The 66,944-nt window shown below is 39.5% G+C and overlaps 3 protein-coding genes across 6 annotated transcripts; all 3 read right to left on the minus strand.

Annotated features, from left to right (window-relative positions):
• Positions 1–1,997: 1,997 nt before the first annotated feature.
• On the minus strand, positions 1,998–14,465 carry LOC120804021 (noelin-like). The gene is made up of 6 exons (XM_040153148.1): positions 14,245–14,465; positions 5,841–5,990; positions 5,487–5,642; positions 4,264–4,483; positions 3,543–3,649; positions 1,998–2,660 (listed from the first exon to the last, which is right to left on the minus strand). The coding sequence occupies exons 1-6, from the start codon at positions 14,332–14,334 to the stop codon at positions 1,998–2,000; spliced, it is 1,386 nt and encodes a 461-aa protein (XP_040009082.1). The 5' UTR covers positions 14,335–14,465.
• Positions 14,466–30,101: 15,636 nt separating this feature from the next.
• Positions 30,102–60,042, minus strand: LOC120803317 (formin-binding protein 1-like). 3 transcript variants are annotated; one of them, XM_040151667.1, is made up of 18 exons: positions 59,800–60,042; positions 55,841–55,956; positions 54,068–54,118; positions 51,931–52,078; positions 50,501–50,563; positions 50,093–50,188; positions 49,696–49,710; positions 49,200–49,328; positions 48,839–48,985; positions 44,431–44,607; positions 44,147–44,338; positions 42,324–42,338; positions 42,125–42,234; positions 39,143–39,275; positions 38,693–38,838; positions 38,385–38,521; positions 34,828–34,986; positions 30,102–32,256 (listed from the first exon to the last, which is right to left on the minus strand). In XM_040151667.1, the coding sequence occupies exons 1-18, from the start codon at positions 59,827–59,829 to the stop codon at positions 32,228–32,230; spliced, it is 1,893 nt and encodes a 630-aa protein (XP_040007601.1). In that variant the 5' UTR covers positions 59,830–60,042; the 3' UTR covers positions 30,102–32,227. The 3 variants fall into 3 exon arrangements, with proteins under 3 accessions (XP_040007601.1, XP_040007600.1, XP_040007602.1); XM_040151666.1 differs by lacking the exon at positions 30,102–32,256 and adding an exon at positions 32,626–33,850; XM_040151668.1 differs by lacking the exons at positions 30,102–32,256; positions 49,696–49,710 and adding an exon at positions 32,626–33,850.
• Positions 60,043–61,437: 1,395 nt separating this feature from the next.
• On the minus strand, positions 61,438–64,886 carry LOC120804124. Of its 2 annotated transcripts, none has more exons than XM_040153345.1 (5): positions 64,781–64,886; positions 63,380–63,759; positions 62,344–62,494; positions 61,881–61,948; positions 61,438–61,783 (listed from the first exon to the last, which is right to left on the minus strand). In XM_040153345.1, the coding sequence occupies exons 1-5, from the start codon at positions 64,790–64,792 to the stop codon at positions 61,675–61,677; spliced, it is 720 nt and encodes a 239-aa protein (XP_040009279.1). In that variant the 5' UTR covers positions 64,793–64,886; the 3' UTR covers positions 61,438–61,674. The 2 variants fall into 2 exon arrangements, with proteins under 2 accessions (XP_040009279.1, XP_040009278.1); XM_040153344.1 differs by having other exon boundaries at positions 61,881–61,990.
• Positions 64,887–66,944: the final 2,058 nt, after the last annotated feature.

Below are 66,944 nucleotides of genomic sequence, written 5' to 3' on the forward strand. Positions count from 1 at the left end.
ATTATGTTAATTTAGTAATTGGTAACTGTATTTTCACAACAAGATTTCTCTTGTTTATCTCAAATAAACAGAAGCAGCAGGCTGTGAAGATTATTTAAGAGCAATCTCTTTATTTTGTCAAAAAAGAAAACACACAATAAACATTGTGGTTGGGTGATGCAATTCAAAACACGTTAGCTATTAAGGCTACCGGTTACAAAAACTGAGTAATCCTTTTAACATCTAGCATGCAGTCTTTTGAATTATAAAACATCTCCTGCAGGTTACTTTCTGTTGGTTTTGTTCCATTACTGCTCTTTCCACCAACACTTATTCACTGTAGAGGTCAAAGTCTTAATGTCTATGAAAAACAAAGACGTCCCATACAGTACAAATCTTGAAATACAAAACACAAAGAAGCAGGAAGTAAGTAAAATTTAACAGAATTATTCATTAATTCTTAAAATGCACTGCAATATCAGTAAGTCCCACACTCAAGAAGATTAATTATAAACAGACCAGTAAACTACTTAAGAGGTTTGTCAACTGTAGTCCTGAATCCTCAACACGATCCTGCCAGTGGACAGAAACCAAACGGCCAGTGGACACACACTGGCCTGCTGCCAGACACTGTTTATGGAGGCTCCTGAGCTGAAGATGGAAGATTTCAGAGGCTTCTTGGTGTGAAGGATCCTAGTTCAGTTCACTCCAAATAAAATCCTCATCAAACCCACCAAACTTATACAGCAGAGTTTATAGAGGTTTATGCTGTGGCTGCAGCTAAGTGATCTGACAGGACTCCAGCTGAGGACCAGGTGTCTCATAGAGGCGGCTGATGGATTGTATCCTCAAAATGCTTCATGTGTGTGGTGACTATACATTAAAAGATGGAAAGAAATATAATGTGGTAGCCAAGCTCAACCTGCAATAACTCATTTAAAAACTGAGGGAATTATTGGAAAAAGAGAGACAGTAATTAAGATTTTGTATTGCTATATAATACATAATGGTAAGAAAAGACATTAATATTATTATCATTATTACTTCAGAGTAACTGTGGCTCTAATTTTATAAAGTGAGAAAAGCACACAGCCAAAAACTAATCATATAAATGTGTAGCATTCTTCAGTGTCTTCAGTGTCAACATTTTAATGTCCCTTACTGTGAAACACAGTTTATTTTCATTGTGATTGTATCAGCGTGTTTTTTTACATTTTAAGTGCATTTGTTTCGAAAACTTCACTCATTATCATAAAAACAATAGTTGGTCAAACTGTAAATTTATATTAATTTAAAAAAAGAAATTACAGATCTAAGTTAACAGTCTAACACTTTGGGACATGGTCCAGTCCAGACAGATGTCCAGGATGTGTTTAACCTAGTTTATCACAAAGACTAGAAACATAGGGTTAGGATACAATAGCTCTATCAGAAGAAAAATCCACCTTCCAACAACTCCAAGTCTGTTTGATTTCTATGATGTTACATGTTTATGTGTTCTGTGTTAATTCAACAGATTTAAAAAAATGTACATATAAAAAGGACACATTGTGGTTTTAGCAGCAGTTACCATTGGAGCTATCTGTTGAACAATAACCGCTGAGTGACTGAATGCAGCATCTCTAAAGTAGTGAACTGAGAGGAGGTTTGACCTGTGTTCTCCCTCTACTTTTAAATAAACCAGCTCACTACAGGATGGACTGCTAACTGGTTAACCAACTATGTGCAACAAGTCAATCAGACTGACTTGGACTTTGTGGATGGTGGATTTCTTTTGATGGTGCTAGGCTAGCTTCCAGTATTTGTGATGAGATAGGCTAATCTACCTCTCTGTGTCCTGGAGGCACAGAAATGAACCTGATAGCCATCATCTCCTCAGACTCTGAACAAGTCAGAGTATATGAGTATTTATTTTAAGGATATATTTACACTTTCACCCTAATGTACGATGTGGTAGAGTGTAACATTATAGGGGACTTGTATTTATTTTTCTGTGTTACAGTATTTATAATTTAACTTTACTGTATAATGTGATAGAGTGTAACATTATAAAGGACTTGGTGGCCATTGTTCCAGGCATACAGCGCTCTGTCTCGGGGGTTGTAGTCAAGCATGGATAGGTGGCTGTATTTATTAGTCAGAGGGATGTCAATATATTCATAAGTAGAGGAGTTAGTGGAGTAGGCGTAATACACTTTGGTTCCACCCGAGTACCCATTAGTAACATACAGGGTTCCACAGATCATGAACGCCTCTCCAGCACTGCGTTTTGGGTGGTTGGTGGTCCAGCTGCGGATGATCTGCAGAGTGATTGGGTTTAACTGGCTAAGGACGATATTTCCAGCATTCTGATTCGTGGCGTAGACGGCCCAGAGCCCCCCCTCATCCACCATAAGGTCAATATCTGAGTGACCTCCCCAGGAATAATGGTACATATTGTTGTAGCCGGCAAAGTCAAGCTGTCGGGAACGGCTGATGAGTGACGTGCTGAAGTCAAACTTGATGATGGTGTGACTCTGGAACTTGTTGAAGTAAATGGATCCATTATAAACCACCTGACCAGTACCAGACCAAGGGTGAGGCAGGCGGTGAGATGTGAAGTTATCTGTCGTCATGAAGTCATAGATTGACTGATACTCCCTAACGAAGCGGTTGTTATGGTAACCATCCATATACCACACCTATAGGGGAAGAAACCAAATAAATGACGTGAAAATAATCTAAGATGTATAATTATTTATTTATTCTGTTTGGTGTTAAAGGGATTCATGATTATGTTCCATAAAACATAAAAATGTTATTTTAATGTAATGTTAATGTATAATATAATATTTCAATAATCCTGCTCTTTCACGATTATGTCATCATATTAGACACAGTAGTACTGTAGTCTCAGCTAAAGAAAAACTTCACTGTTAGCAGCTAGCAGCAATTAAAACTCTGTCCACCTACCTATTTCTCTTCCAAAATTAGAAACTACAGTAAAGGGCGACAAATTATTCACATTTTTCGTTTTGTTCTTTGTACCTCTGCTCTGGACTATCTCTTCATGTTCCCACCAAGTTCAAAGACCACAGCTCATCTCGAAATTATCACTTTCAATCCTCTTTCAATCCACAGTAAATGTTGAATATTATGTTACTTTCTCTCTGAAACCTGGGCAGGTGTATTTATAATCTGAATCACTTTAAATGTTCAAAAAATACTCATTATGTCTCCTCCATAAACTAGTTGTTCTTCTGACAGTTAAAGATATCCTGACTTTTAGTCCAAAAACCTGGATCCTACATTTCCCATAATTCACCTGGATAGTGTCTTTCGTTAGAGCCTCTCTGCTGGAAAAGGTTAGGGTTAGGCAGGCACGTCTTTCACACTCCACACCTCCAGTTTGTAACACAGACTCTGTGTTAGAAATCTCTTTTCTCAACTGAGATAAAACTGATGTGCTGGTGTTGTTAATATTTTGTGATGTCACATTATATTTTATTGTTGTATTGTCATGTTGCCGTGGTGGTGATTGTTAATACGTAAAATTCTGGTGTTATGGTGTTGTTGAGACTCACTCTGTTGTCTCCAGCCGGAGCCAGTGGATCGGTCATCCATGATCCAAACCTGGATCCAGATGTCTTAACGGTGATTGGCTCAGAGATTCCTGTCAGCTTCCCACAGGCTGAAACACAAACACCAACACATGAAGTTATAGGCTGGACAAAATAACAGAAACACCTGTCCAAAATGAAGCTGAGATTTCTTAAAGTGAATGGAGTTTAGTTTGTATTATAAATAACTTTGAAGATGACATTAAAAAACAGCTCTTTTAGATACAGAGTTTGTCTGATAATCCACTTAAACCATTATCAGTTTTAACAGTTTTCTGGGGAACTGTAGTCTACTATAGAAATAATTTCTATAAAAATTGTTGACTTTTTTTTTTTTTTTTTTAATGGGACTGTTTAAAGTCTATGCTTACCCAGTACCACTCAGGTGTCAATCCCAGTACTAAGATCTTTGTTGAACACAGTCAATAATTGGTCCTCTGATTTCTTTTCAAAAGTTACTTGACTCAGTCTAATAATCCTACCACCTTGCAGACTAATGGTGACAAAATCCTTATTGTCATTTTACCACCGTCTGTGCAGAAGTAATGTAATGGGGCACAAAGGTACCATGTTAAATCGCAGCTGGATTTAGTTACAAGTACAAGAAACTGATGGGCCCTTTGCACGTTTGTTTACATGTTTGCTTTTTTAAATATCTCTGTTCGTTTCTCTGTTGTTTACTCACCGAGCCTCTGCATGCAGGCCCTCAGTCTGTCCTCCAGGCTTATCACTCGGCTGTGGAGCTCCTGGTAGTCCAGTCCTCCCAGTTTTTCCTGCAGTGATCCCAGCAGCTCCGTCACATTCGCTGCCTCCTCCTTAAACTGTCGGACCAGCAGAGCATCGGCCTTGTAGGCCTCCAGGACCGGGATCAGAGGACGTAACTCCTCCATCTTTGCCTTGATGGACTGACAGACAGACAGACAGCAGATACTCTGAGGACTGAGGACTGAAGGATTTTAATGCAGAGATGTTAAAAAACTGAGAGGAAACACAGACAGACAGCAGAGATCAGTAAATGAGCAGTTCAGACATTTCCAGGCATCTTCACAACCATCCACATTAATATGAAGGTGGTCTGAGCTTCAGCTGTTTGTTCATAGATGTTTCATTATTTACTTTTCATAGATTAATTACTGAGATTTGGATAATTAACTTACACAGTGCTCAGATCAGTTTTGTAAACATGAACTGTAAACATAAATATTATCAAACCTGTTCACACTGATCTGTACTGAGACGTGAGGTATCAAAGTTATTGATCCAAATATTTATAATCATTACATGAAATATAACACTTCATAGTTTATATAGAGATTAGAGCCCGACTGATACTGGATTTTTGGAGCAGACACTGATACCGACTTTAGGGAGTGAAAAATTGTGATTTTGACATATCGGTCGAAATTTTTTATATATATTTACATACATATATATGTTAGATTTATATTGAAAAGGGAAAATGATGGGATAGTTGTTTATTCAACATTCCACCGATGTATTTCACAAACTAGTTAAAAACTTTCCATGAAGACACTACATCACTCCACGCTACCGTCTGCTCAGCTGTGATGCAAACTCTGCTACATGTGCTGCAAACTGTGTAAACAATTGAGTTGGTGCTTGTTCTGCTGGACAAAGTATGTGATGAAACCATTTCTAAATTACCCAAAGCATCTTTTTCTGCATTATGTTCTGTAAAAAAAAAAAAAAGTTTTCATATTGGCTCATATCGGACAACATATACGCAAATACCAATATATCTGTGATAGGTCAACATTGGCCAATATATCGGTCGGGCTCTAATAGAGATTGGCTGAAATGTTGATTGGTAGATTAAGAGGCGATATCATATTAAGGCTGAGCTGCTGATTGTTAATTTAAGAGATGCTGTAACAAGTTGGGCGGTACCTTGTACTGTCTGGCGATGTTGGTCTCATGTCCGTCCTCCACCTGTTTGAATTTGTTTTCTAGACCTTTCAACTGAACTTCCATTTTCTCCACAAATTGCAGATCTCTCTGAGTCCGCTGGTCCAAAACTTCAATAGACTGAGTCATATTCTGTACCTGGAAATCATACAGTATCATATTATGTACTATATAATACTACACATATCACTACTACTAATTCTATTTCCACTGCACTACTAATGTACCTTGATAATAAACATCACTGTCAGTTTATCTGTTACTACCTGACTCAGTGGTACCAGCAGAAGTATAAATACTATTAATGCTATTACTATTAACATTAGTATTTCATACCTTTTCAAGCAGCTGTCTCAGCTGTTTGGTTCGAGCATCTCTGGAACAGACCGTCTGCTGAGGGGCAACCACTGTACAAACACATCGACCTTCAGAGTCCTGAGCTGAACTGTACACTTGCCAGCCCTCCTCAGGGACTGAGGGACCCACCTTTTAGACAGGAAATCAGAGGACTATGATGAAAATATGTTGATGATTGTGATTACTTCAGCGCAGATTTGTGTTTACAATAATCAAGTAACGTCAATAAATGACAGAGAGAGAGAGAGGTAGAGAGACTGCCAGTTAGACTACAACCTTTACCCCTGCCAGTCCTGACACTCCTGCTCAGGGATAAACAAAATTCTTCTATTTCAGAAATCATTTAAATAATCAAAATCAACAGGAAGTAATTTGTCCAGTGTGGTTTGTGTTTACTGTCTTCTGCAAGCTAAACTTGGTATCACACACTGATGTATTTATATCATATTGTACTGTACTATAATGTAGTATAATATACAATATTATTCCTTATTTCCAACTGACGGAGCAGAGAAACTAAGAAAACCAAACTAAAAAGAGAGCATCTTATTTCAGCTGGAATAAAGACTCTTCTTGTGTTTGTGCTTTTATCTTGTGTTTTCCCTTTTTTATGTATTTATTTTATTTTTTAATTATTGTCTGTCAGAGTCACTACATGTCTAAGTTATATATGTTTTTATTATCAGGATTAGTTGGGATACTCAAAAAGTTCAATGTTCATGTCAGTGTTACTGCACATGCTCTAGGGCAGGTTTTTGAAAAACTACAACTTTAACACCATTTAAAAATTTAACACGTTTCCATCGCACAGTAAATAATTTGTATGTTTATATAAATGTAAGGAGGAATCAGGGATCTGAGAGATACGATCCAAGTTTATTAGACTTTATAAGTCTTAATACTGTTAGAAAATGTATTTTAGAATAAAACAAACATTATTTGTTGTTGATGATTGTTGCTTTGGGTGATGTAAACAGGAAGAAATGTTATCATGAAGTCAGTTAGCAAGCTGTGGGTAAGAACTGAAAGAGGGTTAGGAACACAGTAGAGGAATTATACATTATACGCACATACTCTCTCACACACACACACACACACACACACACACACACACAAAAACAGTGATACTTTATTAGAAACACCATACTAATACTGGGTAGGGCCTCCCTTTGCTCTCAAAACAGTCCTAGTTGTTCATGGCATGGATTCTACAAGATGTTGGAAACTTTCCTTTGAGATTTTGTTCCATGTTGACATAATTGCATCACATCATTTCTGCAGATTTGTCAGCTCCACATTCATGCTGCCAATCTCCTGTTCTACCCCATACCAGAGGTGTTCTACTGGATTCAGATTTGGTGACTCGGGATGCCACTGAAATACACTGAACTCATTGTCATGATCATGAAACCAGTGACATGACTTTTGCTTTGTGACATGGTGCATTATCATGGAAGTAGCCATTACAAAATTGTAACTTGTAGACATAAGGGGATGCACATGGTCAGCAACAATACTCAGACTGGCTGTGGCATTCAAACCATGATTGACTGGTATTAAGGGCCCAAATGTGTGCCAAGAAAACATTCCCCACACATTACACCACCACCAACAGCCCGGACTGTTGACACAAGGCAGGTTGGGTCCATGGATTCATAATGTTGATGCCAGATTCTGACCCTACCATTTACAGGCCTAGTAGAAATCCAGATTCATCAAAGCAGGCTGCATTTTTCCAGTCTTCAACCGTCCAGTTTTGGTGAGCCTGTGCCCACTGCAGCCTCAGATTTCTGTGACTGACAGAAGTGAAAACCAATTATGGTGTTCTGCTGTTGTAGTCCATGCACCTCAAGGTTGGACACGTTGTGCATTCTGAGATGCTTTTCTGCTCACCACAGTTGTAAAGAGTGTTTATCTAAGTTACCATAGCCTTTGGGTCAGCTCCAACCAGCCTGTCCAATCTCCTCTGACCTCTCTCATCAACAAGGTGTTTCCATCCACAGAATTGCCGCTCACTTGATGTTGTTTTTGTTTTGGCACCATTCTGAGTAAACTATAGTGACTGTTTGTGAGAAAATCCAAAGATTACAAGATTTATTACAGAGACCGGAACACGTCATGGTGATCAAAGGAACCGCACTAGGTTGATTTGAGTCATATTTATCAGATAGATTTCAGGTTATTCATGTTAACAATAACTCTTCCATGCACACAAAAGTTAGTCATGGAGTGACTCCTTCAAGCAATATTATCAAGCACCACATAAATTTCCATTGCTCCACAGATGAAACCCAGCTTTATTTATCTGTGAAGCCAGGTGAAAACAAGCAGGTATTCAAACATCAGGCATGTCTTAAAGACATGAAGGCCTGGTTGACCTGTAATTTTTCACTTCTAAATTTAAATAAAAGTGAGTAAATAAAAGTTATTGTATTTGGGCCTAAACACCTCAGAAAAACATAACCCAATCACTTTGGATGGCATTACCTTGGCCTCTAGTTCCACTGTAAGGAACCTCATTTTTGACCAGGACATGTCCTTTGCATAATACATGTCATTTGCCTCACACATAAAATAAGTCTCTAGGACAGCCCTCTTCCTCATGCAAAATATTGAAAAAAGTTAAAAACATCTGGTCTAAGAAGGCTGCTGAAATGCTAGTCCATTCATTTGTTACCTCTAAACTGGACTACTGTAATTCCTTATTATCCGGATGTCATAAAAATGTGAAAAGCCCAGAGCTGATCCAAAATGCTGCAGCATGAGTATTGACAGGAACTAGAAAAAGAGGTCATAATGCTCCTGTATTCTGTAAGTGCTGTGCAAAGGCAACTGGATTTGCTTGAAGTTCTTGAAGACGTTTCGTCTCTCATCCAAAAGGCTTCTTCAGTTCTAACTGACTAGTGAGGGGTTCCAGGTATTGATCCTTTGGGGGTTCCAGGTATTGATCCTTTGTGAGTTGTTGAGGTCACATGAGTCGTTGACCCTCCTGGTCATCATGTGAGTCGTTATGATCACATGGGTCAAGGTGGGGATGGGTGCTAACACCTTTAGGGTCATTAGGGTGACAACTTAGTCATTGACCCACCCTGCCATCATTTGAGTCATTGAGGTCATATGAGTCCCGGTGTGGATGGTCGTTCAGTTGTCTTGGGAGTGAACTTAGAACTGCGTTTTATGTGGCTGACAGGTGGTGTCTCAGACCACCGCCTCTGTTTAGTGACAGTTGTTCCAGATTGACAAAGTTGGCTTCTTTCACTCCTCTTTCAAACCATCGGTCTTCTCTGGCCAAAATGCGTACATCACTGTGCTGAAAAGAATGTCCTTTTTTCTTAAGATGCAGGTGGACTGCTGAATCCTGACCTGAGGAGCTTGCTCTCCTGTGTTGTGCCATGCGCTTAATTAGCGGTTGTTTAGTTATCCCCAATGTACAGGTCTGTGCATTCCTCGCTGCATTGGACAGTGTAAACTACTTTGTTCTACTTGTGTCTGGGTATTTTGTCCTTAGGGTGGTTTTTGCCTAAGAGTGTTAGTGAGCTTGAAATGCAGAGCGATGTTATGTTTGTAGAAGATCCTCCTGAGTTTTTCAGATAATCCAGCAACATAAGGAATGACAATGTTGTTTCATTTATTGAAATTTTCCTCTCTGTCTTTTCTGCCTCTTTTTGTGGTTTTGACAAAGGCCCAGTTGGGGTAACCACAAGTTCTAAGTGCTTCCTTGATGCGTTTATGTTCATTCCTTTTCCCCTCTGACTTTGTGGGAATATTCTGAGCCTGATGGTGTACGGTTCTAATGAACCCCAGTTTGTGGTCCAATGGGTGGTGAGAGTCAAACAGTAGGTACTGTTCTGTGCGTGTGGGTTTACGGTATACTTCAATGTTGAGGCTTCAGTCGTTCTTGTTGTGCACCGCACAATCCAAGAATACTAGGCTATTTCCACTGACATCCTCATGGGTGAACTTGACGTGCTGTCCACTGCATTGATGTGTTCAGTGAAGGATTCAACTTCATGGGTTTTGATTTTGACCCAGGTGTCATCCACAAACCAGTGGCTTGGGGCAGCTCCTAGAAAAGAGGTCACGGCTCTCCTCTGTACATCTTCCATGCCGAAATTAGCCACTTTTTGGTGACACCAGGGAGCCCATGGCACAGCCGCGCTTCCGTCTGTAGAAAAGCTTCATTGAATTGTTAATAGGTGGTAGTCAGGCAGAGGTCAAGCAGGGCGCATATGTGGTCAGGGGTGAGGTTGGTTCTGTATGTTAAAGTGCTGTCCTGTAGCAGTAATATCCTAACTGATTTAACTGCTTCTGTGGTAGCGATGCATGTGAAAAGTGAAGTGATATCATAGGATACCATGGTTTCATCTGATTCCAGTTTTATTTTTCCAACCTCATTGGCAAAGTCCTGGGAATTCTTGATGTGATGTGGAGTGTTTTTCCAACCAGGGGAGCCAGGATGGTGGCCAGGTGTTTAGCAATGTTGTAAGTTACCCAGTTAATATGGCTGATGATGGGTCTGAGTGGAACACTTCCTTTGTTTATCTTTGGGAGTCCATAAATGAGAGGGGTGGCTTCCCAGGGGTACAGTCTGTAATATAGAGATTGGTCAATAGCATGGTCCTTCTCCAGTTGTTGTAGGCAACTAACTACTTTCTTTTTGTAGCCGCTTGTAGGGTCTCGCCTTAGTGCCCCATAGGTGGCTGGAAAGATGGTGATGTTCCGGTCTTTTTGGAGCGATGTCATTGCCTTCCTTTCTTGGATGGTGAGGTTGGGAGGGGGTGCTTTCGCACTGGTGAGAGCAGCTGATACCTTCAGTCTGTTGTTCAACCTCTGTATTAGTCAAATTTTTGTTTCTGATGGCTGATTCTGTGGCTGTGATGAGGTTTACAACTGGTACCTTTTCCACTGCTGAGTCGGGACTGCAGGGTTTGCAACTTGCGTATCTGTCGTTCCTTGCCTTTAGTTGTGAAGCCTGTGTCTTTTCCGCAAACCTAAAGACTTGTTCCAGTACTTCACTGGGAAGATGTGATGTCAACTCCTCGAGCATCTGTTCAGTCCTAACTCTAAGGGAATCGATGGTAAAATGTACTTGTCTCACCCTCTCATTGAGTAACTGGTTCTGAGCATTCAGAAGGATCTTTTCTGCTCTGTGGCTTTTCACGGTGGAACCCAGGTGTAGGCTGTTGGGAATAATCCCAAGTTTCCTGCATCTCATCTTGAAATATCTAGAATAGAAATTAAAATCTTTCTCCTCGCTTACAAAGCCCTTAATAATCAAGCTCCCTTGTATCTCAAAGACCTCATGATACCCTATTATCCCAATAGAACACTTTGCTCTGATGACTGAAGAGCCTTCAGTTATCAGGCTGCTCTACTGTGGAACCAGCTCCCAGTTTGGGTTAAGAAGGGAGACACCCTCTCTACATTCAAGATTAGGCTTAAAACGTTCCTCTTTGTTAAAGCTTATAGTTAGGGCTGGCTCAGGTGAGCCCCGAACCATCCCTTAGTTATGCTGCTATAGGCCGATGCTGCTTGGGGACCTCCCATGATGTACTGAGCACTTCTTCTCTCTTTTTTTTATCTCTCTCTCTCCATGCATTTGTATCACACTACCGCATGTCCTTAACTTTGTTTCTTCTCTCTCCCATAGTTTGTGCTTGTCCTCTCTGTCCTCTCCCTCCCTGTCCTAATTCTGCAAGCTGGAGGATCCAGATCTGCCACTACTATTCCAGATCTTTCACTATTATTATGATCATTATAATAACTAGTCTGACAGTGCTTGAATAGTATATACAGCTGAAACAGTATATACAGCTGTTCCTAGTCTCTCACTCTTCCCTCTCACCCTCTCCCCCCTCTCTCCCCTCACTCCGCCATTCTTCTCCTCCCAACCCGATTGGTCAAGGCAGACAGCAACCCACCCAGATGTTTAGGAGGCTACTTCCTATTAAAAGTGAGGTTTTTCTCTCCACTGTCGCCAAGTGCTTGCTCCTAGTGGGAACAGTTGGGTTTCTCTCTATAATATTTTAAGTTCTTGACCTTATTCTTTGAAGTGCCTTGAGATAATGTTTGTTATGATTTGGCGCTACACATTAAAAATTGAAATTAACTGAAAATGGATAATGGATTGAGGTATGGGGGATTAAGTAACCAAACGTGTTACAAATGTGTGAAAATCAAAGAAAGTGTTTAAGATGTGTTACAATACATGCACTGTTATAATTCAGTCTTTCTGCTCATAATTGAAAACCATAACTAAAATTTAATGAAATTTTTATTTCAAACATTATCTTCTCTCTGTTCAGCTGTAACCAAGTAGAACTTTGGATCAGCTTTAGTGAAGATTTTTTTCTCCCTCATCTTAAATTCAACGTCAATCTTGGATTAAAAACAATAATAATAAAGCAAAGAGAGTGGACATGTCTGTTTAGTGGATTATTTCAGTTTGTTTAAGTGACTCATGATGCTATTTTTTATCAAACATGTTTACTTTTATTAAACCAGGTTCATCATTATTTAAACTAATGGCTGCTGGGTTTTTTATAGAACAGAAACCAGCTCAGAGTTTCTTTCCACCTGAAATAAGAAAAATAAAATAATTTAATTAAATTTTTTAGTTATTACTTCATGTAATTTTTTTCTTTGATTTTGATGGAGATGTCAATTCCTACCTGCATGTTGTTTGAAGAAGGGTGTTTCTTTTGTCCCACTGTGCACACTGTATGGGTGCAGCTGTTTCTTGGAAACTGATTAAAATGATCAAACTGGTTAAAATGGTTAATCAATAAGAACGTTTTCAAGTATCTGTGAATCACCCTTATTTTGATTGATCCTCTGATATCTGTTATAATTATGATGCTTATTATTATTATTAGTAGTAGAAGTAGTAGTTGTTGTGGTTGCTGAAGTATTACTGCTATAACCTTGCAGTCATTACGTCTCTGTTTCTCTGTATTGAGCCTAATCTGCTGTAATCAATTTGATAGTCCGGATTATCAAAAGGTTTATTGACATTTGATGACAAAAGTCTTATTAAACATTAAATCCATCTAGAAAAACCTCCATACAAACATTTAATCTAACGGTCTGTTACAGTCTGTCAGTTACACTCTGTTTGTTATAGTTTGTTATAGACTGCAATAGTCTGTCAGCTATAGTCTGTTAGCGATAGACTGTTACAATCCGTTACAGTCCCTTTGTTACAATCTGTTATAATTTCATTATTATAGTATGTTACAGTCTGTTAAATCTTTTTGTTATAGTCTGTTATAGACTGTTACAGTCTCTTTGTTACAATCTCTCTGTTATGGTCTCTTTGTTACAGTGTCTTTGTTAAAATCTGTTACATTCTGTTATAGTCTCTTTGTTACAATCTGTTATATCTGTTACAGTCTCTTTGTTACAATCTGTTACCTTCTCTTTATTTCAATCTCTTTGTTACAATCTGTTACATTCTCTTTGTTACTATCTGTTGTAACTTTACCTGTAGAGGTGAGGTGTATGATGGAGAAGTCCATGCTGGGATAAACAGAGCAGTTTAAACTAACAATTTATAATTTATAGGAAAAATCTTTTTCTATAACGAGAAAACAGAGGCAGTATAGGGAATTCCGGCTCAACTCCACCTTCTTTAAAGGTGCATGCAGAAGAGAAAAAGTCGGAAGAGTCAAAAACCCCTGCAGCACTTGTAGTGTAATGGGTTTGCTGGTATATTTACCTCTAATAACAAACCAGAAACCCTAACCTGAAACATTAAACATATTTTACTCATTAAATATAAAAACAAAGTCATGTCAAACAAATAGAACAAACTGCTCTAAAATCAACTCAAAACTATATTTTCATTATATTTATTATTCTGAGATTTAATTATTCAAGTTTAAGGTTCAGTTTTGTTCTCTGGTGTTCAAATACCAAGCAGTCAATCGATCTGACCAGATGTTTATTTTGTCAGAAACATTTAATTATTTTCTGTCAAATCAAATCTGATAAACAGAAACATCAGAAAATGAGGTTTCACACAGTCTATGACTAAAATACAGTAGAAGAGAAGAGAAGAAAATAGAATAGAATAGAACAGGATATGATAGAAACAGAGAGAATATCATTGTACCCCAGTGCAGTATGAATACAATATGGTAGAATATAAAATGAAACTGAATAATTTTACCAAGATAAAATGTGATTAAAACGATAAAATGTAACAGGGCATAGTAAAATATAAATAGAAACATTATATGTTTACCATAGTGATGTCGGATTATAACAGAATAGAACATAACGGAATACAGTATAACCTAAAATTGAACAGTTTAATATTATTAGGGTAGAGTATGAATAGAATAGAATAGAATAGAATAGAATAGAAACAGTAAAATGTTACCAGGGTAAATTGTGATCCAATGAGCAGCAGCAACAGAAAAACATTGAGCAGATTTTCTTCAGACTCCATCTGTTTCTCCTCAAATAACATCCACCGCCTCTTGGTTCTCTCTCTGTTAACCTGCTTATCAACCTGCTGGTTTAGCTGTTTATTAACCTGGTTGTTAACCGGGCTACCTATCTGGTTATATATTAATCTTGTGTGTATCTCTCTCTCTTTCTCCCCTCCTCCTCCCTTTCTCTGGTTCTTCTTCTCTGATGCGACGCCAAAATCAGCCGAGCGGAAACAAGATCCTCCAGCTCACTCTGTGTGTGTGTGTGTGTGTGTGTGTGTGTGTGTGTGTGTGTGTGTGTGTGTGTGTGTGTGTGTGTGTGTGAGAGAGATGATGATGATGATGATGTCACAGCCTGGCTGGTGAACAGATCTGAGCAGCAGGAGGAGGAGGACGAGCTGTCCATGGTGCCGAGAGAGAGAGAGAGAGAGAGAGAGAGAGAGACAGAGAGAGAGTGAGTGTGTGTGCGCGCGCGCGCGTGTGTGTGTGTGTGTTCGTGCGCGTGTATGTGCCTGCGTGTGATACTGTTTTTGTGTGTCTGTGTGTTTCTGCAGGAAGCCATTTGGCCTCAAGCTGTAAAATGTCGGCTCTCTATGAAATATTTCTGTTTTCAGATGCTCAACACTGAAAGAAATAATAAACGTTTATTTTCTTAAAGATGTTTGTAATCAAAACTAATAATGTTTTATTGAAGTTAAGTGTGGTTTCAGAATTTGGGGGGAGGCTTATTTCTCTCTCAGTATTCTTAACTTAAACATAATATCATCTACGTAGTGCATGCGTAGTGTGATTTTATTTTTATGCTCTACAAAATCATTTAAGCTGATAATGTTTTATTGTGTATGATTATGTATTTTTTTCTGATATAAGAAGTAGTTATTTGTAAGGCTAGTAGAGGTACATAAACAGTGATAATGTTTGGAAGACTAAGTGACAATCAGATGAAACTATCTAACAGACCAGTGGGACCAGCTAATGTAGGTTAGTCTAAGCAGATCTAGTGTAGATATAAAGTCAGATGCATCAGGCAAGTATCTTGTCTTAGCTTGGGTGGGTTTAAAGGTCCAATAGATCAGAATGAGACATTAGTGTTTTCTCTCAGAAGCTTCAGTTGTTTTATGATACCCACTGCAGGGTCTAATGTTAAAAATATCATTTAACATGAATATTGGGCTTCGATATTGATTGCTCATTTACCGGGTGATAACTGTCCCATTAAACCTGTACAACAAAACAGATTACACACATATACAACGATCAGCCACAACATTAAAACCAGTTGCTAGTTTTAAGATTTGACACACTTACTATCTAAAAGCACAACCCCGTCCAGCTGCATCCAGAATGGGGGCTTTGACAATGACCCACTCAGATTTCATGTCGCCAACCTGCCCCAGGATGCGTGCCAAGTTCTGTCGGAGTCCCAGTTAACCCTTATTACACATTTGGGTTTGCCCAATCTATCCAGCCGCTGCCCCCGCCATCTGATTCAAATCGTCACCAGCTGGTGATCAGTTGATCTCTCACCACTCGAGTGTTCAAGACATACTGCCATAAATCAGATGATACGACCACAAAGTCAATGACTGAATTGAGGCCTAAGGTGTTCTGGTACCAAGTACACTTAAAAAAAGCCACCTTATGCTCAAACATATCGTTTGTTATATGGCCATTGCATGGCTAACACAGAAGTCAAACAACAAAACACCATTCGGGTTCAGATCAGGCAGGCGGTTCCTCCCAATCACTCCCCTATAGGTTTCTACATTGTTGCCCACATGAGTGTTGAAGTTGCCAAGAACAACTATAGAGTCCCCAGGTGGTGCCGTTTCAAAGACCCCACCCACTGACTCTAAGAAAGCCAGATACTCCATACCGCCATTAGGGGCATAAGCACAAACAACAGTCAGAGCCTTCCTCTTACCAACTTGCAGTCGCAGTGAGGTGAAATCTTGCTGTCTTAGTAGAACTCCAACACAGCTCAGCCAGGGGATATGAGTCTCCCCACATCTGCCCAGTGCCTCTCCTGGGACACATATATCTTGGGAAACTCTACCAGGGGCTGATGACCCCAACAACACAGCTCCCAGGATCACTGAAACACAAAAACCCCTCCACCACGTTATGGTGGTGATTCTCGGAGTCACTAGCAGGCCTGAAGGGCTGCAGCTGCAGCGATTGCGGACTCAAAAACCCCAGTGTGGTAGGTGTTCGGGGAGGATATGGAGAAGGACTTCTGGTTGGCTTCAGGGAAGTTCTGGGAAACCATCCAGCAACTCAGAAAAGGGAAAGTAGGGCTTGGCCCAGGCTGTTTTCAGCAGGGGGGAGAACTGCTGACTCAAACTGGGGATACCATCGGGCGGTGGACGGAGCACTTTAGGGAGCTTCTGAACCTGACCAACATGTCCTCTGAGGAAGAGGTAGAGTTTGAAGATATGATGGAAGCCTCACTCATATCTCTGGCAGAGGTCTTGGAGGTTGTTAAGAAGTTCGTCAGTGGCAAGGCACCCGGAGTGGATGGGATTCACCCTGAGATGCTGAAGTCTCTGGACATTGTCAGGCTGTCTTGGCTGACAAGCCTCTTCAATGTCACATGGAGAATGGGGACAGTGCCTGTGGAAAGGCAGACTGGCGTGGCGGTTCCCATCTTTAAAAAGGGGGACCGTAGGGTGTCCTCAAATTTTCAAGGTATCACACGGGTCAGCCTAGAGGGCAAAGCTTATGCAAGGGTGCTGGACCATCGAACACTAGACTAACTCTTTGCCCTTGCCAGGCTACCTGAGGGGTCATGGGTGTTTGCTCATCCAGTCTGGGCTGGATGGGTGTTGACCTCCACCAGGGTTGTCCCTTGTCACCAGTCCTGGTTGTGATCTTCATGGACAAGATTTCAAGGCACAGCCGCGGGGAGGAGAATGTCAGATTTGGGGGCGTCAGAATTGCGTCTCATCTATTTGCAGATGATGTGGTTCTGTTGGTTTCTTCAGACCACAACCTTCATCAGACCCAGTGCATGCTGAGGTTTGCAGCTGAGTGTGAAGCGGATAAGGATGAGTCAGTAGAGGGTCAGCACCTCCAAGTTTTCTGTCAGGAAAAAGATTTATTGCTCCCTTTGGGTTGGGGGGTTGCTCCCTTGAGGGTAGGATGCAGCGAGAGAATGACCGGATTTGTGCCGGACCACTGTGGTGAAAAGTGAGCTAAACTGAAAGGCAAAGCTTCTGACTTACCAGTCAGTTTACCAGTCGATCTACGTTCCGACCCTCACCTATGGTCATGAGCTTTGGGTAGCGATTGAAAGAATGAGATTGCTGATACAGGCGGCTGAAAGAAGTTTCCTCCATTGGGTAGCTGGGCTCAGCCTTATAGATAGGGTAAAGAGCTCTGACATTCGTGGGAATCTCAGTGTAAAGCCGCTGCTCGTTCGCATTGAAAGGAGCCAGTTAAGGTAGTTCAGGCATCTGATTAGGATGCCTCCTGGGCGGCTTCTATTGGAGGTCTTCCAGGCATGTCCAACTGGTAGGAGACCCCATGGTAGGCTCACAACACGCTGGAGAGATATCTCATATATCTATATTTCAACACTAGTCTGTGATATGGGAGCAGATCCAGAGGGAGAAAAAGGGTACCTGCACATTGTCTGGCTAGACTTCACCAATGTTTACTGATCTATCCCACAACAACTCAACGACTTTGCAAAGGAGTTCTTCTGTATATGGATTCCATCAGTGCCTTGGTATTCAGGTACTTCAAGGACTTCCAGATATGCTTCACCCTCTAGGACTTCACAACGGGATGGCAGACATTGGCAGTAGGAATTGCTATGGGTTGCTCCATCTCCGCCCTCTTATTTGTAGCAGCCTTTTAAATCATCTTCATCGGAGCACGGCAAAGGGTTAAAAATACAGTCAGGAGAGAGGCTCCCGCCACTTATATGGTACATGGATGCTGTCACAGCTTTCCTACAGACAGCTCCTGAAGGAGCTGGACAAACTTGTAATATGGCCAAGAATAAAGATAAAGCCGTCCAATTCCCAAAGTCTGTCACTGCGAAAATGAGTCAGAAGCGCAACCATATTTGTTGCAGTTGGTGAGGAAATCCGAAGACTGGCCAGACAGACCATCCAAAGGCTAGGGAGGCAATATAACACAGTTCTCTGGCAAACCAATGTGAAAATCAACACAGAAACAACTGTCAGAAGGCTTGGCTGAAATCAACCAGAGCCAACAAAATAAGTCTCAGCGGGCGTTGCTGCTTTGAACTCCACTCCTTGAATTTTGAACCCTCAGTTTTAAATCAGACTGACTAAGCGATGTCATCATGACATCATCAAGTCATCCTTCACTCTGACCTCCGACTAGTCTGACCTCTGACCTTTACTGTAATGTTTGTATTTTCTTTCAGGATGAGGCTCTGTTCATTATATAATGTATACATTAAGTCTGATCAATGACTCTGATGAAAGGGACAGTCATAATAATAATAATAATAATAATAATAATAATAATAATAATAATAATAATAATAATAATAATAATAATAATAATAATAATATCAGTGAGATGAAGATGATGATGATAAAGATGAAGATGTAGGATGAGGCAAAGTGAGAGTTGGTCTAAAATAAAAAAGTGTGAAATGAATCTTGTGGCTTCACATGAGACATTCACGTGTTTAGATTTGTTTCAGCTGCAGTTGAACATTTTTATTACTTGTTTATTTATATTTATCTTACTTATGTTAAGATTAAAATGAAAAGATGTACAAATACACATACACAGTATTGATCTCATAGTACTTTGTGTACTGCAGTACCAGTCAGAGGCTGTCCTCAGTTCAGTTGTTTTACAGACTGATCTGGATTTAAACAAAATGTCAGATTACATTCACAAATTTTAGATTCAACCAATCCAATTTAACAGGTGATCAGGTCAAAGGTCAGAGGTCAGATTTGAAGGTGTTTCTGTCTATTTGAGATGCAAAGAAGAAGAAAAAGAAGAATCAGATAAAGAAAAAATGTCTTTAAATAAATCATCATTTTCCTCATTGGGTCGTCATGGAAACAAAAATCTCTTTCTGCCAGCAATAGAGTTTGTGTGTTTAATGTGTGATGGTCCTCAGCAGGGTTCATAATGCACACACACACACACACACAGCCATACCCACACACACACACACACACACACACACACACACACACACACACACACACACAAACACATACACACACGCATATAGGAATATTTTGGGGATGCATGAAAAATTACCCACCTTTGGGGACACCACTTTCTGAATGCTTTAGAATTAAGATACCACCATCACCAGTTTACAAATGACACACACAATGAAAATCACTTCATATTTAATTTAGATAAAACCAACTTTTGTACCCTGTGATATTATACCTTCAGTTTGGGGACAAGCATTATTTAACCAACCTTTGGGGTCATAACGTAAACTCAAGTCTTAAAAATCTTGCTTAAGGGAACCTGACAGTCCTTAATTATTTCCTTTATTTCTTTGAACATGAGAGTCTATCATTAGGTCTGACTTGCTGGCAGATGGATTTTTGTTAACTTTTGGACAAGGCCAGGCTAGCTGTTTCCCCTGTTCCCAGTCTTTATGCTAAGCTAAACTAACCAGCTGCTGGCTGTATCTTCTACTGTTACTGTACAGACATGAGAGTGGTGTCAGTCTGAACATCTAACTAATTGCAAGAAAGCAAATAGGCGTGTTTGTGAAATTTGTAATGTAATGTCAAAATTCCCCTTTAAAAACACTGAATGTGCGGTCCGCAAAGAAATAGCAGTCAGCAGTTTTAAATTATGATATGAGCATCAGAGATTGATGAGCACAGCTACTTTGGGTTTCAAAAATGTGTTCAGCCACAGTGCTTCAAAATTATTCTGGAAGTGTAGATTCTAGTTTCTTTAATTAACAGAAAATACTGATTATAAAATTGCCTTTTTAAACTTTACAGTAAAACAACTGAAAAAATGTTCACCCAAGCTGAATGAGAACACCCTCTTTATGGAGCCTGGAGAGGACCCTCTCAATAATTATACAATATTATTATTATTATTATTGTTATTATTATTGTTGTTGTTGTTGTTGTTATCATAATTATTATTATTAATTATTATTATTACTCAGACTGATACATTTATAATTCTGTCCTCCTAGCCATGTTCTTTGATGAAACAGTGTATGCAGAAAATGTAAAGAAAAGTATCGTACCCAAAGAAGCTCCAAAATTTGGTGTTATCATTAAACATAATTTATAAGAAAATGTAAATGATGTTTAATAATTATTTTATTTTCAAATTAATTTTATTAATTTATTTTTATTTTCTGAAATCTGTATTTAAATTATGAATTTGTGCATTAATTTTAAAATGGAATTGAAAATCAATTTTATAAAGGCTTATAAATTCACTATGTTATTCCATTTTGTCATGATGGAATAACCTGGCCTATTCCAAGTCACAGTTTGTCTGCTGGTTTAATATTTACAGTTCCAATTTTATAATCATTTTACTTTCAAAACAGCTCTCTTTCATTTAAAACAAGTGTGTACCTTGAAAAATAATTGAAGTCCAACCCCTACATTTAGGAGCTAGAGCGCTGATTGGCCAGACCTCCGCCAACAATAAGAACTACCCAATTAAAGCTGCTGTTGCTACTTTGTAGGCTGGATAGTTTGAAGATTCCAGCTTCTGACTTTTTTTTAAGTTTAAAGCATTCACAAAATGGAAGCTGTAACTTTTAAAGCAGGAGACACATGGAGTGTGCACTGTAAATGCACTGTAAGATGGAATATGACATGCACACAAATAAATAAATATAAAAAAGTACAAATTAAAAATCCTTTTAAATTTTAATTTTGCAATTACATTTTACAATTCAGTTACATGTTTTCTTTTTAGTTAATTACTGGACAAATTAAAAAAAAAAACTAATAAAAAACAATTAAAAAATCATGAATAAAATATGATCATTTTAATGGTACTACCTGATTAGAATTAAACACTGTAAAAGTCTAGTTATTTTGGTTGCACACTCCATGTGTCAGATTTTTCAGCATCTCATCATACTTTTTCCATTTTGCACTCAGATTTATGTATTTATTTATTTAAATTCTTACCTTCAGGGTACCACAGTGTTATCCAATGCCATGCATTTTTACAGTGAGAGAGCTCCATTCTCGGTAGCCATATGAACTTTACTCTTGTGGCTAGCTTCAGGCAGATGGTAATGCTGTCCATGAAGGCCTGAATGACAAAAGGAAAAAAGTCAGCATTGAGCAATACAGATCAATAAACTGACATTATAGCAAACATAATGTCACTCTGTCTATGTAATGTTACAAATAATGTATAAATACTTCCATTTACAAGAACTACTTAAAAATTCCTAGGAAACCCACATAGTTAATATACACTTGCTGTATACAAGTGGTTTATGGAATCATTTTATGGCTATTTTTTGACATTTTATTTACTATGAGAATTAAATGCCTGAATTAATACCTTATTACTCCCATAATACTGTATTGAATCTATATAATGAACTACTCCTTTAAAAACCCAGTATCAGTCTGAAAACAATAAATCTGACATCAGGGTAAAACCTGTCCTAGTGAAGACCTCTATCCACATATGATTCAAAGGAGTCTTCATGGTTCAGGACAAAGGATTCAGGCTCTCAATGCTTCCAACGGAAACAATAAAATAAGATAAAGGCATTCGTACATGCACATTACTAAGTAACAATTTTATTGTAAAACATACATTTATGTACTTAAGTTATTGACATGTGGTATTATTGAATTACAAGAGACAGTAAAACTATAACTTAATTACCTCCACAAACAAAGATAACAATTTATTGACGTCGACTGATGATTACTGAGGGGAAATTATGTGTTTGTTTTTGCTCTAGATTGTTTGTTAGAATATCTAAAATTTTTCAGATTGAGATTCCGCCAAACAAATATTTTGGAAATTTGGTAAAATGTTGGCAAAATGTTAGTTCAAGAGTCGAGAAGCAAGTGATTTGTGTTTTGGCTATAATGGAGGGGAGAGGTGATGATGTTAGCAGAGATGAACAGAGGAGATCAGAAGAGGTTTTGGTTTTCAAAGTCCCTTTATTAAACAATCACCAGGAGAAACCAGATCATTGTCACATCATCACCCGAGGGCAAAAATATAAAAGCATTCCTAAAACAGAACAAAACCTGTCAACCAAAAACAAAAATGTGTTCTCTGATCAGAAAATTACAATCAACTCTCTACAGATGAGAAGTCTGCGATATGTTTCTGAATGTCCTCTATCAAGCCGCTTGGTGGCTTCAGAGTAAAGAGTCTGTACCAAAGAGTCAGTCTTTCCTCAGAATTGTTATATGCTTTTTGAGGCGGAAACGTTTCTTTTCATCCAAGAGGTCCAAACCGGCCACATTTTTTTTAATACACTAACAGATGTGATGAATTTGTCAGTGTCTCCAAAGTAATAATTCAACAGACTTTCCGAATGTTTCATCCAGAAATGCATTTATTTCCTCTAAAGAGTAGAGATTTGTGTCCCTGTTAAAAGTTTAAAGGAACTGACACTGGGGGACCTGCGAAAAAATATCCATGATAAACACGCCACTGTCTATCAGATGGTGAACATGAGGCTCATATTTCAAGAACAGAACCACTACTTTGTTCATTCTTGATGCAAAAGTTAGTTTATCGTGTCCTACTTGTTCACTATCAACCAAAACAACTCCCTCCACACTAACGTTACTATCGGGTGGGACTATCCTCACTCCCTGCCGGATAGACAGAGGTGGCATCTTGGATGACGCCATTCCTCCTGAAAACCTCCTGACAAAACCACTGATCATTTGGACAGCATTTATTTTTGCCAAGGACAATAAATCCTTGGTCCACAGTTTTATAGGCAGATCATGTTTTTACGATTTAGCCTATAACAGGACTTTACTCAATTTTATATTCAAGTGTTGCTCACTTGTTGAATGCAAAAGAAATTTGAGTTTCCAGGATAAATTCTGATAAGCACTTTATGCAATATTGGTATTTATCTGCTGTTACTGAAGCATCAAGAATTGAACTGAATCAAAATGAATTGTTTTGGATCAAAAATTGAATCGAACTGGGAGATCAGTGCCGATTGTAAGCCTTAGAGAGGAGAGGAGAGGAGACAAGAGGAGGAAAGAAAGAGAATAGGAAGAGAGGTTAGGAGGAAAAGAAGGGAGAAAAGAGCAGAGGAGGAGATAGGAGGAAATGTGAGGAGGAAAAGAGAAGAGACGAGAGAGGAGGAGAAGCGAGGAGGAGGAGAGGAGAAACTCCATTGTGTCAAACGCGATCTGTTTCATCTGTGTTTAGGAAACCTACTTTTCCAGCAACTTGCTTGATCATCTCTGGATGACAATGAAGAAACGTGCAAAAAACAATCAACAAAAAATAAGCAAAAACAACTCAATGCGCTAGACATTTTAATTCTACACTACTGGTCAAAGGTTTTAGAACACCCCTATTTTTATTTGTTTTTATTTAAATTTGAGCAGATTATGTCCAGTGAAAATTCTCTAATGGTAAAAAGGTCAGCGGTAAACTGCCCAAGATTTAAAAAAAACAAAAACAAAAAAACAAGGGAAAAATAACGAAATTCAAATAAACAGGCCATGTTCAGAAATCAAGAGATTGGTTAACTTATAGCTTTCCTTCAGCAATGGAATTAAATGAAGCCTTGAAAGTTAATGCAAACAATTCCTATTGGTGTCCCAAGTTTTGTTGATGACTTACAAACCTTCTGTCTGTACAAAGGCAAGTGTGGGATCAAACTGTGACTTAACCCCTTGATGCATTATTAGCACTGCAGGAAGTAGGACTGCATGTTGCTGTCAGAATGTTGATAAAAAGGCAAGTAACAAAGGAAGACCGACTGGTTGGTCAGGGGCTCATCCTACACCAAGATAATGACCCAGATTATTGGAAGAACAGAAAGAGACGGTGCCTTCACATGATGGACGACCAGCATAGTCTCCAGACCTAAGCCCCACGGAGCTGGTTTGGGATGAACTGGACAGAAGGTGAAAGCAAAACAACCTGCAAGTGAAACACATTGATGGGAACTTCTGCAAAAACGTTGGGGCACACTTTCTGAACAATGTTTAATTCCTTTGTAGAAAGAACATAACAAGTAAGTTCGGGTGCTGGATGAGTCAAAAATTTTGATTACATTTAGATGAAAGAGTCCATGATTCCTTTTTTTAAATCTCCATTTGTTCTATGTTTTCATTTCAGAAACACAGACATTAAAGATGTAAATTTTAGTAAAAAACTGGAAAAATTGAGTCTTTTTATAACTTTTGATTGGTAGCATTTTTTGGTCTTACACAAGTCCTCAAATACTTTAACTTAAGTACTGAACAGATCATTCCAAGGTGTTTCAGTATGACAAAGAATGCTGATCCATTCATTAGCTCTCCGCTTATGTGATTTCAGGATTGTGGGGGCTGAAATGTATCCCCTATATACACGGCAGGGGAACAGGCAAACTTTCTATGCTAGTTCCAAGTCCATCTCAGATATACTGTATGCAGTAAATGGAGGGGCAAACAGACTTAAATAAGAGATTATTCTTGACCACAGGGATTCGATGTGCTTTACTAATGCATCCCTTTTAAAAAGTGGATTTGCACCCAACAACAGTATGGAGCTGGCTAATTTTTTTTTGCGACTTTGTAGTTAAGATTTAGGGTTTAGCATTTTTGTGAGTCTGAAATCACAATTGCATCCATTTATCAAATCTGAATAAATTCAAATCCTGTATTGAATCTATTAGGGCTGAACGTTATGCGAAAAAAAAAAAATCATATTGCGCTTATTTTGACAAATATTGTGATTAGTCTCAATTTTAGTGGGAATAGTAATTTTTGCATTCAATTTTCGCTGAAAACATTTTTTAAAATGATGATGTGAGTTTTGCTGGGGTCTGTACCAGACAAGCATGGTCCCTTACATCTGGAGAATATGATTTGTATGCCAGGGCCAGGGCTCTAGACTAAAATTTTACATTGCTCTCACCGGTCCGCTTGGCGCCACAGTAATATTTCAATTCAGTTAAATACAATTTTATTTATATAGCACCAAATCATAACAGAGGTTATCTCAGGGCATTCATATAGAGCAGATCTAGACCATACTCTTTATAGTTATATTTACAGAGACCCAACATTCAATACCTTTACATTACCTTTTACATTGCCCATTTTATCATATCTAGGACACAGAAACTGGACAAGGCAGTGTTTGCGAAAGGCAGATATTTTGGCCTCTCTGTATTTTATAGGGTCTGACTCTGGCTCAAAGTCAGATGAGGCTCTGCTGAACATGTTGGGTCAGGATTAGGCAATTTACCAGGGACAGGGGAGACAGGTGGTGGAGTAGTCACCCAGAGCCAGTCCTGACCTCCCCGGGTTCCTAAGCAAAATTCTACTAAGGGCCCTCCTACCCGACCTGTGAGTCATGTATACCGTTTGCCATTACCATATAGTCACACCTGACTCCCCAGTGCTCCAAATACAATCCCTCCTTCCCTCCCTTAAAACAGTTTGCTCCATCCGTTGGTCTAAGAATGAGCAGACCTATACAGAACAGAACGAGGTATAAACAAACCATATTTATTGAACAGAATATTTTTTATAGAATCATAACATGAGTGAATATTAACATTAACATAAATAAGAAATTGTAAAAAAAAAATAAAAAAATAAAAAATGTAAAAAATAATAAGATATAACACTGTACCTTGGCTCTGCTGCCTGGTAATTAGAACTGGCTGATGATCCATCATCTACTCTACTAACAAACGTAAGCACAGCACCTGTAAATTATAGATTATTGACTATTATTCATTTTATCAGATGGATCAGGCCCATTCACACTGGCTCTCCCACATTTCCTTTTATACATTTTCAAATATAAAATACTATTTAGACTGTGGCTTGACTGAATACTGCATTTTTAGCATTTATTATTTACATTTGTATCCATATGTACAGCTAATCAACCTTTCATATTCAATATTTAATAAATAGTCAGTGTCAATCCAAGTCTTTTCATATTGCATTAGTCCAGAGCACTAGATAATCACGAGGAGCTCCATCGCGCCCATAGGTTGCTGCCGCGAGTTTCACTTCGTGCACGCGCATACGAACGCCTGTTCACGTGTAACGCGGTTCTTTTCCGAGCTGCAGTTTTTTGAAAACCGCTGCCAGTTTGCGTTTATCAGCGCAATACATAGTTGTATTTCACTCTCAGGTTTGTCAGACACAAAGTCACAGAAAACAGCCCTGGAAGTGGCGGGAAGGCAGGACAGAGACAGACCAAGACAAGCACTGTCCAGCGAGAGACACAGAGAGAGACGCACGTCCACTAAACCGTACTGTCATTTTCTGATATCAAACCTGGAGGGGAGCAAACGAGTTTTCCTGACTGCTGTTTCCGCCATTCACTGTAATTGTGGGGTTTTTTTCTCTATCTCTCTCTTTTTGTGACCAGAAGGAGAGTTCCGCCTCATCCTCTCGTGGAGGTAGCAAACATTGACACCCTCTTTGTCACGAGGGGGAGGCAGGGCCCGTCTGTAATTTGCGTAGTGAGCATATAAGGCCGCCCGGCTCTGCAGTTACCTCCGCCGATGATGTTGGCTGTGAGCTGGGTCTGTCACGGCTCGGGACAGGTGTAACGGGCACCGCAGGATTTTTTTGACGGAAAAACAATTAATAGTTCTCAGCATTTTGAATTACCGGTATTCTTTAAGGTTGTGATGTCGCTCAAGGAGGTGTACAGGACGTGGTTTCACACATACACACATGCCATATTTTTTTCCCCCCACCCGGATTCAGAGAAGAAGAATATCAGGGTCAGAGCCAATCAGAGGCAGAGTAGGGGCGGGTCTCCGCAGAATGCGGGTGGGAAAAATAATGCCACCCGCATACACACACAGAGAGAGAGACAGGCCTGCTAAATAACAGGTGCACCGGTGAGACCAATGAAAATGTTCAGCGGCACTTGGCAGATTTTGGGTCGGACCCTGGGGCCCTGGCTGGGGCGTCTCTGTCGCACCACAATGCTTAATTTAAAATGGTTTGTCATGTAAAATTGCAGCTCCTGAGGTTTTGGATGTTGCACTTGGCCATATTGCGATCGCGAAAATATTTCAATTCATTGTTCATCCCTAGAATCTATTTATCAATAACTAAAATTCAAAGTTTCAGTTCAAATCTTTTGGCTGAGAAGGAAAGAACCGTTTTGAGTGGTGGCCTAATTAATGTACTAAAGCTGCAGGTACAACCTGAAAACGAAATATGAACTTTATTCCACCTGAAGATTTTTTTGTGTCAGAAAGGCTCACTAAATTAGAGCTGGCACTTTACTCGAAATTCAAACAGAAAATGGATTGCATCAGAATTAGTTCAAACAAATGATGTGCCAGTTGAAATTCATTACAGCCCCGCAGTTCATAAAGTAAAATAAATAGATACATAACAGAATAGGATATGAAATGTTGATATGCAAAGAAGTAGTTCTCCGACATATTAAAATAACAACTGCAGCCTACTTTCTTGTTAAAAAACACTATTTTTCACAAGCTACTTTCTTCAAATACTGGACTGATTCACAACTGTTAAATGATAAGATTCAATTACTGAAAACCTCCTCTTAGATTAGGCTATGTGTAGTGATCAGCACAGAGACTTTAGACTTTTGTTTACTATAGCAGGCGAGAACAACCAGATGTTTAGAGACAAAAGTGTAAATAGAATGAGTGAAACAGTGGGTGGGCCCCATTGGATCAATACAAACCTTCCTCAAGGTTGGTTTAGTACAAAATTCATCACATATATTTATCATGGGGGTGAATGGACATGATAGAGATGCTCTGATCTCTATCCATTTCTGTCCATCTTTCAACATCACTAGGTCAAAACCTAGTATATGGCTGCACCATGCATGGTCAATTGTCAAAATTCAGGACATCATTGAAAACTACGGTGGAACCACTGTAAACAACCCCAACTAAAGACTATTCGAAAAGCAATAAATGTCTGTTGATGTTGTAAGACGGTAATTATCATATTCATGATGTCATTGTGTTGTATTTGCATTCTGCCTAGTGTCATATGGTTTCAGCCCTTTGTCTGTTTGCTTCTCTCCTGCCTGTGCTCAAATATACAGTAATTTAATCCATCTAAATTCCCAATAAAGATGTTCTCATTTACATATTTTTCTGTTTTTGTTGTCACCCAACGGAACAAGTATGAAATAGTGACTGAAAAGCAGCCCATTAAGACTACATGTTAACCAACAGTTATTTCCACGACATTTTTAAGCTGCTTCAACTTCATCTCTCAGTCAGTCAGTCAGTCATGGACATTCACGACTGTAAGGCTGGCCTCGCTGTAGCAGTCCAGCCAAAAACAATATAAGATATAAGGATTAACAATTTTTAAGCCTTATGTCTGATCCTGGGTCACACTATTCCAGTGAATGACATTTGGTGGCAGTAATGCTCCATGACACATCAGTACTCTGATAACAAAAGGCAGGGGAGAAGAAGACTGCTATCCAACGTAAACATGCAAGTAAACAATGCAGCTTGCCCTAAACTTGATATGAAAAAAATCAGCATTTGAAATGTTGAATGAGGAACGAAATGCATTCAGCATATTCATTACACCTCGAGTACATACACAATGCATTTTGATGAGGAATGTAAACACAAGTTTTGTTTGTTTACAACAAAACTATACAAGGAATCTTTAAACTGAACGTCAGGAGTTTAAAAGAAATTATTTCATTAGATTTTTCCCTCTTCACTCACAGGTCGGCAGTAATTTACTGATGTGTCTCAGAATCATTAGACATATAAACTCAGCAGGTTTTATCCCTAAATACTGCAGTCACTGACCAACAACATGGCACGTTATAACATTTAAAATACCAGTCATTCAGTCACTCATAGGACAAATTTAAACCTCATCTTCTTGTTTCAAATAAAATTAGATCAAAGTTCCTGAGATGAAGTCCTGTTACTTCTGTTGCTGCTTAAATTAACTAAATTCAAACCAACCACCAGTGTTTTCTGATGTTTCACAAACAAACAAACTGTTTGTAAATCAATTATCTGATTTCTTTTTCTTTGGTTCAAACAGAAGTTCAACATAATAAAAACAAAAACAAAAAAATTCAGTCAGACATTTAAAGGGCTGTTGATACATAGAGTCAGAATTTTAAGACGAGTCCTGGAGGATCCACGTGAGTCTCAGAGATTCCAGGGTAAGACGGAACTCTGATCAGGTCTACAGTCTGTAAACTCTCTAATACTGTTGACAGGAAGCTGCTGCCAAAAATATTTTTATTATGTGCAGGAGGAAATACTGCAGTATTTTTTAAAGATTAATCTGATTTTCAGTCAGTGTTTAAACAGATTTAATGTTAAATATGATCAAATATAAAGGCAGAAATGCAAAAAAATTATCAGACTCATCATGATGAACATTATTTCAATATTCACTTTAAAACTTATAGATTTTTAAACACACCTGAGGCAGGTAGGGACTTTCTGCTGCAGTGCTTCTGAGCAACAGAGTCTGAAAGAGGACAGCTGACACACTCACTGTTTGAGTCAGAATGTACTTTATTTTGAAAGTTTACATACAGGAAGTTGAAAAGAGCGTGATCAGCAGTCTCACGTCTCAATAAAAAAATCAATAAATAACTGATCAATATCTCACTAGAAAATAAAAAAGTTTCACATTTCACACAATCAATCAATAATATGATCATTGATCAACAAGCAGGGGGCGGGACCATGGGAGCAGGGGGCAGAGCTAATAAGGGCAGGTTAAATCTGAGGGGCGGGGTTTATATCAGCAGGTTTACAGGGGCAGAGCTACACCTTTTCAGCTACAGTTTATATTTACACACTCGTCACCTGTTAAACTTCACTGTTTAAACATCAGTGTTAAGTTTAAATTTACATTTTTAAACGTTTTAACTTTAGAGATTAAACTTTACAGTTAAAAACCAGGGTTTAAACTGCTTAGTTTTGACAGCTTTTACAGAGTAACCTGACATCAGTCTGAACAGCAGAGCTTTTCTGTCCTTTAGAGAGTTTCTGACCTCACCCACAGTGATATCACAGTGTGTAGACCCACCCTGGAGGATACAGTGACACCACTGCTGTACAGTTAGGTCAGACAAACAAAATGTTTAGTTTCTCCATAATTTCTAATCTTTAATGATTTATTTCAGTTTCTTTGTTAAAATTTCTCAAAGCAGACATGAAGGATCATCCACTCTACAGCAGCCAATTTACAGTTTATTTTCAATTAAACAGTTTTACATATGTTAATTTAAAAAGTTCACATTTGAATTTTTATATAGTTCATCATACTTTTAATAAAGTGGGTTAAACTGATCTCAGGTCAGTTTGTCAGTGAATCTTAAAAAAATTCAAACTAAAAAATTACAGAAAATCAGTTTTTTTCACATCAGGACAAATGTTTGAAGCACAAAAAAGACATTTATAATTCTTGCCCAGCATGTGAAATGAAAAGTTAAATAAATTTGATCAGAACATCAGTTTATCTTCTTCGCCTACAATTAATGATTCCGGACATGATGAAACTCTATTGTTTAAAAACCAATTCTCATTGGAAAATGTTGAAGATCCTTAAATCTGTTTGTTAAGGAATAGTTACAGATCTGTAGCATTTGTAGTAGTGTCCGTAGTGTTTTACAGTGTATAATCTTGTAGCGTTTTTGATGTTTTACAGTGTAAAATCATCCTGTAGAGTTTGTGACATCTTGCAGTGTAAACTGTAACGGTTTCTTTGATATGTCTTATTGATGAACCAACAGACTGATACTGATTGATAAACCAAATAATCAGTTTAACTCTGATGTGAACCCTTCATCACATTAAACTGACTGAGTTTCAAAAAAAAAACAACCAACACGATGTTTGAATCTGTGTTAACATTCAACACAGTAGTGAGATCGGTTAAACATAATCAAACATTTGGATTGATTATCTGTTATCACTCTTCCGATGAAAACTGTCTTAGAGTTTATTTTTTTAGTTTGCAGAAACTTGGCACATTAAAACTGAAAACTGAGTCAAATAACAACAGATCCTGAGTCAATGTGATGAACAGAAAAACAGATTCAGACAGTTCAATTGTCAAGATTTTCCATCATGATCACAGTTTACACTCTGAACCGAATCTGACACTTTACAGAACTAGATTTCTCTATCTTTCTTTGTAGATTTTAAAAGTGAGAAAAATCCAGTTTCATCCTGACAGTTTCATCCTGACAGCTGACCTCAGCTGCAGAAACTAAACTGTTTCATTTCTATATTTTATACACTTTCAGTATGTTTATGAAGGTTGGGGCTTAATCGATCTATTTGACTGATAAAGTAAAAAACATAAAACTCGCCATCTCCGGTCTGTTTTCTACTTATCATCATCTCTAATATCTAACCCTAACCCTAACCCTAAACCTAACTCTAACCCATCTTTTCACTTTGGGACCTGCCTAATGGCTGATTTCAGATCTGTGTGTGGGACCTGTCTAATATTAGAGCTACATGTCAGACATGTCTAATATCTGCTCTGTGTTTTGGACATGTCTAATATCTGATCTGTGGGAAGGACCTGTCTAATATCTGATCTCTGATTGACCCCTAATTGACTTCTTTGTTTTCACACATCATGTATTGACAACAGTCTGTAAGCTAATTGGTCAAGATATATCAAGACTTAAACTATCCAATGAAATCTGTTACCGGACTTCCTCTGAGCTCTTTCCTTTACATCACTTCCTGTGGCGAGATGTCCTCATTGGTCGATTACTGCGCTAGACTAGATGACTATTCTGCACAAAGCCTACAAGATACAGACAGACAGGTAGAGAGAGAGACAGGTAGACAGACAGGTAGAGAGAGAGAGACACACAGATAGAGAAAGGATAAGTAGATATGTAAAGAGAGAGAGACAGACAGGTAGAGAAAGAGATATGTAGATGGAAAGAGAGATAGGTATGTTAGAGCAGGTAGAGTGAGACAGGAGGTCAGACTGCAGACGACTACACTACAATTCCACTCTGATCATACTGCTCTAATTTCATATTAATAATAATCATACTTTTGCGAGTGTAGAATAATAATAATGAATTTAATATAATAATTATAATAAAACTAGTCCGATGTTGATGCAGTTAAAGAAAAGTTTTCTGACGTCTCAGAGAGAAAAGTATGACTCGTTCCAACATTCAAAGGTCAGAAGTTTGTTTCTGTAACTGAACCGAAGCGCTACTCTTCTTTATTAATTTGTATTTAAACTGTTTTATCAGAAGAAAATCGTGTCTGCTAATAAAATAATATTAAAGCATATTTTCAGTTTTATATAAACAATGGACAAAAAAAGACATTTGAAGACACTGGACTCTGAGAATGAGATGTATGTTCTTCACTGTTGTCTGATATTTTTTGGGACCAAACGATCAATCGATTAACTGAGGAAATAGATCTGATTAATCAACAATGAGTAGAGATGTTTTGAAGATAAACTGGCAGGTTTTTAGGTGATGGTATGAAAATAAAGATGAAGTGAAGCTGAAAAAACAAACACATGAAACTGAGTTGACTGAACGAATAAATGTGACTGACAGTTTACAGCAGCATCAATAATTGATCATCAATAATCAATAACTGATTTCATTAATGCTCATTGGTTCTCAGGTAATCCAGGCAATAAAGACTTTCTGGTTCAGTTCTGATAAAACTCCTGTAAACAGTCTGAGAGCAGTATTAACTTTTACTGTGAGACAATCAAACACTGAACCTTCATTTCGGTTTAACACGTTAGGATTTATAGGGTCTGTCTCTCTGTCTGTCTGCCTGTCTCTCTGTCTGTCTATCTGTCTCTCTCACACACTGCTGTAGTTTTTGTGGATGAAGATGTTCTGTGTGTTTGATGAACTGATCCATAATCAGTCCCTGGTTACAGATGTCACTGACAGATCTGACTGTAGATCAGTTATACTGATGTTTGACAGATTCGCTGAATGTCTGTTGGTCTGTTGGTGACTGACAGCAGGTCAGGTTTACTGATTGGACAGACTGAGACTCTGCAGCATCCTGATATCAATGGTACTGATTATAGCTTTTGATCCCACAAACAGAACCATCAGATCAGACCTATGTAATAAAACCAGGAGCTGTGTGTCAGTTCAGTCTCCGCCTCCTCCACAGGTCACATGACCAGACCAAAAAACACCTTCAGCATCCCACAATGCACTGCATACAGGTCACTGTTTGATGATGCGTTAAGGTGCTCCTCCTCATAAGCAAACTGATCATGTGATTGATCAGCATTACTTGACCATATCATCACAGGTCTGTAGAGATGTACGAGGAAGAGGTTTACCTTCAAGGTCACGTCCCCATGGAGGTGGAGCCTAAAATGAGACACACCTGCCCTACAGGTGTACAGGTGTGTCACAGGTGTGAAGTTTCCATCAAAAACAAACACCAGGTACAGTTCAGTTAGTCAGCACACAGACAGGCAGAGCACAAAGAGAGACAGGCTGCTGTAACCATAGCAACCAATATGTTGACATTCAGAGGTCAAAGGTCACAGAGGTCAGAGGTCATCAGATTGGAAGGGGTAAATATATGAAAAGTCAAAGGTCATCTGGAGGTGAAGACAGCTGGACATGTTTAACATGAGGTCACTTAAGGTCATGTAGAGGTCATTAAAAAGTCCTGTTGGTGTTTAAAGATCAAATGAAGGCCAGATGTAGGTCATATACAGAGGTCATTTAACGGTCATATGTAGTTCATGTGAAGGTCAGTAAATGGTTATATGTATGTTATATGTAGGTAGTTCAAAGGTCACATGTAGGTCATTTAAAGGTCATATTTAGGACATTAAAAGGTCAATGGAAGTCATATGTATGTAATTTTAAGATCATATTGAAGTCATTTTTAAAATCATATGTAGGCAATGTGAAGGTCATATGAAGGTCAGATGTTGGTTGATTAAACTTCATGTGGAAGTAATATGCAGGTCAGTTAAGATCATGTGTATGTCATTTAAAGGTCACATGTAGGTCATTTAACGCACTTTTTTGGGTCATTTAAAGTTCATACGTAGGTCTTTTAAAGGTCAATGGAAGTCATATTATGTCATTTAAAGGTCATATGTAGGTCTTGTGACAGTCATATGTAGGTCATATGAGGTCATATGAAGGTCATATGGAAGTCATGAAGGCCATAATTGGGTTTTTTAAGAGCATGTGTATGTCATTTTAAGATCATACGGAGCTCATATGTAGGTTATTTAATGGTCATATGTAGGTCATGTGAAGGTCATATGTAGGTCATTTAAAAATCATATGTAGGTAATTTAAAGGTCATATGTAGGTCTTTAAAGGTCAAATATAGGTCATGGCACCTTTGGCACTACTGTCCAGGAAGACTTTGATGTAAGATGTGGGGACATATCCTTCTTCATCCAGGTTCCTCCGTACTCTGGTCCAGCCATCTCCTTTGTCCTCTTCCACCACAGAAAGTAGTTCTCCCTCCACCATCGACAGAGTTCCTTCATTTTGACCTGCAGAGAACCACAAAGAAACAGAATAGAACTCAACATGTGGTCTGATTATTGAGAACCAGTTTAAACTGCACCAGCACCACCTACACCAACAGAAGAGTCTGGGTCAGATCACATTCCTGTCACACCTGTTGAGGTGTAAGGCTGTAAAACACACTCAGGCGCTACACCTGCTGATCTTTAAAACCTTTTGGGACAGAAAAACCAGAGCGTTTTCATCAGACAATCAGGATCTCTCCAGGCTGATGGTGGTGAATCTGGTTAAATCCTGGATCTGCAGCAGTCTGACCCTCCTCCTGTCTGCTGATATGACTTCCTGTTTTCTACAGGATATTACTGGTCAAGCTACAATCCTCAGCACAACTTAGGGCCAAACAATTACTCATTTTTATTTGACAGTGTGAAACAGTACTGCTGTTTTTCCACGGAGGACATCAAGCAACTGCATGATTTTATCTGATTAATGTAGAAAACAAGACAGATATTTGATCACGTTTGGTACACGTTCATATCTTTTTTTAATACCAGGTAAGCCTACAAATAGAGGTCTGTTGATGAACCCTTCCCACCTCCCTCGCCCACTTATATCATCATCTTTATGATCATTTCACATTTATGACAGGTTTTTATAACAGTGCTGGTCAGTCTGTTTGATTGACAATCCCATTTTGCAGCAATAAAAATTACTGAAGTGAGATGAACAGACAGAACTTTATCTTATTAGATAAAACGGATGTTGACAAAGTTTGGGTAAATAATGTGCAGTTGAAAAAGGTAATAAATCACAATATCTTGCAATATATGTTATTGCAACACTCAGCCTATCGGAAAATGTTTAAAATCAAAATAATATTGTATCATGACTAAAGTAGCGTAATAATATCGTATTGTGGGGCCTCTGGTGATTATACCCTTATAATACAAATTACAGATGTACAGCTGTATATACTGTTATATTCAAGCACTGTCGAAATGGTTGTTATAATAATAATTATAATAATAGTGATACTTATAGGTGTAATAATGTTAATAATAACAGCAGGAATGATAGCAGCACCAATTATTATTAATAATAATAATAATGAGTGTTGACTAGTAGTGGCAGATCAAGATCCTGCAGCTCTAGAGTCAGAGAGACCTGCAGAATGAGGACAGAGAGGAAAAGCACAAACTATGGGAGAGAAAATACACAAAGTTAATGACATGATGCAATGTGATATAAATACATGGGGAGAGAGAGAGAGTGAAAAGAGAGAAGAAGTGCTCAGTACATCATGGGAGGTCCCCCAGCAGCCCCAGCCTATAGCAGCATAACTAAGGGATGGTTCAGGGCTCACCTGAGCCAGCCTGAACCATAAGCTTTAACAAAGAGGAAAGTTTTAAGCCTAATCTTAAATGTAGAGAGGGTGTCTATCTGAGCAATTCTTACAGGTGTTTTGGAGGGTGGACTCCTGGGGCAGGGTAACAGGACAAATAATTTACACCAGACACAGCAGAGTAAAACTCCACAGCAATGACTCAGAAACAGACATACCTGTACCTCAAAAGGTATTTCTGCAGTTACCAGGGGGCAGCAGATGTCAGGTAGATTAGCTAATTTGAAAAAATATAAAATAATGAGTTCTTATGTTATGAGCTCATCTGTTGTGCTTGTGGAGGTACATCAGATAAAAGAGATGAGGAACCACCTGTTCCGATTCAATAGATGTTTTTGGACCTGAAGAACTTTTCATAGTTCTAAAAACAGTTGGAAGAGTTCTTATCGTTTCCACACTGCAAGAACCAGGAAGAATCATAGATCTTAAAAACACAGGTTTGATGGACTTTAGCTCCTATTTCAAAGAGGGAACTCTTCCAGCACAAGAGGAACTTTGAGTGATGTAAATGTACATTGACTGGTCAAACGCATGAGCCAATGCAGCACCAGCAACCGTAAATTTTAAAAGTCCATGTTAGCTGTCTAACCAACAGCTCGTAATGGCTCGTAAATCATACAAAAAAAAGGAAAAAAAAACACTCTCACGCAACAAACTCACTCGTCTTCTTTCTAACTCTGTTAATGTCATGAATCCCATAGCACACAACATACACACAGCGCCAACTACAGCATACTCCATCTTGTAGTTGTAGAAGTGACGCATGAAGTGATGTTGTTATACTAACCGCCGGCTCGCATGCATCACTTCAGCAATCCTATTAGGGGTGCGAATGCAAAAAGAAAAAAGCCCTAAAAGGTACGTAGTTCTTCGGGGAGCTCCGCAGTGGGCAGTTCCCCTCAGTTACCCCTCATCTTTTACTGGGGTTGAAAAAGTGATGATTATTTTGTTTATATGTGAAAAAATGACTTATGCACTTCTACTATGATGCAGACAGAAATCAATTAATACTAAATGGCTTTGAAAGAGGAGTTTTGAAACCAAGGGGAGGAAGTCAGATGAAGATAAACTTACTGAAGACCTGAGTCCATCTGCTGAGACACGAGTTTAAGGACTTGAAGAAGTTGTCAGAGGGCAGGTGAGGAAGAGACAACAGCGGGTATAGAGCTGAGAAACATCCTGAAGAAGCTTTAACTCTTCACAAGAGCAAACTGACAGAGAAAGGGGAGGAAGTATTGGATGCTGCCTTCATCGTAAATCCATCTGGGATCAGAAAGAGTATACTGAAAATGCAGCCTTTCCCCTACCATTGCCTCAACTGGACCCCCCGCCCCCCTAAGAAACCAGGTGGAAAAGTAAAAAAGTATAAAAAGGTAATTTACCTAATTTATGTGCAGTTGTCTCATTTCATCTCAGTCTCTGAGTCTTTACTGCATTTTGCTGTAATTTTTGGTCACGTTTCCTCTCTTCTGCTTTTCTTTTTCGCTGCCCAGAGCAGCAGAGAGACAGGCTGACAACGCGTTATGTTAGGTGCATTAAAAGCTTTCAAACAAGTGTTATAAATCCCTCTAAAACCAAAGATGGACAGATGTCGCTCCCAAACATCTAAAAGACAGGTCAAAATATCTGCATTTTTTAAACGCACGCAAGGAGGACTCTGGAGACAGTGGCAAGGATGCTAGCAGCTCTGCTGCTGATGGCAGGGGAGCTAGTCCTAGACAGAGCACTAGCAGCTCTACTGCTGTTACAGCTGCACCCCCCCAACAAGCATAGGAGGGGAGGCTTTCACCCTTCTTGGCTGTCAGAGAGGAAATACTAGGTGCAGAAGTAAATAAATTATACACATCCTGAATGACTTACAGTCACCGGAGTTATCTGTTGCTGATCATTTAAATTTTTTAATTGGTGTCCCCTGCTGAGTACCTGTATATCAGGTGATGTATTGTGCATACGCAGTATATTTCATTGGACCGAGTGTAAATAAAACAGAATAAACAGAGTAAATAAAGCACCTTAAAATACCTTGAAACGGGTAAAGGGACTTGCAGGTGCCAATACTTGGTAATGGTTCTTCATCATCAAAGTCATCATCAAACTCTGAACTGCGAGACTTAAAGTGAAGCTCAGCGCTGTGGTCTTCTGTGTAGCTGCCGTCAGGACTGAGAGAGACAAGTAGACAGAGAGAAAGAGAGACAGGTAGAGAGAGACACGTAGGTTTAATAATGTATAATGAGTCCAAGAAAAAAATATATGAAATTGTCAGAAAAATAACTAGACTTGATGAAACAGTAATCAATAATTATCAGCAATCAAAAATCAGTAAAGAGTACCTCTCTCTGCTGGCTGGACTGCGGTTGTCCAGCTGTTTCAGGCTGCTGCTACCTGGCGTTGTTGCCTGGGAATTTATCCCACAACCTCCACTCTGTCTTCTACTGCTGTGATCAGACAGTCTGCTGTCGGCCTCTGACAACCACGCCTACAATAACACGAAGAAACACATGATAATATACACATTCATATATATTTTAATATATGCCGTTAACACGCGGACACACACACATTAATAAAAATTAACATACATAAAACACAATGTTAGGACACAGAGTTGAACTGAGGGTCAGCTAATACAAACTGAATTAAAGTGAGCTCAGTGTGGCACATTATGAAATGACACATTAAATAAGAGACAGAGCAGAAATAAACTTTTCAAGACTGTTTAAGGTACAGTGTATGTACAGTTTGTACTGTGTGAATTTCTATGTAGTATTTCTAGTATAAACCTGGTTCCTCCTCAGCTCGTCCTCCAGTCTCTGCAGACTCTGCTTCACTTCCTCCAGTCGAGGCTCCAAACTGGTGGCATCACCCATCTGAGGACTTTGTTCATAAACCTCCCTCATCTTCAACAGAGCATCTCTGAAACACACAAACAGGATTGCAAAACTTTAATACACAACCTCCGCATACAAAATAAAACACAGATTTTAATACACATCATGGGGTGTGTAAATATGTTGTCACTATTCAAACCTTTTTCACGTCATATTTTCATGTAAGCTGAGTCCTCCACACCTCACATGGTGATCACAAAACACACAAGATACAACTGATTTAAAAATAATGTGATCATTGTCAAGTCAAGTAGAACTTTATTTGTCACCAGAGGAGCAATTGGGTGTGCAAAAGTAATAACACAAGATCAAAAACAGACAAGGCAGTTAAATATAATAACACAATATAACAAAAGGGAACAAAAAAAAAAAAGGGTAAAAAACATAGAGTACTTATGTACTCTATGTTTTAAGTACTACTAAAATTAAAAGCAGTGTTTACCAAGCGTGGTTGGGTGGTCAAGGCGATATTACCTTTTTCAGTTGGAGTTTTGCAATGAAATGGCTAAAGGTATGAAGGAGTGTTTGTATCTGTTGGTTTTGACTAGTGGATATTTGAGGCAGGAACCTGAAGGCAAGGTCTGAAAATCTAGGTGCAGGGAGTGGGTGCTGTCAGCCAGAATTGATTCAACTTCTTTTAACAACTGTTTGTTCAACAACTCAGACAGACTCTTCTGTTGAGTACCTGTGATACTACTACAGACCTTGATCACCTTTGTTAATGCATTTTTCTGTTTTAGATTGATTGAAGCATACCAAAAGATAATAGAACAAGTAAATATCGACTCAATAAATATATATCATCTGCAAACATCACAATGTGATGGTTTTCAAACTAACTGCGGCAGTCATTAGTGTACAGGATGTATAGACAGCCCTGGGGAGAGCTGGTTGATGTTGAGGTTGGTCCAGAGAAATGTTGGTGTCCAACCCAAAACACTCAACATGCTTCTGCACAAGCAGGTGAGGCTGTATGGTGTTAAAAGCTGATGAGAAGTCCATGAACAACTGTCTGGCATGATTCTTGGTACCCAGTAAGTGCTTATAAATGAAGGTTAGCACAGTAGTTGCATCCTGAGCCTCCCTGTTGGTTTGAAATGCAAACTGTAACGGGTTGAGAAGATGCTCCATCCTGTCCAGAAGTTCCTTTTTAATCAACTTTTTAAAAGCCTTCATAACTAGTGAAGGCAAGGCTGCAGGCCTGTAGCCATTCAGAGTCAGAGGCTAGTTTTGGAAAGGGAACTATTGTAGATAGTTTCCATTGTTCGGGGAACATCTGTTGACAGAATAACATTAAAAATATAAATGAAAATTGGGTCTATTTGATCAGCACAGCAGGACAGCATACAGCTACCAGTGTAATCAGTGCCAGGGCTTTTTCTAGCTTTACAGTGTTTAAAAGGTATTTACAACACTGTATACAGAAAGGGAAGAGACTTAAATTGACTAGCGTTCAGTAGGTTGTGTTAAAATCATGCACATCAAATCTTGAATAAAACATATTAGACTACTGAGCGACAGGCAGATCTAATGAGAAGTCTTCTAAAGCTACCCTTTTCTTTACTTTGTCCTTTAACCCAACCATGGTCCTGACACTGTCCCAGACTGAGCCTAAACTGTTGTTAGCCCTATTTGACCCTATTAATTTCACGTTTAATGTCCTTTTGTAAAACACTTAGCTCAAAGAAATTATCTCGTGTAAACGCACTCTTTTTTTATCATCTAATAACACTTATAGATGTTTGCTCACCTAGGTTTTGCTGTTTGGGTAGATCTTAACTACCTTTTCAGGGATAACAATTTCTTCACAATATGATACCCATGAGCTGACCTACTTCCATCCTGTAGTCCAGATAGCCTTGAAGCGTCAGCATTGCACCACCAACTAGAGTTTCACCTTTCTGGTAAACACTTTCCCCTCTGTAGGCATGTGCAATATGCTGGAATAAGTTGCACAAAATTGTAGTCAGCCTTACCGCAATTATACAGCAGGGGTAGTGGGATGTATCTATAATCTCCTTTTACTGAGGCATAACACTGGTCCAGTGTCTTGCCATATCTGGTGCGGCAAGACAAATATTTTTAAAAGCTCCTGAGAGTTTTGTCCAGTGAGCAGTGGTTTAAGTGGCTGATTGGGAGCATTGGGAGACAGTGACTGTATTGTCTGCACAGTCTGTAGGATCAGTTCTGGGGCGATAGTCTTGTTTGCCTTTGGATAAATGTAAACCACAGCTCCAAAAATTTGCTGGAATTCTCAAAGCAGATAGAATAGATGCATGGAAACAGAAAGCAGTTCAGTATCCTTGGTGCATAGTCTCTCTCTTACTAGTGTGGTTTTAGACACCTCCTCAGCACGATTTCCAGTGATTGCAGCCTCCTGGTCCGTGCGTAAAGGAGCAATGAACCCATCTATTGCCAGTTCACAGTCCAAGTCCTTCTCTCCAAGCCACGTTTCTGTCAAAGTCAGGATACAGGCTTGGCCAAGATAATAGAGGGCAGGTAAATATGAGACAAGTGTTGCTGTCTCGCTCACTCGTTCTAGTACTTCTCCTCTCCTACCCAGCTTCCTTATTTTTTGGTGAAATGTGCTGGTGAAACCCATTTCGATGTAGTTGCAGTCAGATTCATTAAGGTTTGGGACAGTTATCTCCAGAGGTGGTCTTGTGCTCGTAGGGTTGTTACGTTTTAGCAGAAAGTCTCTATTGTACAGGATCGGTTGCTGTGTGCACATGTGCCTTTCGTTTAGCACTTGTGTGTTTCTGTGTCTATGTTTGTTAATGTGTGTGTTATTGTGTGTTAGTGTGTGTTTCTGTGTGTGTTCCTGTGTAACTGTGTCCTAATGTGTGTGTATGTGTGTGTCTGTATGTGTGTTACCTCTGCTCCCTTTCTCTCTGAATCTCCTGGTTGATGTTGTTGATTCTGGTTTGAAGTTTCTTTCGTCTCTGTTCAGGTGGAAGGTGACTGCAGTCTGCAGGACTGGAGCCCTACAACCGGTTGAGTACATTTATTACACATTGACAATAACTGTAAACATCATGTGGTTTAATACACCTGTGACAGGTGGGATACTGACCAGTTTGAGGGACAGCTGTCGAATCAGAGAGGAGCATGAAGGAAACATCACATTAAAAACGTTAATTTAACAGTTTTGGGTTAAATTTATACACACGCGCATGCACACACAAACACACACCTACACACACACACACACACACACACACACACACACATACAGTTTGGTACATAAGTATTTGGATTTTCGCCTCTGCATACCACCACATAGGATTTGAAACAAAGCTATCCAGATGTGACAAAGATAATGTATTAACTATTTAGGAATTATAGCCATTTTTAAACTTGGTCCCTCATTTTTAGATGCTAAAAAGTAATGGGATAAACCAACATAATTATAAATATAATTTTTAATACTTTGATGAAAATCCTTTGCAGTCAATAATGCCTGAAATCTGGAACCCATGGACATCACCGGATGCTGAATTTCCTCCCTGGAGATACATTGCCACCCCTTTTCTGAGGCCGCCTTTAGCTGCTGCTTGTTTGTGGGTCTTTCTGCCCTACGTTTTGTCTTAAGTAAGTGAAAAGCAGTCTCAGTTGGGTTGAGGTCAAGTAAATGACTTGGCCATTGAAGAATATTCCATTTCTTTGCCTTGAGAAGCTCTTGAGTTGCTTCTGCAGTATGTTTTGGGCCATTGTCCATCTATACTGTGAAGCTCTGTCCTATCGGTGTTGCAGCATTAGGCTGAATCTGAGCAGATAGTAAAGAACTATATGTTTCAGAATTCATCCTGCTACTTCTATCAGCAGTCACATCATAAATAAACACCATTGGCAGCCATACATGCCCATACCATAACACTGCCTCGACAGATGATGTGGTGGCCTTGAATCATGAGCCGTTCCTTTGCTTCTCTATAATCTTCTCGTCCCATCATTCTGCTATAAGTTAATTTTGGTTTCATCTGTCCAAAGAATATTGTTCCAAAACTAGGCAGGCTTTATTAAAGGGTTTCTGGCAAAGTCTAATCTGTCCTTTCTGTTCTTGAGTGGTACCAGGGGTTTGCACCTTGTGGTAAACTCTCTGTATTTAAGCCCATGAAGGCGACACCCTGTAGACTTTGACAATGATACGCCTGCATCCTCAAGTGTTCTTGACCATGCTAGATGTTGTGAAGGGTTTTTCTTCACCTAGGAAAGAATTCTGCGATCATTCACTTTAGTTGTCTTCTGTGGTCTTCCAGACCTTTTGGCGTTGTTGAGCTCACCAGTGCATTTGTTCTTTTTAACAATGTACCAAATTATTGATTTGGCACAGGTCTCTGCCATCTTTCTGATGGGTTTGTTTTGTTTTTTCAGCCTAATGATGGTCTCCTTCATTTGTATCGACACCTCTTTGGACCATTATTGAGAGTTCCCGTGAACAGCTACGAAATGCAAATTCAACACTTGGAATCAGCTTCAGACCTTCTATCTGCTTAATTTGTCATGAAATAATACGGGAACATGCCACACCTGGCTATGAAACTGTCAGTCAATTGTCCAATTACTTGTGAGCCTCTGAAAATGAGGGACTATGTATAAAAATGTCTGTAATTCCGAAACGGATAAGGTGATCTTTTTATTAAACCGCCTTAAATGAAAGCTGAAAGTCTAGATTTCAATCACATCTTGATATATTTGTTTCAAATCCATTGTGGTGGTGTACAGAATTGTGGTGGCACTGTCAAAATACTTATGGACCTAACTGTGTACATATATATATATATATATATATATATATATATATATATATATATATATATATATATATGTGTGTGTGTGTGTGTGTGTGTGTGTGTGTGTGTGTGTATACGTGCATACATTATAATACAAGTGTACCCCTCTCTTGAGGCTGCGCAGACACTGCTTCCTGGTTCTAGAGCCAGAGGTCATGAGGTCATTCAGCCGCTGTGTGATTGGTTCTCTGGAAACAGGGGGTGGGGACTGGGGACTGTTGGCCACACCCCCAGGTGAAGGTGACGTTGGGGGTGGAGGGGGGGGTTGACGGGGGGAGGAGAGGAGGGTCAACAGCTGGAGAGATAGAGAGGTTAGGTCAGTACAGTCAGGTGAGTCCTACAGGTGTGTTTGTACCTGTGTGTATGTGTACAGGTGTCTTTGTGTACCTTGTTTTTTCGTATGAAGGGCCACAGCTTTCTGCTGTGTCTCCGCCCTTCAGTCCGGTTGTCAAGGTAACTGGATTCAGAGATGCTCCGCCTCATGGTGGCGCTGTAGTCTTCAAACTCTACGTCACCTGGTGGGTCAAAGCCCGATTTATACACCTCCACCACCTGACGGGTGTCCTGCACATAGACACACAAAGATACACAAACACACAATGTCAGACGTGACCTCTGACCATTACATCCCTAAGTGTTGTCTACGTCGTCAGTGTCCATTTAGACTGTTTTTAAAGCTTTCCACCACATCTCATGGTCTTCCTCACTAGCTGGAGTTTCTCTTTTGTCATGGAGCTGGTTTCTTTTCGCGAATGGTCTCCAGACAAAGTAATAATGAACTGCTAACATAGTTACAGGAGAGAACAGCGTCAGAGTGGCAGCGAGTGGACAAAGTGGCAACAGTATTTAGTTATGCTCCTTCTGCTAATATTTACACCACAGTACAGTGGCATGAAAAAGTTTGGGCACCCATGGTCAAAATTTTTGATACTGTGAATAGTTAAGTGAGTAGAAGATGAACTGATCTCCAAAAGGCATTAAGTTAAAGATGACACATTTTTTTCATGATACATTTCTTTCATCTTCTTTCATGAAGAGTTTTGTCTTCAGGCTGAGCTTCTTTATGATATTGGTCCAGTACAACATCTGTGTACCTGCAGACACAAACTGACCCCATCTGAGCCTCAATGGTGAACATGAACCTGACTCAGTCCCAGCCTGAAGTGAACAGTCCACTGGTTTCAAGCAGAGAACCAGGACCTCAGATTAGGAGGTACAGATTCTCAACCTACTGTGTCACTCTCAGCTGTAAAATGTCCAGCTCTGAAGAAACCAACAAAACCACATCAGCAACAAAGAGCAGAGACAAAATCCTGACGCCACCTCTCCGCACATTATCTGTATCTCCTGTTCATGAAAACCACAGACTGAATCTGTGAAAGAAACAAGCTTGGTGGAGTCCAACACCCACTGTGCACATGTTTGACTTTGACTGAGGCCTTGTCCACACAAATACGGATATTTGGTGTTCACTACTCCAGTCTGTCACAAGTACCTGCTATGTCCAGCTACATCCCTGTTTCCTGTTCCTTGTTTGGATCATCGCCTCACCTCCTGCCCTGCTCTGTTTCAGGAACCATTACCCGACCTACTTCTACTTACCTGTTCCACTCACCTGTTCTGGTCTCCCAATATCAACTGCCTCCATCTGCCACACTCCAACAAGAGACTCTGATGCTAACAATTCATCTCTCAACACTAACAGTTTGTAGTAAATCCTCTTTAAAACTGCAACCTGTCTTCAGGCTTGTGTTCTGCATTTTGGGTCCTAAATTTAATAGTTATAACATGGCGAACTTATTTTCCTGGTCGTAAAACAAGAACAATAGTAGCCAATTTTTTATTCATTTATAGTTATTTGAAAACTGTTTCTTCACCTTTATTTCTGGCACACGGCCCAAGGTGCTATGGCGAAACCTAAAGCAAAATGTAATTCATCTGCGTGGAAAGACAACGAGGTGGAGTGTCTGCTTTGAATCATGCAAGGTGATTAAAGCCCAAGAAAACATCATCTGGAAGTCTTGTCATACCAGATATGCAGACATTTTGGTGGTGTTTCAGGAATAGGAATAGAGAGATCATGAGATGATTAATGAGAGATCAAAAAGAACAAACAAAGTTCTGATATAAAAATCTGTTCAGTTTTTTGACTTTTTCTCTAATCGTTGATTTTTCATTAGATATTGGATCATTTGAACATTTATTGAAATGAGACCATGTGAGAAGTTTAGAGGGAAAAATCTATTTGGTGGAGCCGTTAACAACTCATAGACTCATCTGAAATGTGACCCCAACTACACACTGCTTTTTGTAAGACGTCAGAAGCCAAAAGGGTTGGAAACTACTGGTTTGATCTTTAACAAGGTGTTGGAATTTTAAAAGCTTGTTACAATATCCATTACTTATGGATTACTTATGGATTACTTAAAAGTAACTGGTAACTAAAGCCTTACAATATTTCCCTCTGAAATGTAGTGGCGTGGAAGTATAAAATAGCATAAAAAAGAAATTCTCAAAGTACAAGTTCCTCAATTTTACTTAAGCACAGTACTTGACTAAATGTACTTAGTTACTTTCCACCACTGCAGATAAATGTTCAAATTCACCAGCCACTCAATAGTATATTATTATGCTATGTCTGAAACCAGCCACTTTCATATTTTACCAGCATTTGGCTGGTGGCTGGTGCTAATTTCCTACCCTTTATTAGTAGCATATTGCTCTGTATTGCATGTTTTAAAGTTATGTTCTGTTTGTAAGTCACATATCCTCCTCATGTTGGAGAATGGAGAATCTCAACAAAATTAGCTCCAACATTTCACAGCTCACAACCTTGATCACTGAAAGGTTTTCTTTTGTGGGTAAATGATTCAGCAACCTATCCACAATAAGCCACCATTTTACGCACAACCCCCATGTAGCACTTGCTCTTATGCAAAAATAAATAAACCCCCACTCCCACATCCACATGGGCAATCACACACAGTCTGACCTCCATCACCAAATACCACACGACAACATCATGCTCGGTTCTCCTATACGCAGGCTGTTCCAAGATGACATGGAGCTATTTGAGTAAATATTATCGTTGCAGTTAGACATGCATTGTTTATAAGTAATAGCCTAATGTTGCTGTTAAGCCTAAATTGTTGTTATTTGAAGTAATTTTGCACTAAGTCCTACTTTGTTTATCGTTTTGTTGTATTGCAGTTATAACTTATGTTGCACACAAGACCACAATGAATGTATAGCATATGGGGATGAATGTATTTGACAGTATAAGCTAGAAATATTAAAGGAAAGACGTTGCAATCTATGCAAAAATAAGTTTTTTTAATGGCTTGACATGTTTGTTACAACTATTTTGGCTGAAAAATGACATTTACAACAAAGAAGCCTAAATTTGTAACAGTGTATGATCACACAGTATCTTAATACACATCTAACATCAATTTGAAAACATGCTTATGAATATACATATAAATGTTTATATATGTCGAAAAAATAAAAACTTTTTTACGTGTCACAAGTTAAGGGTCAAGGAATTTTGTAACCATCCTTCTGACTCTCTTTCCTTTGGCTTCATTGCAGTCTGTTTGATAACAGTTATTCTGCGGGGGGGCTGGTATTCCGGGTCAAATCACAGGGCTGTAATCATTCTGCTGTCATCAAATACCTCTTTACAGGCCTCACAATAAACATGAAGGAAAAAATATGCATAAGTGACGAAAAGGGGGTCATTCAGGTTTATGTCCACAGCCCTTCTAAACCCTCCCAACCTCGCCTTCAATAGCCCAAAAGCACATTCGAATACCATTCAGCTTCGACAAAGACACAAGCTAAAGTACTGTTCCTGGGCGTTGCAGCCATCAATTGCATACTCCTTCATGAGGAAGGAAACAAAGTGATAAGCAGGATCCCCATACAGAAATATTGGGATAGGCCTCTTCATCTTCTATAATCCATTCTTTTAAGAAGGGATATGGCCATTCTTTAAATTGGTGTTCAACTTGGAACAGGCGAACATTTGAGTGTCGTTAACGCTTCCGGGCCATTTGACCACAACATCGAATAATGCGTACGTACAGTCACATGCGGCTTGGACGTCAAGCATAAACCTTGCCTTTCTATTGATGTAATCCATAGAGTTGGTAGGTCACTGTTTCATTTCAATATGACTCCCATTGATTGTTCCCAAGCACTGCAGCATGCTATGGGCACAGTAATACCCTGTGATGATTTCTTGTGCTTTGGGTTCTGTGAAAGGCAGCTTAATGTACTTTGGGCCTAGGCAGACTGTTATGGAGACAGACTATATGTTATATTTTGTGTGCCGTGAAGTGGTGCAGCAATTCCAAGTTAAGTCTTAAACTTGTAATTGCTAGAGCTAACCAAACGTAAAGAAACTGAAACTATCAGAAACAACTACCCACGAACGCAGACCATCGCTATGTTTTAAAGCAGGATCGTATCCTTTTTGAACGCCCAGTGAAAATTCTGGATAAACAAACTCCTCTGAGACATCCATAGTCTATGTGAGAGAGAAAGCCTGGTCTGCTGTTCCACAACCAGGATGGAAAACTGGAGGTCGAACAAAGGACAGTTCAGCACTTTAAATAAAAATATTCCTTGGAGGAGGTTGAGGAGTGTGATCTTTGGTTCACACTCCTCAACTACTAACAGTAGTAACAGTTTAACGACATCCCAAAATTTCAGCATTTCGGATCAAATCTCTGTTCAACAAACTACCAAAGCTCTTCCCAGAACTATCCCCGATTTCCCAGAGGAGACTCACCATCCTGGGCTGGATGCTCTGAGCAGCATCCATCATGGCGTCCAGACAGCGACTCACAACAGGAAGAACTTTTCTCTCAGCCTCTGCTGACAAACGCATTGCTTCACAGATTCTCTCGATCCGCCGTTCCTCCATGTCCTGGATACGCTATGAAACACAGGAATGTACAGTACACACATTAATAAACTCTGTAGTACTGAGACTTATTACTGCACTGCAGGACAGGTGCTGATTTGCCTGGTATATATTCTGTACCATGTAAGGTAGTATTGATTTACCTGGTATATAACAGTACTAGAATGTGGTACTGTTGGTTTACCTGGTATATAACCAGTACCAGTATGTGATACTGATGGTTTACCTGATATATAACTGGAACCAGTGTGTGGTAGTGCTGGTGCTGGTCCTGGTTAAACTGGTTTAAACTGGTCACATAGTCTTTCCTGGACTCTTCAGCAGCTTGCTGTTTCTGGTGAGCCGTCTGACGAGCCTGAAACCAACAGACAGATAAAAACACAATAAGTTATATCGAAAAACAGCTCTACAGCTCAGTTGTTTACATGTTGTATCTCAATTGTTTAATCCAGACCCAAAAAAAATGCAAAAACCAGTTTATGGTTTTAGGGGGAGATAGTAGAGACTCAGGCTGTCGCTTCACAATAAATAGTCCCAGCTGTAACTCCCTCTAAAACCACAAACTGTGTTTTTCACATTTCTGTTGTACGGATTAAATAAATTAGATATAACGAGTTAATCAGTGAGTTGTAGAGCTGTTGGTAGAGCCAGGACAGAGCTAGCAGTTTCTCCATGCTTCCAGTCTTTATGCAGTTTACAGTTAAAGTGTGTAGGGACCTTACCTTCAGTGAGCAGCGCTGACAGACAGACAGATCAGGCAGACAGACAGACAGGGGTTCAGATTAGTTAAATGTCAACCATGATGCCGGATTAAAACATGTTGCTTGTATTGACTTGTATCAGCTGTTTCTTTCATGCTTCGCCATTACTGGCTCATTCACAGCTGTGTGGTTACCAGCTGACAAGTAACATCCAATTACTGTATTCAATTACTATATATGTAACACTGGAACCTAATACTTCTGTCATTCTGCTCATACACTTGTGTAAACACCTCCACCTCCTCAATTCTCCATCAGAACTACAGTATGAAGTACACAAACTACTAACTGTACCAATACCAACCAGTATACTCTGTCAGCATCAGTGTGTTTATATGTCTATTTATATTTCTAAAACCTTCTCTCCATCCGTCTTGTTGTCGAGGTCGATTCTCTCAGAGATGTGTTGAGCTCGCTCAGCCTCCTTACAGTCACGCTCGAACCGACGCTTACTCTGAACAACAAGTAATCAACAAAAAAACACATCAATAAAAACATCATCACGGTAATTCACCTTGGTGACCTGATTATTGTCACTATATTTGATTATAAAGTGAAAATGATGTGATAAAAGTCCAATTTTCTTGTTTTTGCAAAGTTTTAAAAAATTCCTCGTGATCAAATTTTGACTCTTGGGTCTGACATGGATAGTGGGTGGGGTTATATGGGTCAGGTACTTGTGTGTGTGTGTTTGTGTGTGTGTGTGTGTGTGTGTGTGTGTGTGTGTGTGTGAGAGAGCAAGGTGGGGGGGTCAGAGGTCACTCACAGACTCCAGATGTTTCCATGAGCTCTCAATGTGCTGTTGGGCACGGCGGCCATCTTGGAAATGCTGCAACAAAAACACCAATGGTCTTAATGGTCAGCCCAGAATAGACTGGTGACCTCATGAAGTGTCCATACTGAACTGGACTGGTTTTTAAAGAAGTCCCACATCAGACCATATCAGTGTGTTTCTTCCTGTTTGAGGATCAGGCGATAAACAGCAGGAGCAGGGAAAGATTTGATCCACAGACCAACAAAAAAAAGCCTCGCTCAGTGTCCACCTGAGTGCCCTGAGATTTAAGCCGTCTAGTCAATTGTACATATAAAATGAAAACTGAAAATAGAAAAACTAAACATTAAATCTGAAAATAAAACAAAAAATAATCTGATCTAAACACTGATGTCAGTGATCTCTGACTTAAGTTTTCTCTTTTTTTCCCTGACATTTTATTCTATTTTTCAAACTTCCTCCATTGAGTAATTGTTAATGAAGTATAATTAATTAATTAGTTTCAACAGTTTCTATTCTGGGTTTTTAATTCAACTTTAACTTATTTGTTTTCCATTTTATGTTTGAAGCTTCTTGATTTTCTTATCTCGTTACAGCTTCACTATATCTGTATTTTATTTATAATTTAAGCATTTCTTCTGTTTGATTTGTTTTGTATTTCTTTCAATTTATTATGATGGAAAACATGGATCTACACAGAACAATGTGAAGATACACAGATCACATGACCACCAACACACACACACACACACACACACACACAAACACACACACACACACACACACACACACACACACACACTAGTGTTCAGAGCTGCTGGATGGAAGTAATATGGGCTTTGTGCTTGCGTATTTCTGTGTGTGTGTGTGTGTGTGTGTGTGTATTTATGTGACCCAGTTATGTTTTATCTTCCTGTAGCTGTTTGACACATCAGAAATAATGAATAAGACAAAGAAACCCTCCTGCTCTCTGATTGGCTGGCAGCTGTCTGCTGAAATCATTCACTTCAATAATAGTTCAGGATCAGCGCTCTCAGTTTAATCTTAAACTTTCTCATTAATATTAAATAGAGAGGTTGAATTACCCCTGGGTTAAACAGACTACAGACGCACTTAAAACCATTGAGGAAGATTTAATGGACATGTTTTCCAGGTATATCTAATCAGACTCCCTGATATTTGACAGCAGTCCTGTACGTGAACCTGTTTGTTGCTGTGGTCGGTCGCGTGGTCTGAGACACCAACAGATATCACAGTGACTCATAAAGTCCTTCTGTTTAATTTGTTTGAGGTCTTGTTAGTAACTTTACTGTCATCATTCCCCAAAATCTGCTGAGCTGATTGTGACGAGTGAAAGTCCTCATTTACTGTTTATTTGTTATTTATATTATCTATTTATTTATTTTGTTTGTTTGTTTACTCACTGTTTTCCTCTCCGTCTTCAGCTCCTGAGTGTATCGTGTCAGCTCACAGACGATTTGTGTGTTCAGGTTTTCAGCCAATTCTTCTCTCTGAACTACGACTTCATTCAGCTGGCGGAGAGTTGCTGCAAACGCCAAACACCAGGTGTACCTGAAACAACCAATCAAACACCAGGTGTACCTGAAACAACCAATCAAACACCAGGTGTACCTGTAACAACCAATCACACACAGCTGTGCCCAGTCGCCATCCATAGTTCACGTGAGGCTCTGCCTGAACTCACCACAATCTGTTATTTACATTAATATTCAGACCCCTGATTCAGCACTTTGTAGGAGCCTCTTTGGCAGCAGTTACAGCTCGCAGTCTTCTTGGATTAGTCTTTACAAGCTTTGCACACCTGGATTTTGGCAGTTTATCCCGTTCTTCCTGGTAGATCCTCTCAAGGTCTTTCAGATTGGATGGGAAGCATCCGTGAACTGCACATCTTCAGGTCTCTCCACAGATGTTCTGTGGGGTTTAAGTCTGGGCTTTGGCTGGACCACTTAAGGACAGAGACTTGTCCCAAAGATACACTAGTGTTGTCTTGACTCTATGCTTCAGGTCATTGTCATGCTGAAAGGTGAACCATTGTCCCAGTCTCAGGTCAAGTGCACTCTGGAGCAGGTTCTTTTCAAGGACCTCTAAGTATTTAGCTGCATTCACCCTTCCCTCAGTTCTGACCAGTCTGCCTGTCCCTGCCACTGAGAAGCCCCCCCTGCTGAGACCACCATGCTTAACCATAGCCATGGTATTAGACAAGCGATTGGCAGTGTCTGGTGGTCACTAGGCATAGTGTTTGGAGTTCTGCCCAAAGGTTTCAGTTTTTGTCTCATCAGACAAGTGAAACATAGTCTCATGCTCATGCCTCATGCTCTAAGAGTCCTTTAAATGTTGTTTGGCAAATTCAAAGTGGCTTCTGTCTAGCCACTCAACCATAAGTACTATTGTTAAGAGAGATTTCAGTTTTTGATTTTTAATAAATTTGCAGAAATTGCTAAAAAACATGTTTTCACTATGTCATTATGACTTATTAAGTGTAGATTGATGGGAAAAAATGGCAATTTGATAAGTTAGAATTAAATCTACAACACAATAAAATGTGCATAAAGTGAAGGGCTCTGAATACTTTCTGAAGCCACTATCAATAAACCTGTTTAATAAAACTGTGCCATCGGAGGTGACTGAACTAAAATGCAGTAGTGTTTAGTATTAAAGTGAAAGTCATACTGCAATGCAGCAGTAGTAGTCTGAAGTATCAGACACTACACAGGTACAACTCAGGGCTGAACAAGCTGTGGACAATACAGGGGAAGTAGCTGAAATGATGGAGCACATCCTGCAGAAGAAGTAATTATGGGTCAGCTGTATCTCAGCAGGTCATCCACTATTCACAGGGTCGATGGCTCCTCCTGTCCACATGTTGAACTGTTGCTGATGGTCAGACAGCAGATTGTAATGTCGAAGTTCAACCAGACTGAACTCTGTGTAAAGCGAAACTGGACAGTCAGTTCATGACAGGAAGTGAGTGTGTCTCTACCTGTTCCACATAGATATGAATGGGAAGGGAATTTTAGTGTGACTGCACCATCAGGCGATGCATCCAGGTGCTCCTCTTTGTTTCAATGTACCAGCAGGAAGACAAAGTTAACCTCTAGTGTTAAACTGGGACCACTTTGTGGTTTCTGAGTTTGACTTGAACCCATGATGGACAGCTGTCAGTCAGAGCAGTTGGTCCATGTAGCCTCCATCAGTGAGTCCTGATCAGTTAAAATCAGAGTAACAGCCTCAATGTGGTGATCAAAAGCAACAACAACTGCTGGCATCATCAGGTGTAATCACCTGGACTCTGACAAACTTAAATGGACATTTTTCACAGTCAGTCAGATTCCTGACATTAGACATTAGCTCAGTACATATGATCTCCTCCAGGTGAGTCTGACAGAAACATGTTAATAAAAAACTCAAACATTAGTGTAAGATCCTACAGCAGAGGAGAGAAGAACAAACTTGAGCGGGTCATTTAATAATAAATATAAATAATAAATGTCAATAAGGAATTTCAATAATGAATATAAAGTGAGAAACATGGAGACTGACCTGCTCTCGTCCTCTCTGCTTCTCTTAGGATGATACTTCTTAGACAGATTCCTGCAGACAGACAGGCAGAGAGAGAGAGAGAGAGAGAGGTAAAGATGGTTAGAGACAGACAGACAGGTACAGAGGGAGAGAGAAACAGGCAAAGAGAGGCAGACATGGAGAGCCAGGTAAAGAGAGAGACAAGTAGAGAGACAGATATATCTGATCAGTGGAATCAAAGGTGTTTGTTGTGATCAGAATCAGTTTAATCAGGTGCTGAAAACAAAACAATCTTACAAAGACTCCAGAATAATCAGATTTCCAGTGCATCTACTGTACATTTAAAATCCAGACTGACACGCACCACAAACTGAGTTCTTAACACAGATGAATTTGAGCTAATGTGTTTGAAGCTCTGAGGTGTGGTTCACAGTAACAATGGGCTCAAACTACAGGCTAGTATTTATTATACAGGACTCACTGTACATCTAAACATGTAGTCACACAGGTTTCAGGTAAATACTTTTTATACTATAAACCAAACAAAACATGAGGATAACCAGACCGATCCTGAGTCAGTATTGACAAGGTGACTCTACAATGAATAATCAGACTGGTTACAAAACTATCCAACTATGATGCATGAAAGGAACTGTACATTTAGGGGTTGTTAGAATTATTGATTGTACATCATACCAAGCTACAAATACTATACTTACTGTACAAATGTAATAATGATCATACAATTACAATAATTATTGTAAAAATACAATGTTTATCATACAAATATGACACTTATATTACAAAAATGGTAATGATTGTGAGTCTGGCAACACTGTCCAGGAAGCCAAAAACATACCAGAGTGTGAAATCAAACTCTTAAAATTTGGATTTTTGTTTCCAAATTAAATTTTAACATATAGATTAACAAACTGTCTTCTTAAACTTGTAAATATAACTCAAATTTAATCACAATGCTAACATTGTTAAAATGTTAGCATCGTGTCTCTATGGTTGTTAACTTCAATCTGTCAGTCCATAACTTTGGTCCAGAATGAAATGTCTCAACAACTATTGCATGGATTGTGATGAAATTTGTTTCAGACATTAATGTTCCCCTTGGGATGAACTGTTATAACTCTGGCGATCCCCTGACCATCCCTCTAGCTCCAAATACCTGCAGAGCTAATGACATTCCCATCAGCCTCAACTGTATGCTGTATTTACTGTTAATTAGCTGATGTCAGCATGCTAGCATGCTAAACTAAGATGCTGAATATGTTAAATATTATACCTGCTAAACATCAGCATGTTAGCATTGTCACTGTAAGCATATTAGCATGCTGATGTTAGCATTAAGCCTCACAGAGCTGCTAGCATGGCTGTAGACTGATAGACTGGTTAACCCTTCAGACCTGAAACAGGTTATCTCAAATTACCTAAAACATTCTGAACCCATTAATTAAAACTCTTGTTCATAAACTGTCCCATACTCTGTGTTCTGTTGTTCTACAAAAATAATTTTAAAATTCTCACCATCATCTTCATCACCTTTATTTTTAAATAGGATTTTTTGTTATTAATTATTCAGTACCATTGCCTATGGTATTTTGCTTTGTTTTTATGAGACTTTGTAAAGCTCTTTGTAACTTGATGTAGATGGTAAACGGCTGTGTAGAGTTGACACAGAGGGGAAATACAGGTGCTGCAAAGGTGAAATACAGGTGACATACAAGTAATGCAGAGGTTACATACAGAGGTGATGCACGGGTGACATACAAGTGACGTACTTACCTGATCTGTTTGGCATAGCTCAGCTCGATATCAGCTCTCTCTTTAACAAACTTGGTGTATCTCTCCAGGAAGTCGATTCCCCAGCTGGTGTGTTTCTCCAGATTATCAAACTGATCCTGGAACATATGACAACACAAAGGTCTGTCAGTACATCAGTCAGTATCAGTCTGTATCAGTATTTCTGAGTGCTATAACAAAGGCAACTGGACTTGCTTGAGGCTCCTGAAGATTTTTCACCTCTCATCTGAAAGACTTCTTCACTTCTGACTGACTGGTTAGGGAGTCCCAGGCATGTAAACCCTTGTGGGGCCATTTACAACTTGAGAGTCATTGAGGTCACATGTGAGTAGTTGACCCACCTGCCATCACGTGAGTCATTAGAGTCGCATGAGCAATGGCGTCAATGGGTGTTCAGCTGCCTGGGGAGGGATCTCAGGACTTTATTCTAAATCGCTGATAAGTCGTGTCGTAGACCAGCTCCTCTATTTAGTGATGATCATTCCAGTTTGACGTAGATGGCTGTTTTGTCCTGAGGGCAGAAAAGCTTCTGACTCAGTGTGTTACTGGGCTTGAAGTGCCCAGGAATGCGGTGTTAAAGATCCTCCTGAGGTTTTTTTCTCTGTGTATGTAATCTCTGCATTATCTGTATTTCTCCCGCCATGTAAGGATAACAATGTTGTTCCGTTTATTGTTGTTTAGAGGGATAAGAGATGTCATAGACCACCTCCTCTTTTTAGTGATGGTCATTCCAGTTTGACGTAGATAGCTACTTTCACTCCTCTTTCAAACCTTCAGTCTTCTCTGGCCAAAATGTGAACAGTTCTTTCCTCAAATGAGCGTACCTTGTCCTGCAGATCTGGGTGTATGTTGAGTCCTGACCTGAGGAGAGGGTTCTCTTGTGTTGTGCCATGCATTTATGAAGCAGTTGTTTTCTTTTGCCCAGGTCTGTGCATTCCTTGCTGCATTGAACTGCATACACTACATTGCTCTGCTTATGTCGGGTGTTTTGTCCTTAGGGGTGGACAAGCGTCTGCTTCAATATGTTACTGGGCCTCTCACTGCACAGCAATGCGGTGTTAAAGATCCCCCTGAATTTTTTTTAGATACTCCTGCAACGTAAGGAATAACAATGTTGTTCCGTTTATTGTTGTTTTTTTCTCTGTGTATCTTTTTGTGGTTTTCATGAAGGCCCAGTTTGGGTAACCACATGTTTTAAGTGCTTCCATGATGTGTTTTTGCTCCTTCTCCCCTCGGTCCTTGTGGGCACGTTTTGGGCCTCATGGCGTAAGGTCCTGATAACCCCAACTTGTGCTCCAGTGGGTATATCAGTCTGTTTATCAGTCAGTACACCAGTTTGTATATCAGTCAGTACATCGGTCTGTACAGTATCAATATGTATCAGTTTTTCTAAGTGCTATACAAAGGAAACTGGACATGATTGTGGTTCTTGAAGATGTTGAACCTCCCATCCTAAAGGCTTTGTTCTGAGCTCAGTTGTGTAGGGTTCTGATAACCCCCAGCGTGTATTCCAGTGGGTGGTGAAAATCAAAGAGTAAATATTGATCTGTTTGTGTGGGTTGTCTCTATACTTCAATGTTGAGGCGTCTGTCATCTTCAATGTGCACTGCACAGTCCGAGAAGGCCAGACTATTTTCTTTGACATCCTCACGAGGGAACTTGATGTTGTTGTCCACTGCACTGATGTGTTCTGTGAAGGCTTCCACTTCCTGTGTTTTGATTTTGACCCAGTTTTCATCCACGTACCTAAACCAGTGGCTGGGAGCATCTCCTGCGAAGGAAATCAGGGCTCTGCTCTCTAATTCTTCCATTTAGAGATTGGCCACTATTGGAGACACCAGTGAGCCCCTGGCACAGCCTTGCTTCTGTCTGTTGAAACTCTCATTATATTGGAAATAGGTGGTAGTCAGGCAGAGTTTGAGCAGCGTATATATGTGGTCTGAGGTAAGGCTGGTTCTGTTGGACAGAGTGCTGTCCTGTAGCAGGTGTTTCCTTACAATCTTTACTGCTTCCGGGATGGGAATCTTTGTGGAGAATGAAGAGACATTAGGATATCATGGTTTCTGGCACAACACAGGAGAACCAACTCCTCAGGTCAGGACTCAGAGGTCCACCTACATCTACGGGAAAAGAGATACTCAATTCACGACAGCAATATTTACATTTTGGCCAGAGAAGACCAAAGGAAAGAGGAGTGAAAAGAAGCTATCTACGTCAAACTGGAAAGACCATCACTAAAAAGAGGAGGTGGTCTACAACACCACTTATCAGCCACTTACAATGCAGTCCTGAGATCCTTCCCTCCCACCCATTCACATCATGACTCATGAGACCCCAACGACTCACATGATGGCAGGGTAGGTCAACTACTCACATGTAACCTCAACGACTCTCAAGGTGTTAACAGCCCCACAAGAGGTTAAATGCCTGAGACTTCCCACCAGTCAGTAAGAACTGTAGAAGTTTTTCAGATGAGAGGTGAAACATCCTCAAGAACCCCAAGCAAGTCCAGTTGCCTTCGTATAGCACTTAGAAATACCATGACCCGGATTACTCACACAGTTTGCATCAGTCTCATCAGTCAGTATATCAGTGTGTGTCAGTCTGTACGTCAATTGAATCTGTTGTCTGATAGTTAATATTCTCTTTCAATGATACCAGACTTAAACATCATAGATAAGACAGTAAAACATAGAAATGTTTGAGGTAAAGATGCAAATACAACATCATAAAACATCTAGCAATCTTTATCAAAGAAACAAAAGAAACTACATATGATTTTAAGAAGGGTTAGTGCCTTAAAAATCCAACAGTAGACATCATATATTTCTTTTTTTAATTCTTTGTTTCCCATTTCCATTATTATGTAAAGCACAGAAGTCAGTTTCTTCATTTCATTTTTGCTAGTTGATTTATTACATAGGCTATATGTAATTTTAGATTGTAGAGGAGTGAATATGTGCAATATATGTGTATATATATACATACAAACACTCAGCAGTTTATTAGGAACATTGAGCTAAAACTAATTCTATCTAATACAAGTAGCCCTGTAATGAATCCTCCTTAATGAAGATTCTAATGTTCAGTTTGTGTTGAAACTGTTTCAGAGGTGTTGCGTCAACTGTGTGATCTTTGTGTGGTAGGCTAACGGCTAAATAACAGAAACACCTGTCAGTTAAATGCAATACAGCTCAACAGTGGCACAGACATCATCCTCCAAAATGATCATACAGTTGTATTAACACCTCTGAAACAGTTTTAACACAAACTGAACATTAGAACCTTCATGGAGGATTTCAACAACCTTCTGTTGTATCAGACTTAGTTTGAGCTAGGTGACAATTGAGTGTATATACATATATATATAAACCTAGAGGACCATATGATCATTCTTACCCTTTATATTTATAATATTACTGTCAATAATGTTTAAAATAAATTCACAGTTTCTACTCTTCAAACCAAATACAGGAGTTCAGATCCTGTGTATAGATCAACGTGTGGACTGACGTACAAGCATAATTCCTATCTGAGTGTTTCTAAAGGGATGGATTGTGTTCATGAAAGATCAACTTACAAAGAAATAATAATAATAATAATAATAATAATAATAATGATAAGACCAGTTAAGGGTTGGGGAGGGGTCTGTCTGTCTCTGGTCGCGCGCTGCAGCAGCATCATGGAGGACGCAGAACGCGAGCCGCTCTCGTCACTCATCGTGTTGCTATGGCAGAGCAGACAGAGGCACGAGGGCCTCACACTGTCTTTCTCTCTTTCTCTCTCTCTCTCACACACACACACACACACACCGCCAGGCCACCCGACTACCGGCTCTTTACGGTCAGATAACCTGCTGGCAGGCTAATCAGGTGACCTTGTTACCGGGGTCTACTCCCAGGTGATGTCCGCGTGCAGCAGGTGCAAACAGGTGTACATACCCACAGCTCGTTGCCCCAGTTGCAGCTCATGTCTCTGGTCTGCTTCTCGCGGTTCTCAGCTGCGGCTGCTCGCTGCTCCGCCTCTTGGTACCGACCCTGCGATCACCGTGAGCCGCTGCTGCTTTCTGCCTCACGCATCCTACTGACACTCACCGACAGACCGACACTCACTAACAGACCTGCCTGTCTTTCTCACCCTTTATCTGTCTGTCTGTTTCTTTCTGCAGCAACACGAGCGCAGAGGACGCGATCACGCGCGGCGCGTCTCCCCAGTGGTCCCTTTGTCATCAGTGAGGAGATGCTGAGATTGTGTGTGTGTGTGTGTGTGTGTGTGTGTGTGTGTACTGAGCATGCTCATTTTCAGCCCCGCCCTGTTGTCACACACACATTAAACTGTCCTGGTATAATACACACACACACACACACACACACACACACACACAGCTGATAATACTTATTATTATTGTTATTATTATTATTATTATTAATAGAGAGATGACTGAAAGAGCAGCTGTGATTGTGTCAGTCCTCCAGCAGGCGGCGCTCTTCTCTGAATCACAGATTCCACATCACTATCAGCAGTGATGAAACTGGATTATTGACTAGTGATTAAACCCCACATTTAAAGAGTAGGCTTAAAACCTTCCTTTTTGATAAAGCTTATAGTTGCGCTGCTCAGGCTGGTCTCGAACCAACCCCTAGTCATGCTGCTATAGGCCTAGACTGCCGGGTGACTTCCCATGATGCACCGAGCTCCTCTCTCCTCCTCTTCCTCTCCATCTGTGCTCATTCATATCCCATCAATGCTCGTTACTTGGCTTCATCTCTCTCCCGTAGTTTTGTGTTTCCTCGTCTCTCTCCTCTCTCCTCCTGTCGCTTTCTGCAGGTGTTTCTGCCTCTGGAGCTGCAGAGTCTAGATCTGTGACTGTAAACCACCTACTGCCCCATGATCCTGCTCAACACCCACTGTTTTATATTATTATTTTATGGTTATTATTAGTCTTATTATTATTATACACCTTTATGTGGAACCTGCATTGTGCTATGTTCTCTTTCCTCCTGCTGTCATTGACACATCACGTTACAGTGGCAAGAAAAAGTCAGTGAGCCCTTTGAATGACCTGGTTTTCTGCATTAATTGGTCATAAAATGTGAATGTGTTTAAGATTATAACACACAATTATAATCTTTTGTCTTTTCACTGAACACACCAGTTAAACCTTCACAGTGCTGGTGGAAAACAGTAAGTGAACCCTTGGATTTAATAACTGGTCCAACCTCAAACAAGTTCTTAAGTAGCTGTGGATCAGACCTGCACAACGTCCAGGAGGAACATTGGACCGTTCTTCCTACAGAGCTGCTTCAGCTCAGACACATTCTCAGAATTTCTGTGTGAATGGCTCTGTGAGCACAGCATCTCTATTGGGTTATGGTCTTTGCTCTGACTGGTCCACTCCAGATGGTGGATTTTCCTTGTTTGAAGGCATTCTGTAGTAGATTTACTTCCATGTTTAAGGTCATTGTCCTGCTGCGTCACCCAGTTTCTACTGAGCTTCAGCTGGTGACAGCCACCTGTAAGATACCTTGATAAACCCGTGAATGTGTTTTCAACCGAAACAAGACGTGATAACACTGACACATCATCAGCCTTTTATTTGAGCCTTTTACTTATAGGTTTATTCCACAGGGACCACACAGATTAACACTGTTTAATACAGATAAACACAAACGGATGTCATGTATAGAGGCTTCTAACTGAAGCTAATCTGCAGCTTCAACCTTGAAAATTACATTCAGCTAGTTCATCACTACCACAGACCCCTGAACATTATACATTGATGTTTCATACAGTGGTGTTATAAAAACATAGACTCTTTAAAGACACCTGTCTGACTGTCTGTCTGCCTGCCTGTCTCCTGCTTGTCCTCCTCTTCCTCTGCATTGAGACCCGTCCACTCGTGAAGGACACTCAGACATTTTCAGCCTCAGATTTGGAAAAAAATAAAAACAGACAGCGTGCAACTTCACTGGGCTCTAATATTTATAAAGATGTCTGAGACATGTCAGGTGATCTGTCTCACCTGTTCAGCTCCTTCTTTTTCTCCTGCTTGGCAACCATCTTCTGTCCAACCTCCCTGGTCGCCTGACTCTGAAGCATCCAATCAGCATGAAGCTCAGCAGGAGGACACAGCTGACATCATCATTATCATCATCACACAGTTTCACATATAAGAGTGATGAGCTGCAGAGATTTAGACTAAAACTGTGATCATATTCGCCATTAAATCTTATGTTCAGACTTAAACAATGAATCAATGTATCTACTGACAAGTACTGTGTGTGTATTGATATAATTTAAAATAAAACAACAAGTATTATGTGTGTATCAGAGCCTGACATATCTCGTTCCTTTGAGCCACAGAATTTCATTGTTTCAAAAAACTATTAAAACACATCAGTGAGCCACACTGTGTACAGGGTCATCACCATGAACACACACATTGGACCTGTATGTTGGGCTGGGTGTATTTCGTGGTGTTGTACCTGTAATTTTGGGTTCTCAGCTGGGACTAATTTCTGCACCACCTCCAGGAAAGCCACTGTTGTATCCAACACTGTCACCATGTCAGTGCGGCAGCCATGGATTGTGGGTAGCAGCTGCCGTAGCCTGCTGCAGCTCTGAGTGATGCGTTTCCTGTCAGAGAGATGACATCATCAGGTTATGTCATGTCCAGGCCAGCCCTTACCTACAGTCCTCTAATCATGTGACCTCGGGTTAAATCCAAAATCCAGGCTGAATCCAAATGTCCATACTTCACTGCATTCACAGACGTAACAGGTGCTTTCCTGGGAAGTCTCTGAGTGCTGAGGTCTGTCCATGTCCACACGGGGTCTCAAGCAGACTTTCTGGGACTTCCAGACAGTGTGCTTGGGGTGCAGACTGAAACAGACTTTCCTTGGGAAATCACCTTTAATCCACACCAATATGGATTTGACAATGTACAAAAAACTAACGTGATGATAATAATGATAATATTAATAATAATAATAATAATAAATTACCATATTTATTTTTGAATACATTTGGGTTTTTTTATTTTTGTTGTGCAAACCTATTGATGCAGTGAAATTTCATTTTGCAGAGAAGGAACATGAACAGGCTGAATAATCGGGATTAGTTTTAATCTGCAGGTTTTTGCCCATCAGGATCCTCAGTTGAAGGTTTAATGTGGATATAATATTGTGTTTATCAGCTGAGGTGAAGGGTGAATTTATCTGTTGTAGATACTATGGGATGTAGCAGACCTGCGCACATCATCACACTGCTGAGAAAAATATTTTGAAATGAGTCACAGGGTCAGAAATTTCAGTCTATCTCCATGGAAATACACAAGGTCTTTAAATCCCATCTACCTTAAACCACTTGTGGTCCGGCAGCCTCGTACACTTGACGTGGCAATGATGAAGACATCATTGTGCGTATTACAAAAGTCCGGAGGGTGGACATTTGAATTCAGCCGGCAGTTTGAACACAGGAAGCTCAACTTCACAATAAAAGTCCAGTAGATAGAGTCAGAACCTGCGGTGTCTCTCCAGGAAAACGCCGCAGCTGTTCTTCAGGTCCTGATGGGGCTTCATCTGAAAGTTCTTTAGACCATCATCATCATCCTTCCTCTCTCCCTTTCCCTCCTCTTCAGTTGAGACAGTCAGCAGAACATCAGTGTTGATGGTCAACAGAATCTGATCTACATGACTGAAATCAGTTGAAACAGATGCTTCAGGACCAGGACCTGTACTAAGATCTGAATCGGTGTGAGGACCATGACCAGGATCTGACTCAGTGTGAGGACCAGGACCAAGAGCAGCTCTAGTTCTTGTTTCTGTAAAGTGTTTCATGCTGTCAGTCTTGTATATTTCCACCACATGTTGCTCCATCCCATCCTCTTCCTCTCGTTCCATCTGTGCGTCAATGAGGAGACAGAAAAGCAGAAGCATTGTGGGAAACGGAGTCCAAAACTGACTGAAAGTCAACTTAAAGGGCAATCCACACAGAAAGTGTTTTGACATTCGTCATTCGTCCATTTCACAGAACAGATTCAAACAATAAAATGAATGAATCAATGAAAACAGTGCTGAATTCTATTCGCACACTCCTCATGGAGCTGACTGTCAGACTGTCTGATATCAGTAGACCTGTTGAAGACAATTTGTCCTCTCTGCTGCTTCTGAGGACCGATATGTAATAAAGCCGATCAGAGGTCAGTCGATGTGAATTATCCGAATCGGTTGTATGAATGTTGAGATTTGATTTTTATGACTCTCTAGTTAGTTTTAGACTCTTCTCATCAGCTGGCAGATATTACAGTTGTCAGAGATCCATTACGTGCACATCAGTTCATATTAATGACCCTGAACATTCATCATGAAAGTGTTTGAGATTCTGTGTCTGAACTCTTACTGTCAGACTGACACTTTACTGAAGAAAATAAACCACAATTCAACACATTATTAAGAGCCGAAAGTCATTTGTGCGTGTGTGTGCGTGTATGTGTGTGCGCGCGCAACTGTTTGTCTGGTGACGGCAGAACTTTAAATATGTTGTTTCAGTCCAATAGCGACATCGACAGAAACAAAACAACCATATTCCACCTCGGAAATATCAACATCACACTCTGCCGTCCACAGAAATGTCTCTGTGCAGGTAACGTGATCACACACAGGTGACGTCAGGTAAAGTCTGTGAGGAATCGGGGGAAATTTACAGCGTAAACTCAGATTCACAGACAGGACGTAATACGGAGCTACACTAACATTAAACTAATATTAAAGCAACATCTCTCTAACAGTAAACTAACCTTGATTTAACATTGCAATAACATTAAATTATCATTAAACTAACATCAATATAACATTAAACTAACATTAAACCATTATTAAACTAATATTGATCCAACATTAAAATAACAGATGATCACAGTACCTTGGTCTCCATCAGTCTCTTGCTGATCGTTTAGTGTCTAGTCAGTGAACAAGCCTCACCTGTCCTCCAGGTTAAAACACTTCCTGATTATATGATGCCTTCAGGCAGACCTGGGAAAGTATCTTAACCTTTGCCTTCAGTGAAGAAATATTTAGATATGGTTAAATAATCGCAAATACTGTGAAATACTGTCAGACTGATAATGTTCTCAGCTTTTTACTACAATGACAAGGTGAGTTTCCATCCATCTGTTTTCATGCACATTTTCAATTTGTAATTGGAATATCTGAGTGGACACACTGGGAATTAAAAAAAATCTTGAAATATTGCAAAAAAGTCGTCACGCTCGTCTGAGGTGGAAAATTTGATGTAACAGCAAAAGGAAAACAGCCTGAGTGAATAAACACTGATGTACATGAAGCTTTTTTTTTTTTGGTGAGCACAATAATCATTTTCATCATAATTAGTTGTTGGCTGGGTTGATGTAGATTTTGTTTTGGTCTTTTTGGTTGAAGAGCTTTGACCTCAGAGCTGCACTCTTGATTCAGGCATCAAGACTTTTTTTAATAATTTAATGGAGAGAATTTGGCGCACCCTTTTTTTTGGATGTTGTTAGTAGTGAAGCACTTTTCAGTCATTAGGGATCCACTCCCAGTCTGTGGTCAGCTATTAGTTGCAGCAAGACTTTTTATTAGAACTTTGTAAACTCTGTAAATTTGTGGTCTTTTAAATGATACTGAATTTGTTGTTAAAACATTTTTAAAATTCTTTTTAAAAATATTAAAGTTTGAGGACCAAAACATTGTTAAAAAAGTGAAAGCAAGTGATGGACAGTGAGCAGGATTTTTGCCTTTTATTCGTGAGTTAAGGAAAGAATTAGAAAAGTACCAATTAAATACTCTGTGTCCATTCTTCCAGTTGTCTTGGCATATTATTATGAAAGTACAGATCTGTATAACTGTTGTAAAATGGTTTCCAAAATTTACACCAGTCTCTGTCCTTACACCTCGAGTCAGTAAAACTCCACCAAAAATTTAGTATAAACAAACATGCTGTGTAATATTTAGTCAAAATTAATATGTTAAAGAGTTCCACGGTGAAAGAGTTTGCAGGCTTTGGATGAGAGAAAACATTCATTCAAAAAAAAGTGATTTTATTTCAAATTAAATCTGTCCTTTTCAGGTCATTCTGAAGGAAACACTCAGTGGTCCAATCACATATCAGCAGGTCGTCTGACTTTTAAAGGTCAAAGGTCGCCAGTTGGCATTAATCACAATCAGCTCAATATTAATATTAATAATGATATGAATAAAGTGATGTTTCATTTGTATGATAATATTCTGCCTGAGTTTGTGTCTGTATTTTTATGATCAGACGGGACAAGTAACATTTCCCTCTGACTGCAGCTGCTGATCAATAATTGATAAAGGTTAATGATTATTGTTGGAGGGTCTCTGGAGTTTGTAATTAAATGGTCTCAGAGCTTCAGACTCTGCAGGAAACTGACTTCATTAAAACTCACTGAGGTCTGAAAGGCTCAACCCACATTATTGATCCTGGTATTAAAAAACAGAGCAGGTGATTATTCTATTAAAAAATATGATGATGTTAGGGATAGCACTAACTGGGATTTATTCAGATGTATTGTTGAATGATCAGATCTGTCCTTTTGCTGTTTGAATACTGATCAGTAACAATAAAATGTTCAGGTCTCTGATCAACATGGAACTGTGAACCGTGCCAGAAAATATCTGCTTCTTTGATAAAAAGTCGGAGCTACAAGAAGCTATGGACATAAAAACCGTGGATGTATTATGGGAACGGGATCCCGCACTCAAAGATGGCATTCATTCAATTCGATTAAAATGGCTCAATTGATATATGAGCCAAAAAACTTTTCCAGCTTCCATGCTGTGCATCCTACCGCTTATGCTCTTTAGTGTTAGGGTTAGGGTTAGCGTGAAACTTACTGTGAAACTTACCTTTCATTTTTTTGCAGATATAAAACCTCCATGGACTAAAAATTCATAATATTAGGAGCAAGAACCAAGCCTTTTTGCAGTTGGAGGCATCAGTCAACAGTTTTACCCATCTCTTCTATAATGGATGTCTGTGGAGACCAGGCTTTTAAGCTACAATGGATTTTCTGTTGCAGTACCGTGAG

This window comes from Xiphias gladius, chromosome 18 (assembly GCF_016859285.1).
Source record: "Xiphias gladius isolate SHS-SW01 ecotype Sanya breed wild chromosome 18, ASM1685928v1, whole genome shotgun sequence".
NCBI lineage: Eukaryota > Metazoa > Chordata > Actinopteri > Istiophoriformes > Xiphiidae > Xiphias > Xiphias gladius.

What these genes read in the sequence shown, in the direction of transcription:
- LOC120803317 (XM_040151666.1), bottom strand. Translation starts at nt 59,829, where the DNA reads ATGAGCTGCAACTGGGGCAACGAGCTGTGG. An exon ending in ACGAGCTGAGGAGGAACCAG is followed by an intron (nt 38,839 to 39,142) that starts GTTTATACTAGA and finishes GTGTTATTGTAG; the next exon opens with GCGTGGTTGTCAGAGGCCGA. An exon ending in CCTGGACAGTAGTGCCAAAG is followed by an intron (nt 33,851 to 34,827) that starts GTGCCATGACCT and finishes GTACACCTGTAG; the next exon opens with GGCAGGTGTGTCTCATTTTA.
- LOC120804124 (XM_040153344.1), bottom strand. An exon ending in TTCCTGGAGAGACACCGCAG is followed by an intron (nt 62,495 to 63,379) that starts GTTCTGACTCTA and finishes TCTCTCTGACAG; the next exon opens with GAAACGCATCACTCAGAGCT. An exon ending in CTGAGAACCCAAAATTACAG is followed by an intron (nt 61,991 to 62,343) that starts GTACAACACCAC and finishes TGATGATGTCAG; the next exon opens with CTGTGTCCTCCTGCTGAGCT.
- LOC120804021 (XM_040153148.1), bottom strand. Translation starts at nt 14,334, where the DNA reads ATGTTATTTGAGGAGAAACAGATGGAGTCTGAAGAAAATCTGCTCAAT. An exon ending in TTGGATCACAATTTACCCTG is followed by an intron (nt 5,991 to 14,244) that starts GTAACATTTTAC and finishes CCTGTCTAAAAG; the next exon opens with GTGGGTCCCTCAGTCCCTGA. An exon ending in CTCCGGCTGGAGACAACAGA is followed by an intron (nt 2,661 to 3,542) that starts GTGAGTCTCAAC and finishes CTTCCCCTATAG; the next exon opens with GTGTGGTATATGGATGGTTA.